We start from the raw sequence: 72,089 nt of genomic DNA, 5'->3' as shown, positions 1-72,089 counted from the left end.
CTTAATTTTATATCAAAATCAGTGATGTCCTTTCTATCACTCTCTTTTTGGTTGTTCAATTGAAATGGAATTAACAAATATACCCTTAACCTTTTGGGATTCAATGCAGGGTTTGTATAATTTGCTGACACATGTGTGCTTTTGTTCTCATTGTAGTGTATTGTCCTCTTATGATGCGGAGGCTACAGCTCAAAGAATGGTTGTTGATAAGAATTATGAAAGGATGTCACGAGCATGTCATCAAGCATCGTGCTTTTATGTGGATGATGAGTGTGAGGAGGGTTAGATAGTGTGCTAACAATCATCCTCTCGAATGATGTGTTTTCTGTCTTTGATGTCATGATATGTACACTTTGAATTCCATTTGGTTTTTATTTGGTTCATGGCTCTCGCATGTTGTAATGAAGTAGATTTGGTTTCACATGCACATGGGGAATGGGGCCTAGGCACTTGGGCTTAGGGACATTTACATGTGTACTTTTGGGGGGGCCTTGGGCTATATGAAGTATAGGGTTCATTGACATTGTACCTTTTTAATCATATTCACTTTATAGACATCTATGTCTTCCTGGTGCTCATGCCCAAGTTTTCATGGCCTTCTTGGCTATCGCCTTATGATGGTGACCCACACCCATATTGTCACTCCATGCTTTGAGTGGCCAACCCTAGTCTCTTGCATTGGGTTTTAGTCCATTGAATCATTTTTGCCACTTCATTAACCCTAAATTTTAGAAATCTGATTTTCTTATTTTCTTGATTTTGGAAAAAAATTAGTGAAATTTTTAATAGTTTAGTAGGAGCCTTTAGATTTTTCCTTAGTTTTGAAACTAGGGAGAGATTTAGGGTTTGCTGCTGTACAGAAAATTCAAGAAGTTGCAGAAAATCCAAGAAAGTGTAGAATATGCAGATTTGCAATCTTTGCAGTCTTTTGGCAAACTGTGTAGAGTGCAATACAGAACTGTTGTACCAATTGCAAATTTAAAAGATTTTCTATGCAGTTTAGTACACTTGGTACAGATTTTCAAGAAAGTATAGAAATTTAAAAGATTTTCTATGCAGTTTAGTATACTTGGTACAGATTTTCAAGAAAGTATAGAAATTTAAATTTTTTCAAATTTAGTGCAAGAAATGGTGCCAGTGAGTTAATCTAAACCTTAATCTTGTCCTAAAGTTAATTTTCTCGAAATTTGTATAAGATCTTTATATTCTATGCAAGAAAATTACAATATCAAGCTTTATTTAGTCACAAACGTACAAGAAATAGAGACAGAAGTGAATCTTGGGGTATTGGAATGCAAGGCAGTGCAAATCTTGCAAGATTCTTGATAGATTAGACTGTTTGATGTAAATCTTGATGTATCCAAGTGAATATGGAGGCAAGTAAGGCATCCATGGTTTAAAGTTGACAAATCTACAGAAAGTTGATGTATGCATGTCAGAGATGTTGTATATAAGGCAAGAAATGATATATGAATGAACTATTGAACGAAAATTTGCTACAACTGTTTGTTGATACTCATAAAGCCCCACTGAGAGTCAAACCTAGTCATGTGACCTTAACCAGTGTGCCCCGTACACCAAAGGACTTGGTGGTTGTGTTGGATGTTGGAAAAGACTACCAACCATTAATTGTTTGGTAGCCATCAAGGATTGCAGCAAGTTAGGCATGTGGTCTACCTATACAAGAGCAACTTGTACACGAAAATGGTTCTGGCCATCATAGAGACTAAGATCTCTAGGCATCATTCATAGAGGGCTAGCTACAACCATGGTGCAAGAGGTATACATGCGGCTAAGTGGAGATGAGAAGGGAGTAAAAACAGCCACAACTGGAAGTAAAAGGGAAAACCCTAACCCTATAGTTCAGAACCAAGCCAAATGCAATTAGCCTACAATACATTAAAATACATGGTCAAATAGCCAATCTTCAACACAGGCCAACAGTTACAATTTGTAGCACTCAAGAAAGCAAAGCAGCAAACATGCAGCCTTCACAGCGCTCCATCAAGAGACTTGTTCTTCAAAGGAGACCACACGGGGCTGAATGTGCATCAAAGAGATCGCAATAGCTACACAAAAGCGCAACATCTGTGAGCATCACCAACTTCACACACAAGGAAGCAACATACAAGAGATGCAAAAAGTTCAGGATGCAACAGTGGAGTGAAGCAAGCTGCAGATGGATTCGTTTGTTTACACAACAATTGCATCTCAGCAAGCCTTAGCTGTAGACGGATTCGTTCATTTACATAGCAGTTGCAGATCTCAGCAGTGCATTAAACAACAACTTAGCAGACCACAAGAGATTTCTCAACCCAGAAACGGCTCAGCAAAAACCACAAGCGTAGGTTCTCTCTCAGCTTGGTCTAATCTGTGTGTGGAAGCTGCCAGTAGGTGCAGCTATTCACAACAAGCGCAACCTTTCGTCCCAGCGTTCACAGGCGGTACTTACTTGTCTTTCTTTTCCTTCATTGGCTTAACATATAGGCGGCAACACTCAAACATTTCAGATGGCAGGAGAAATGACTGAGATTAGCATTTCAAGTGCCTAGGCCAGCTAGTGCACAAGGAGCTTTTGTTCATTCTCTATATAGAAAAAAAAGGCTTCACCAGATAATTCCTTGGATATAAATAAACATATCTAAGAAAAGTGCAAACCAGAGAAAATAAAACACTTTTCTGGATAGGCTAACTAGGAATATAGTACATAGATTTCTCTATATAGGAAAATTTTCCTACATAGAGATATTTTCCTATGTAGGAAAATTTCCCTATACAGAGAAACGAAAATTTGCCTACATAGGAAAAAAATCCTATGTAGGAAAATCTATGCATTATGTTCCCTAGTTAGTCTATCTAGGAAAGTGTTCTATTTTCCCTAGTTTGCACTTTCCCTAGATGTCCTTCTTTGTACCCAAGAAATTATATAGTGAATACATTGTCTCCATATGCTAAGAATAGAGTAGCATATCTCCAACTGTGTAGCTACTCGTTTGGGTATTCTCGTCTATGCAAGATGGTTTTCTCTCAACCTTTGCCTAGCTACACTAATAGTTGGACACACACTAATAGTTGGACACACATCAGCCAAGATGCCATCATTTCCACCCTCTTGATCTTGGCTCTTCACATATTCCATCAGGTAGGCATGGTTTTTTATGTGCTCACATTGATGGCTACCACATGCATGGGTTGTGCTTTTATCAATATTATATTCGTGAGACAAGGTACCCATAGGCTTTTTATCTCAATAGAGGACGATCGAGTGATGGCAGTCTATGTGTGTAACAAAGGGACAGCCATGGTACCCATAAAGAGGAAATAGAGAGGGAGAACTGGGTGGGCCTAGCCAATGCAGCTAAGCCAACCCCAGTCAGTCCTTGTGGCTAGGCCCATAGAGCCACTAAAGCATAGTCAAAGAGCTGCTGCTATTGTGCACACAAGTGCAAGCCCATTATGGGCTTGGAGGCGGCCATAGAAAGAGTAGTTGGGCCTTGTTTTTATAGAATGGCTCCTATCTGCTGCATTGAGGTTTGTGAAGAGGCTGCTCCTACTAAAGCTATTTGACTGCAGCACTCTTTCTTCCTAAGCAAACCCATCTTTTCTTGTTGAGACAACCCCTTTATTATGCCCACAAGCCTTGCTCATGCTGCACTCCAAGGTACCCACCTATGCATGCCGCCCATGAAAAACATGCATATATACACACATAAATATCTACCTGCCACATACGCATGCAGAAATACCCACCCACCCACTCACACATATGCATGCATACTAAGGAAGCAATTAATTCATACATGTGTGCATACTAAGCAAGCAAGCAATTTATAAATACATTCACGATATGTCCAAAACAATGGACTGAATGCTACAGAGATATTGGAAAGAATTGAGTCTTTGTTGAAATATACAAGTGAATAGGGTGTGTGTGGGAACAAGCTCTTGGATAGAGGCTGTAAAAGAGGAGATGTAATTGTGAAAGAACCTGTGAAAAGGTTAGGAGAATCTACTAGGAGAGAATAATGGGTAGCATGAGGGAATTTAGGAGTGTGGAGATATTCTGGGAGATATTCAGGGAAAAGAGAAGAGGTGGAGAGAATCAGGCAAAAGGTGGAGATATTATGGGAGTGAATCATGGAGAAATCAATGGGATTTGATGCTTGATGTAAACTCTATAAATTGAGGCATAGCCCTAATGAGAATTTGCTGGTTTTTGAGTATCCATGCCTACATTAATCTATCTGCTAATTATTTACTAATTACGTCTTAATCATTTCTTAATCACTTTGTTAATCATGTTGATTCTAGTGTATGATCCACCATAGCTCATCATTTTGCTCAAATTTCAACATGGTATCAGAGCCATGCCTAGAATCAACCAGATTTATGAGCCCATTAGTGAATTAATTAGGATTAGTAGAAAATTAGCAAAATAATCAATTTTTAGTGAGTTTTTTCATTTCCCCTTCACCCCCAGTCAGTGGAGGACTCCATTCTCCATGCACAGTCAACATTAGGCTATGCCCTTCTAACACAAGCTAGTCATTAGCCCTAGCTACAAGCTCATCAAGCGGCGCAGCAAAACGCGAAGGCGTTTAGGAGAAATCGCCGTTTTCTGCAGCGCTGTTTTTTCTGAGTAAAATGCAGATCTACACTCCATCAAATCAAATTGAGCTAATTCCTCTTAGCACAAAGGGTAATCAAGCATGCTCTACAAGCTGGTGAAGACAGAAATCAATTTCATCAAGTCTACAGAGAGATCAAAGCTCTTCATCAAATCTGCAGGTGACTTTGGTAAAACAGAGATTAAGCTTTCATTATTTGGTCAAATCTTGTGTTTCTTGGCTTAATCCTCTACTAGACTCATTGCTATTGATGCCTTTCAAAGCATTTGAGCTCATTTGAAGTGGAAGGCACCAGATCTGAGCTCCCCGCATACTCTGTTTTCTGCACACAAACCAGAGCATTAATTTGCTAATCAGTGATTAATCAATGCTAATCTCTGTATTTTGGTGCAATTGAGGGTTCAAATTAACCATTAGGTATCTGATACAGATCCCTATAACTTCAGATTTCAAATCGGAGTTGGTTTGATACTCCAACCATCCCGTACAAATTGGTTACCCTTAATTTAGTGTAATTTCTGGGAAAATTGTGCTGATAAAATTGTGAAAATCATCATTTTGCATTTAACCCTTGGTTAATGCCTGTAAATCTCACTCAAATTCAAGATTATTCACAGTCAGAATTGCATTTGGGAATGTGCATGAGAATGAATGCTATATGCATTATGTATTGGGCACATTTTATCAGTATAAAAATGGGAACAGACACTGCCCTTGTCCAGATTAAGGCAAGAGGTAAGACCTCCCGCATAAATTTGGGTTTGCATTGCATAATGATACAAAATAAACATAAAAAGCCCAAAGGAACTGTCAGCAAAACATTGAAATATGTTTCTCACATGGAGCAAAATGACCTGACGGACGAGCTCATGGCCCCAACCATGAAAGAAGAAGAATATCTCTTCCCAAGAAGAGGATCCACACCGAGAAGAAGATCTGAAGGAAGACATGGACACAAGAAGAGAAGCTGCCACAAGAAGAGAAGCTGCCCCGAGAAGACTGGAAGAAGAGACGGACGCGTGGAGAGATGCTGCCACGAGAAGAAGACTGAAGACAAGAGAAGATGTGAGGCTCCAAAGAGTGAGGAGCCATGTGAAAATCTCTGAGAGAGAGAGAGAGAGAGAGACCCCACAACCCAATGTAACCTGCCCCAATAAAGTAAAACCACCTCTGAGCCACCGATGATGTAGGCCACGTGGTAGATGTATGTGTGAGCACTTTAGTCAAGGTCGCGGGCACTTATAGTAGCCTTGGACACATAGAGAGAGAGAGTGTCAAGTACTATGGAGTTTAGGGACTTGAGGCACTGGTCGCGGACTGTCAAGTAAGAGAGAAACTTGATACAGGGTCCAGGTGTGCTGAGATAACTTGAGGGGAGGAGTAGACACTGGTCGCGGACTTCCAAGTAAGGGGAGGCAAACTTGGTATAGGGTCTAGGTGTACTAGGAGTATTCACTTGAGGGGAGGTGTTGAAATATACAAGTGAATAGGGTGTGTGTGGGAACAAGCTCTTGGATAGAGGCTGTAAAAGAGGAGATGTAATTGTGAAAGAACCTGTGAAAAGGTTAGGAGAATCTACTGGGAGAGAATAATGGGTAGCATGAGGGAATTTAGGAGTGTGGAGATATTCTGGGAGATATTCAGGGAAAAGAGAAGAGGTGGAGAGAATCAGGCAAAAGGTGGAGATATTATGGGAGTGAATCATGGAGAAATCAATGGGATTTGATGCTTGATGTAAACTCTATAAATTGAGGCATAGCCCTAATGAGAATTTGCTGGTTTTTGAGTATCCATGCCTACATTAATCTATCTGCTAATTATTCACTAATTACGTCTTAATCATTTCTTAATCACTTTGTTAATCATGTTGATTCTAGTGTATGATCCACCATAGCTCATCATTTTGCTCAAATTTCAACAGTCTTAAGGTATCAGGATTGAATGCTACAAAGACATCATGTCCTCTTCTTGACCTAGCCTTGATTTACATGTCTACTCCTTTGCCTCAAATCTGAAGTTCTTGCTTCCTTCTCTCTGCAAACAACCCAAAAAGCAAGTTAAGTGTAAATTCAAGCCCGAAATGTAGGCATACAGGATCCCCCATGATGCTACTCTTGCTGCGATGATGACACTAGCCAAAGACTTTCAAGAATGGCCACCCAAGCCAATGGACCTGGATGTTCAAACAGTAGAATAAAAATCATTCTAGCATGAGAGACAGAACCTAGCATATGAAAGAGCAAACTCTAGCATCTGGGAGATGTACAAAATCCACGGAGAACTCAACATATAGACGGTTGTAGAAGACCTAGGAAAGAAAGTAACTTAGGCGCATCCTTGAGACTTCACCACCTTGCACATAATTGCCACACTAATAGTTAGCTTATGAAAAATGATACCATCTTACAGGGTAGCATCTTCCTCTCTTCTCCATCCCCAGGCAGCTTGAGACGACTTTCATTGGCAAGTTACAGCATAGCAGATTGACCTCCTTATCATCGTAATATTTTTCCCACTGGATGTCAGCATCTTTTGCAATTGCATTGAAATGGTAACATTAGTTGTTTAACCTGAAACTATAAACCCCTTTTTTAGTTCTTTTCTGATCTGATAAACTACTCCCATTAATGCCCTTGATAAAGTCATTAAGCTGAACACCTTCCATGTCCACATTAGACATCATTCTAAAACCTCTTCAGCCTGCCCAGGTATGTGGCTTGCATGCTGACTCTGTCTAGAGTCAATTTCTTGATCCGAATGTTTGTTCAATTTAGCCTTAGCCTCCACTTGTTTGCCAACTTAGAGCTATAAACTCTACAAGAAGCCGGACCGCTTACCTACATGTTGAAAACAAATAAGAAAAGCTCTCTCTCTCTCTCTCTCTCTCTCTCTCTCTCTCACACACACACACACACACACACACACACACGCATGCATGCGTGTGTGCACACAAAGAGGTTTAGACTACTGAAGATGCACGTGTGTACAAATTTGTCAAATGGTTCAACCTAAAACATGCCTTAGCACTAGTGCAAACTAAACATATTAAAGTCCTTCACAAGCTTCAACTTCAAGAGAATCTTTCAAGGTTTATAGAAAATTAAAACAAGATAGTCCTTTGATCTACCTCTAAATTGATGGAAAGACATCAAAGTTTGGAGGCCATGAACCTTATTCAAGATAAATGAGCAAGTCGTACCATATTTATGTTCTTTGTTTTGCAACCCATAAGAGCAGACCAAACCATTTCGATAGGACTTATTCATCATCAAAGTAACAAGAGATGACACCTATAAGATATGCTTATAAATAACAAGAATGAAGATACAAACCTACATCCAAGAAATCTTGAAACTGTAAAAGAGTTACCTTAAACAAATGGCATGTCACGACTTGGCAACTTGAGGTGAAAAGGTAACTTTCATCATCTCAATAACAAAAGAGAGGACACCTATAACTAACAAGAGTGAAGATACAAACCTGCATCCAAGAAAGACAAATCTTGAAATTGTAAAAGAGCTATATCAAAGAAATGGCATGTAATGACTTAGAAACTTAGTTGGAAAATGTAAAGTGTTCAAAAAGGAGAAAACCACTAAAAGATAGACATGAGGAAAGGAAACCTACTACCAGCTAATATGGCAGATTTTATGACCAACCATGATCAAACCAACCCTTATTATGTAGAACTTGCCCATTAGAGTAGAAGTGATTATGAAAAAAACCCCTTTGCTACCTAAAATCTTAGCAATTGCTCAACATAAGCCTGCCAGAGCCCATCCTCATCATTAATACCCCCCTTGAGTACCTTATCTAATCTCTATCACTAGCAAAACTCACCATGATTACCCCCCTTCAATTATTCCAATGCCTAGGCTATATATATATATTGCCCAATAAAAAGGACCACAGTTGATTATAGAAGACCAGCACCTCGCAAAGACCGGAATGTTACTCCAGCTACTAGAGCTGGGGCTGAATGCAACAAAACCATGAAAATTGTTATACACTAAGAACCATGAAGATTGAGGAGAGATCCTGGCCCATAGCTCCAAGAAAGTTCTAGAAGACAAGATTTTCTGCCATTTTTTGCAGACACATTAGCTTTGGAAGACCGCAGCGATTGGAAGATATGAGAACACCTTCTCGGCAAGCTCCGGGGGCACCTTCTCCCAAACACTGTAAAAAATTCGATGACTTGCACCTCGCTTTATGTACTCACATAATTCTGATTGTAGTATTTGCCTACAGCTACATGCATCATCATTAGAACCCATTTTGGATAGCATTAGCAGATTAAATTAATGGTCATCAAAGAAACCCTTGGATATGTAATCATCAAGAAAGGAGGTTGTTTATGTAGCAGATTAAATTAATGGTCATCAAAGAAACCCTTGGATATGTAATCATCAAGAAAGGAGGTTGTTTATGTGACCTCCATGTAATCATCAAGAAAGGAGGTTGTTTATGTGACCTCCATGTAACCTACATCAAAAATCCCCTCTCTGTAATCTAGAAAGGGGTGGCAGATATCCCAACATGAGGTGTATGCACATTTCAAACCTATTGGAAAATCCTGGGATGTGGTTGCACAAGTTTACCCTAAAATGGGTTAAGTGTACGGAGAAGGCACAGTGAACTAGTAGAGGAAAGCTTCACAACGTACAGAGAAAAACAACAGGAGGATGTATACCTTCATCAGATCGACCGAGGAGTCCATGAAGCTAGGCAAGGGAAGTAAGCATGATTTCTATAGATGAATATGAATGTAAACGGCGATCTCGCTGCTTCATCCAACAGAGATCAGAAGAAAGGAATCGCCTTACAGAGAGAAAGGGTCACGTCCTCTGCAAAAAGGTGCAAGCCAAATGGGTGTGAAGGGATCTCAATAATACAAGAGATAGGCACTCGTGAAGAGTAAGAACGGGAAAACTGTGGTAGGAAATGAACGGGGAACACGGACCCCAAGCTACAAGGATGAAGAGGAAAGCACCACTTGCTATCTTCTTTCAACGCTCGTCCCCACCACCTTCACACAGGCTGGGATTCGGTTAACTGGTAACATAGAATATGTGCATCCAACTAATCTATGAGAAGAGTACATGCATACGTTCTTACAGACTTGTCTAATGAAAATGTACGTCTATATTGATGATCTAGACAATGCATATGTCATATTGATCTTTCAAACGTACACTACTTCGATGAGAATGTGTACATGTGTTGACAGATTTGTTGATCGGTACATGTGTGAAATGCCTTAGAACCAGGATACAACTATGTGCATCTAGGCGTCATCTAATAGGCACCGTTTCACTATATAGAAAGGGTATGCCCGTTAGGCTTCTAGTTACCATGGACACAAGAGTTAAAGATGTGCAGAAGTCTATAATTGCTGCTTGGGACACTCCCCTCTCTGAAGAACCCTCATTCTCTACAGTCTGTCCAGACTATCTTCTATCCCTCAGAGATCCTTACTATCTTAAAGCCCTTGCAATCATGGTAACCCTTGACATAGAAGACCATGAATTTCACAAAAACTGTGTCTGTGTAGTGGAGAATGTGCAACAGATATGTGAATACTAGAATGCCTCTGCTAAATCATATAGCAGAGAAGGAGAAGAAGAAGATTGAATACTTGAACACCCGTTAAGATGCAAATCAAAGCATGGTAGTGTTTATGAAGCTAGACGAAAGATCTAGCAGTATTATGCCCATGGTCACAAGGTGGTCAGATCTGAAGATTCCAAAGGAATGGACCTTCGACACAGAGAAGCTACCCAAAGAACTCCCTTATCTAGTAAGGTTGCAGATCAGAGAAGTCCCTGGAGCTTCAACCAGTAAGTCTCTTTGTGTATCTACAAATGTCAAATCTAGGTCAAAAGAAGAAAAGCTGAGATAGCTTGAAGATTTGTCCCAAAAACTAGGGACAATAAGTCTTGATCTTTGTGATCACTCTCCCAAACCATCATCAATGGAGATACAGAGCCGCTGCATAGCTTGTGGATGCGTGGTGGTTAGATCAAAAAGCAGAGTATCTATGATGAGTACACCTGCTGGTAGACAACAAGGTGACACTGAAAATCTATTCCCTAGCCAGATGTCACCATAGTCACTGACCAAGAAGGCATAAAGCAAGGATACCTATGAGTATATGCACCATATGGAGACAGACCAACTGATCAAGTAGTAAACACAAGTCTCTCTATCTCAAACTGGCACTCCAAGGATCTTTCTACAATAAATGAAAGGGCAATACAGAATATGCAATCTATCATGCAAGCAAATGAAAGACTTAGCCAAATCGAGTCAAAGATGCTTTTCAACCACATCGAAGTGAAGAATTCGCTTGCAGAAAACTTGGCAAGGTTAAACAGGATACTTAAAGAGAAATATCCTTACATCAATAATGAGATCTTAAGAAATATCATGAGCTCATGTATGGTCTTATGAGATCTTAAGAGCTTCTCCCATACACCATGTGGTCATCAAATCTAATGACATTATAAGATGATCACATTAATCTTTGTATACATGCAAGCAAAATCATGTTTATGAATACCACCTCAATATGGAAAGGAAGAAGCATAGTGGTAAATGTATATTAAGTTTAAAGAACTCTTATAAGTAATAAGAGGGTGCGTCTATTTAGCGAGCCAAGAGCAGTGAGCACAGAGCAGTGAGTAGAAATAAAGTCCTTGTGAAAGTGAGCAAGTAGGGGCATGGTATGATGTTAAGCGAACATGTAATGTTAAAGAGAAGAGTGAAACCATAGTGCAACTCTATAATGAACAGAACAAAGAAGACTAAAAAAGTTTAAAAATGACTATTCCAAATAAAGCATTTTCAAATGAATGGTGCGGATATAAAAAATCACTACAAAACTCATACTACTTGGCTCGCTAAAAAGACGTTGAATTGGTCATTGAGCTACTAATAGAAACAAACTATTGTTTGCAACCACATGGAAACCACAGCGACCAGAGAGCATAGAAATCAAGCCATTAAGATGCACACCAATTTTAATAGCCATACCACTGACACAACAATATAATACTCTTTAGAAACCATAACCATAGGATTTAAAAATTTTATAATCCAAATAAAAATTGTCCAACAATCAGCTACATGCTATTGTAAAAAACATTCAGAAGCATAACATCCATCAAAACATTACTTCCAATAGTCCCAAAAAAATGATTGTCTCAATTAAAAAAAAGACTATCTCTAATGGCAATCTGATGTAGACATGTGATCCTCATAACTGCAAGAGACACAAAGAAAAGAAAATAAGCTTTATCAATACAAAATTATTCTCTACTAACATATTTATCTTTTCAACATGCATACCTTTGCTGAGTATGGTTCTAACAGGTGATCATAGATCCGCTCATCCTTGTCTAACATTATGACATTGCGATCCATAAATGCTGCCACTAGGCCAAGAGTTCCAGTGCCAGCAAACAAATCCAAAATCGTGTCCCCAGGACGACTGAAGACGGAGACGATGTATTTGCTAAGCCGCTGACCTCTCTGACAACCACCCCGCCATGGTCTACCCTTTCTCTTCACCAGATCCTCCGATGGCACTCTTGAAAACGCACACAAACCATTAACCATATGCCATAAAGATCACCGAAAATCATTTTAAATTCTATCTTGATTTGAATGCATACATACATGTCAAAGATAAGATCTTGCCCTACATCAAGATCATCACCTAGTGCCAAATCCCTTAGTTGATCCCCATGCATCACAAAGCTTGTAGCAGGAGATGTTGAGCGAACAAAAACAGCCAATATTAGACAAGTGACCTACAAGCAAAGACACATTGGTTGTTCATGCATTTTCACCTTAAATGGGACAAAGAAGATTTGCACAAATGACAGCCCCAAAGAGAACAACACCAATACCTGGGTAGTAATCATTTGCCCCATTTTCTTCCCAATAAATGGAGTACACCTCACAACCTGTCTATGATAAATGCCAAACCCAACGCTCTGTGCAACCTGCTCAATGGTCACTCCTTCTTCCATAGTGTAAAGGCATGTAAAGAAGCCTCGATCCGAGAGACAAGAATCAACAACTTTAAAAGTAGTCATACATGCCATCCCCAATCTTATTCCAATATGGAACCTTGTTTGCAACACAACCTCCAATGATGATATTTGAGGGGAAGTCTGCAAATATCAACTCCACACAGTAATCGGACCCTCTACTCTTGACATTCCCTACTGTGCAAATAACATTCATGGCATCAAGCACTTGCTTTCCCAATGAGGATGCATCCTCCATGTTCACAAAAGTAGCCGCAAGGTCCTCAATACTGACATTGAAGGCATAAATGGTTCCTATAGACAGGTTTTTGACATTTAACACACATAGTCTCAAGTCAAAACAATCGGATCACGATAGAGATGAGGTAGGAAGCTCACATACCTGGAGCTTGCAATGTCTTGGTTATGATGTCAGTTGGTTGTATCCCGCCTGCACTACTATTGGATGTCTGTTGTTGACTCTGCTCCCTATTTGCTTCCATTGCTCGATTCACCTCCAATGCACGATTCACTATTTCCCTCCCTAAATTCACTGGCAATGACTTACGAAAAGAAGCCGATGCAATCGATGTTGCATGTGATGTGGATTAATGATCAATTTGCTGGCTACGAAGCTCCAATATAGACTTATGTTGGCGATACAGATCAAGCTCCTCCTCAGGCACATGGTTTCTTTCAAGGTCCAACCACCACGGGCAGAAACGAGACTCTATGCTTGACATGGCCTGTTCAATGACAAACATGAATAAACATAACTCACCCTCAATATGAACATGTTTCTCAATCATGGATTCAAAATGACAAATTCAATCACTTACTCTTCCAAGCTTCAAATCGGCATACATATAAGATTGATTGTCAACACAAAGCCACACACTAGCGAGAGGGGGTAAAATATCCAATTGGTGCTCCTCAATTTCAGAAAGCAACCATCTGCAAGCCAAAGCACAAATGATAAAACAACACACAGAAAGAAGCATGCATGTTTTTTAACAAGGAATATCTGGGTTATGTTGGAGGAAAACCTATAAACGACTCGCCGTGTAGCACTTTGTAGGCCTGGTTGATGGTCAATATCATGGCTAAATTTTATGCCTCCTTCGTGCACTTTGAAAGCCCTTTTGAAGTACTTTCTTCTGCATAGAACAACAAAAGAGGTGAATCGGCTCTCACCTGGCAACCTGACTCAATCGGCATTTTTAATATCATTTTGGATTCTCAAACCCAGCTCCGTGATCTGAAGCCAGTAGGAGTACATGTGCAGCCATTCCCTAACCTTTGTCTTATCATTTGGCATACCCTCAAGTGATCGCACTGCAGCCTGAGAGTTGTCCAATAGCTTGACAATGTGAGCCTTATCTGTGTCTCTGATGCAAGCAGAACCTATCATATTGAGCTTTTCCTCTGTGGCCACATGATTGCTTGACGCGTGCCATGGGAGGGAGAGCACTGCACACCAAAAGGCCTCACCGTTGGAGGGATCAGCAATCCTTGCATATTTTGATGTTTTTCCTCTGTAGAGAACTTCTACCTTTCGAGTCACATTCTCCCTAGCAGACTCCGCAAGTGGTCCATTTGATGCCTCATCAATTTTTTGCTCCATCTCATCCTTGAACAAGAGCCAAGTCATAATCTGGATTGGCAAATGAAGCCAACTAGGCCTTCCTCTGGCAGATGCACTTTGCATCTCTCTCTCAACCCATAGCTTGTCCTCATTGTCCAAATGTGCCATGAGAGTTGTTAGGTCGGACTCTCCCAATCTTCTTAGTTGAAATAGACGATCACCAAATGTGGTTGGCACAAATGCATAATCATGCGTCCTACAAAACAAAGAAGAAATATGTTAATATTCTTGAGTACAAACAACTTACTTGACATAGAAGGAGACTCTGATGACAAATTAACTTACTTGTTCAACCTGGACAATGAAAACAAAAGCTCACCCACATCCCTCCGCTCGAACACATAAAATTTACAGAGAACACAACAATGCATGGACAAATCCCCTTGAAACCCTGTAATAAAACACAAAATTAGGAAGGACAAAGAAGCATAAGAAACTATAACATCCCAATGAGAACTCACCTGTAGAAATGCAGTCCATCCAAGCATTGTGTCGATTATTACCATCAAGAATATGCACCATTTTTCGGCTCAAGTACGGACCCCACTCGGGGTCAAGTGCAAGAGTTTCCTCAAATTGTTGATTCACAGTCCTCCAATGCTCATCCCAAGATTCCTCCCTCTCTTGTGTCAATGGTGTCTCCTCCCCTTCCAAGTCCATAATTGATACTGTGAAAGCTCCCATGCTCTCAATGTACCCACCTAGTTTTTTGAAGCTTCGAGTAAGAGATTTATCTATTGAGGGAGAAACCTTTCGGATTGCCTCCGTCTGGATCATCCTACAGAGAGGAACACGTGGAGGTGGAGACCTAAATTTGACTCCTATCCTATCTAAAAAGGCTTGTGGAGTAGATGTCTCTAGAATCTTCCCAAAAATATCAACCTTATTTTTTTTCTGCTTGCTTCCTTCAGTTTGGGTTGTGACAACTGTTTCTTCTTGATCCTCTAGTGGATGTGTGTTCTCTTCCCCCTCTATCTCTCTCCCAGTATCCTCAGTATTCTCACCTTCATCCTCATTATCACCACCTTGAGTATTCTCACCCTCATTTTGATCACCTTTATTTTCCTCAATTGCCCCCACTACATTTTGTCCATCCTCCTCATTTCTTTCATCACTATGTAGATGCTGCCTATCCATATCCACCTCCAGGTTAGTGTCATCTATGATATGTACCGCATGCTCTGTAGTAGTAGGGTTTGAGGAGGCGGCTTGCTCCAAAGTGCTAGAAAAATCAGCTTGCCTCCTTGTGTGTCTCGATGAGCTCTCACCTGGGCCAACCTGCACACTCTTTTTCCGCTTAGCAAGAGGCAACTCATCCATTTTTGCACAACAAGAACCTTTCAAGCAAGATGCTCTAGTGAAATGACTCGAACTCATTTGAAAACCAGATAGCCATGCAAAAATACAAGAACAAATCTTCAAATAGTATTGTACTCGTATTGTATAATTAATTGATTATTTTAACAGCAAATTTAGTAATACGACACAAACTTAAAGAAAAGGTGGCACATTCACTAAAGAGATTAAATTCAGTACTGCAACACAATCATCAAACAAAGGTGGCACATTCACTATCCAACAAAACGGCCAACTCATTATAACGAACAGAATATCTTTGAGATTATCATATGGAGTGCTTTGGCCCAAATTCCAAGGCATTCAAAGCCGTATTGAATATTTTAAAAAAATCTCCATTGGAAAATATTTACGGAGCCCTTTTCAGGTGTTCAATTCAAGGCATTCAAATTTATTGGAAAATATATAAAGATTCGGTAGCCCAAATCTGAAGGCATTCAATATTGAGTACTAATAAACTTTAGAAGTGATATTTCGCAATCCAACACTTTTTTAAGGACAAACTTTTTTCTTTTTGTGCTATTGTTCTTTAGATGCACATGTTTGCTGGTCTCCTCTCTCGACTGTGTGAGCCGTTTCTCAACCAAGAAGACATCAAATGTGAGTTTTTTGAGCTTCTTGTATACACAAAGTCTGCATAATATAGACAGTAGTAAGAGAGACAGTCTATGCAATGTGTTTGAGACAGCACCATATAGATAGCATGTTCTTACACTACTCTCTCCAAATTTCTGCCGCCGGGGGGATCCAAGGGGGGCCAGCGGCAGCCATTTAGGCCGCCCTTGGCGGGGGAGTTCGGGGGCAGCGCCCCCGAAGCTTGAAACGAAATCAAAATCGTGATGATTTTGTCACTGCTCGGCAGCAAAACATCCTATTATTTTGTGCGCTGAGCGCACAAATTAATTCAAGAAAAATAGCAAGAGGTAACGCCGCACATCTCATACTGTGTGTGGAGTGTGGCAGCAGCAAAACATCCTATTATTTTGTGCGCTGAGCGCACAAATTCATTCAAGAAAAATAGCAAGAAGTAATGCCGCACATCTCATACTACTGTGTGTGGAGTGTGGCGGCAGCAAAACATCCTATTATTTTGTGCGCTGAGCGCACAAATTCATTCAGGCAAAATAGCACAAATTCATGGATGATGATACCTTTCTGTGTCTCTTTGTTGGGGAGAAAGATTGGAGTGGGGAGAGGGCCCTGTGCATGAGATCAGCGTTTCTTTGCTGGGGAGACGTATGATGCTTCATGATCGCTTCTCTGCGTGTGTGTTCGAGGGAAGATGCTTCTGTGTGGAGGACGACTAAAAGCGTTAAGTAATTGCTTCATAAGAAGTAGCCGACTACTAAAAACCCTAAGTTAGGCACTGGACAAATTTTTTTATCCTAACACTAATGAATTTCAACACTAAAATTTAAGGGTTTGGTCAATATTTTTCCGATTTATTTAAATCTATAGCACAGTTATGCTATGGCATCCAACTGGTAGAGTTTTTGAAATCTAACAGGAGATTATGAAAAGCGCAAGAACTAACACAAAGCAAATATGTGTGTGTGTGTGTGTGTGTGTATACATACACACACGTGTACACACAAACATATATACATATATACATGTACTCTTTTTGATACCCTTCATTATGACTATTTTTGCAATAAATATTTTTATTTGCTTCTACCCATAGTCTTAAAATGAGCCTGGTAAAATTGTATTATGGCTAGTATATGTTATTGATTAGAGCAAGAACATCTAGTATTAAAATATTTTTGGCTAATATTCAATGTAAATTCCTTAATTGTTGTTGTGATTGCATTATGCAGGGAGGCTCGTGTTTTCCTCCATTCTACAATGGGTGCATGCATCCGAGTCCCCTTCTTGAATGGCAAATGTCTTGTGTCAATCAACATGATCCGGGGGAAGCTTGGAACTATTGGTGGGATAAATGTGGAGGCCTTACTTGAAATTGGAGGAGAGTATGAGCCCATTTGTCCTTTACACTTGTATGCAGGGATTGGAGACGAGGCATATTTTATCTTGGAGCATTCATTGTCCTCTGTATATATTGCCAAATCAGAGAATTATTTTGAGACCCCAGAACAAGGCCCCTCAACTATATTTCCTCCCGGTTCTCGAAAGAGTACTCCAATGTAAGTGGCATTAACTTTGACTTTGACATTTTCTGTTTTGCATTGCGCATTGAATTAGAGAGCATTGTGCTTTACAGTGACTTGGACACTGAAGAGATAGAAGAAATCAATGTCCAAGCACATGGGTCATTGCAAGAGGAGATAGAGGTCTCTCCTGTGGAAAAGTGCTTTCAACATTTGGAAGAGGAAGATGTTCAGTTTGATACTGCGGTCTCTTGCTTTCAAATAATCCGCATGTTACCTCCTACTGATGTCTTGCACACTTTAATCCATGATTGTGATTACAAAGGCAAGGTAAAAGAGCTTCCCAAGGTGTACCCAGAGTTCAGTACATATGAGCTTGAAGGTGGGAAAGGTATGGAAGGGATGGAGCAAAAATACGAGGGCAACATTTGGACAAAGCCACAAACGCAAACTAGGGCCAATAAAACTTTTGTTCTTAGGAAGAGCTTCTGCGGGGGAACCTTCCAGTGCATGAATGAGCACTGCTCCTTTAGGACACGTATGAATCAACCAAACAAACTCCATTGGAATGGGCAGCTGATAAAATCTCCAAAATATGGGAATTTAGCAATTGGGAGTTTCGGGAACCTTGAGTGTTTTTTCTGCAAGCATGTGCCAATGTGTCTTAAAGAATGTCCTGCCTGTGTCTATTATTTTATGCCAAAAGAATCAATGCATAGCAGACTATTTATTCATTATGGCAAACATACACACATGGTTTCCAAGGGAATGTGCAGAGCATTGATACGAAATATCAAGGCCTTTGTAGCACGTGCAGTGGGCATCGACCACAACGCTGGGCCCAGAAAGGTACAAATGATTGTGGCAAGGGAGGTGGTTCTAAGAGCATTCACTGATGATGACAAGGCACAGGGAGAATTCATGACAGAGAGGGAGCTACAGGAGATGTCGCAAGAGTTGCAAAGTTTGATAAATGTCAAAAAGTACCTAGGAAGTGCAATTTAGCAAAGAATAGTATGCAATTATCATCTTTAATACACTAAGTATGCTTTATGAATGCAGGGTGAAGCAGCAGATGGTAATGCAAACACGAAAAACAACACGGCCTCTGGGTGAAGGATATGAAGCCATTCTTAATCTAAAAAGAACATGCCATTTTGAGTTCTTCCATGGTTCTCGATTTCCATTGCAAGCCACCACTACTACTGAGCGTTGCTTTATCTTTAAGATGTCTACTACTGGACCTGGTTCTGGGATTGACATTGTTCGGCGAATGGACAAGGATAGTAATGGGGATCTTAATCAAGCATGGGTCTGCTTTGATCATGTGCATCGAGTGGATACTGGATGGCATACAATGGGAGCACATGTTTATGACCACATGTAAGTTACAAGCGGTAGAGAGCATTGCTTAATTTGTGTCTTTAATATAACTCTGTTTCCATTTGTGGCATGCAGGATTGGTGAGCTATTGACAATAGCAACTTGTGAATTTAGAGAAGAGGATGAGGATGCTCAAGTCATGTTTTGGGAAAATATGAATTTGGTAATGGTGGAGCACACAGGGAAGGTAGCAAATTTTTTTGGGTTTATGGCGGATGAGGCTGGCGCTAACTGGAATGCAGTGAGACGTGTCTTCAACGACGGAAAGGAGATGATTGAAAGGGAAAGGTCATGTTTATGGCATTGGAAAGACAACCTTCGTGTCCACACGCAGAGGTACATCTATAGCCCACATCAAGAAAAGCACAGGGAGATGTGTGAGAAGTGGAGGACTGCCCCAAACAAAGAAAGTGCCCTTCAGCAATTTCGCAGGATACGAGCATGGTGGGCAACTGGCAAGGCAGCTGATAGAAACATCCCTAAGCTTCTTAGCTGGTTGAGTTGGTGGCACTATAGGGTTAGTCGATGGGGTCATTTCATTTTAAAGGTAATGTTTGTAAGAGATTATTCATTGTATTATTGTGTGCCTCCTACTTATGTGCACTGCATTGTTTTTAATCAATTTCTACCACTCTCTTGTAGGATGGAGAGCCTATTGTCAATGCTCTTGTCCCAAGGACAAATATGTCAGAGACCAAGCATGCAAGCTGGTTGGCAGGGGAGGGGTATAGGCAAAAGATTAGTCTTTATGATGCTTGTGTGACAGATCTAATCAATGCTTACTTCCAATGTGCCAGACAACTGGCTTTCTTGGAAGGAAAATACACAGGTTGTGGGCCTACAATGGAGCTTTTGGTTGAGAGAGCTCTTTCTCAACAGAAAGCAAGTCCATCCCCAATAGCTACCTCACGAGCAATGGATGATGCAGTGGCGGGGACCCCTATGTTTTCAAATAGGGTAAAATTCAAGGGTGAGAATAAAACTATTCGAGCCAAAAGGCCACTACATGACTCGACAGAAGAAAACTTTGGCAACTCTAGCCATAGGCCTGAGTTTAACTATGTGACAAGAGAGAGGTTAGAGCCTGCAATAGAGGTCGATGAGCAATGCAAAGTTTTAGAGAGCCTTGAAAGTGATGTGCATGATACAAAGTGGGCCTTGCGGAGGATACCAACAGTGAATCGAGTTGAGTGCAACCACTGGGCATCAGGGAAAAAGTGTAGCTCAAGGTTGCGAGGGGGTGATGTCAGTCCTTGTTTTTGGAGTGATTGTCAACTATCCTCCTAGAAAAAGGAGAAGTATTGCTATTTTTGTAATACAGATGTTAGGCACACTTGGAAAATTACAAAGACAATATTACATCCACCAGAGGATGTCCCTTGTGTTTGGCCCATTGCTAAAGGTACCAAGTTACAAGTGAAAGAAGCCTGCAAGCTTATTAGAGCAGGATATGACATTGGTATTCCTCTTGAGTTTTTTCTAGAAAAGGAGCTTGCAAAAGGCACTAGCGAGACAAACAAGGAGGTGAAACAATTTCCATATCGACGAGGAATTTCAAAGGCTGCATTTGGTCAAATCACTGCAGCCTTAGATATGCATGCAGAAGTTGTAGGCAGCCATATACATATAGAAGGGGTAAAGGAAACATTTAGTATTAATCCATTGACCAATGGGAGCCAAGACACATCTCTGATAGAGGTCACTATTCAGAAGAATCCAATGTGTTCATGTGTGGAGTTCAGAGATAGAGTGGCCAAGAAAAGACCATATCTTGCATGCAAGCACATATACTTTGTGTTCTTAATGATTCTTGGACAGGATGTGAACAACAATATTCATATTCATCAAGTTTGTATTTCTGAGAGAATTGTAAAAGACATGCTAACTAAGTCTATTAGAAGTCATCCTCAACAGCTTTAGGAACCTGCAACCCACTTTAGTTGAAATATGTATGGGGGTCATGTCATACCAGCTGAACCGTAGTACTTGTTTTGGAAATGTTTTGGTTATTTTATAAATTTTCCTGTCTATTGTCTTTTGTTTGCTAATGGCTCTCCAACATTGTGAATACTATAGATTCAATATCTTTTTAGCGAGCCAAGCAATATGGGTTTAATAGTGATTTTTTGTATCTGCACCATTGGTTCAAAAAAAAATTATTACAATGGTCATTTTAGAAAAAAATTATTACGATTGGTTACCCTTAATTTAGTGTAATTTTTGGGAAAATTGTGCTGATAAAATTGTGAAAATCATCATTTTGCATTTAACCCTTGGTTAATGCCTATAAATCTCACTCAAATTCAAGATTATTCACAGTCAGAATTGCATTTGGGAATGTGCATGAGAATGAATGCTATACGCATTATGTATTGGGCACATTTTATCAGTATAAAAATGGGAACAGACACTGCCCTTGTCCAGATTAAGGCAAGAGGTAAGACCTCCCGCATAAATTTGGGTTTGCATTGCATAATGATACAAAATAAACATAAAAAGCCCAAAGGAACTGTCAGCAAAACATTGAAATATGTTTCTCACATGGAGCAAAATGACCTGACGGACGAGCTCATGGCCCCAACCATGAAAGAAGAAGAATATCTCTTCCCAAGAAGAGGATCCACACCGAGAAGAAGATCTGAAGGAAGACATGGACACAAGAAGAGAAGCTGCCACAAGAAGAGAAGCTGCCCCGAGAAGACTGGAAGAAGAGACGGACGCGTGGAGAGATGCTGCCACGAGAAGAAGACTGAAGACAAGAGAAGATGTGAGGCTCCAAAGAGTGAGGAGCCATGTGAAAATCTCTGAGAGAGAGAGAGAGAGAGAGACCCCACAACCCAATGTAACCTGCCCCAATAAAGTAAAACCACCTCTGAGCCACCGATGATGTAGGCCACGTGGTAGATGTATGTGTGAGCACTTTAGTCAAGGTCGCGGGCACTTATAGTAGCCTTGGACACATAGAGAGAGAGAGTGTCAAGTACTATGGAGTTTAGGGACTTGAGGCACTGGTCGCGGACTGTCAAGTAAGAGAGAAACTTGATACAGGGTCCAGGTGTGCTGAGATAACTTGAGGGGAGGAGTAGACACTGGTCGCGGACTTCCAAGTAAGGGGAGGCAAACTTGGTATAGGGTCTAGGTGTACTAGGAGTATTCACTTGAGGGGAGGTGTTGAAATATACAAGTGAATAGGGTGTGTGTGGGAACAAGCTCTTGGATAGAGGCTGTAAAAGAGGAGATGCAATTGTGAAAGAACCTGTGAAAAGGTTAGGAGAATCTACTGGGAGAGAATAATGGGTAGCATGAGGGAATTTAGGAGTGTGGAGATATTCTGGGAGATATTCAGGGAAAAGAGAAGAGGTGGAGAGAATCAGGCAAAAGGTGGAGATATTATGGGAGTGAATCATGGAGAAATCAATGGGATTTGATGCTTGATGTAAACTCTATAAATTGAGGCATAGCCCTAATGAGAATTTGCTGGTTTTTGAGTATCCATGCCTACATTAATCTATCTGCTAATTATTCACTAATTACGTCTTAATCATTTCTTAATCACTTTGTTAATCATGTTGATTCTAGTGTATGATCCACCATAGCTCATCATTTTGCTCAAATTTCAACAGTCTTAAGGTATCAGGATTGAATGCTACAAAGACATCATGTCCTCTTCTTGACCTAGCCTTGATTTACATGTCTACTCCTTTGCCTCAAATCTGAAGTTCTTGCTTCCTTCTCTCTGCAAACAACCCAAAAAGCAAGTTAAGTGTAAATTCAAGCCCGAAATGTAGGCATACAGGATCCCCCATGATGCTACTCTTGCTGCGATGATGACACTAGCCAAAGACTTTCAAGAACGGCCACCCAAGCCAATGGACCTGGATGTTCAAACAGTAGAATAAAAATCATTCTAGCATGAGAGACAGAACCTAGCATATGAAAGAGCAAACTCTAGCATCTGGGAGATGTACAAAATCCACGGAGAACTCAACATATAGACGGTTGTAGAAGACCTAGGAAAGAAAGTAACTTAGGCGCATCCTTGAGACTTCACCACCTTGCACATAATTGCCACACTAATAGTTAGCTTATGAAAAATGATACCATCTTACAGGGTAGCATCTTCCTCTCTTCTCCATCCCCAGGCAGCTTGAGACGACTTTCATTGGCAAGTTACAGCATAGCAGATTGACCTCCTTATCATCGTAATATTTTTCCCACTGGATGTCAGCATCTTTTGCAATTGCATTGAAATGGTAACATTAGTTGTTTAACCTGAAACTATAAACCCCTTTTTTAGTTCTTTTCTGATCTGATAAACTACTCCCATTAATGCCCTTGATAAAGTCATTAAGCTGAACACCTTCCATGTCCACATTAGACATCATTCTAAAACCTCTTCAGCCTGCCCAGGTATGTGGCTTGCATGCTGACTCTGTCTAGAGTCAATTTCTTGATCCGAATGTTTGTTCAATTTAGCCTTAGCCTCCACTTGTTTGCCAACTTAGAGCTATAAACTCTACAAGAAGCCGGACCGCTTACCTACATGTTGAAAACAAATAAGAAAAGCTCTCTCTCTCTCTCTCTCTCTCTCTCTCTCTCTCTCTCTCTCTCACACACACACACACACACACACACACACACACACACACGCATGCATGCGTGTGTGCACACAAAGAGGTTTAGACTACTGAAGATGCACGTGTGTACAAATTTGTCAAATGGTTCAACCTAAAACATGCCTTAGCACTAGTGCAAACTAAACATATTAAAGTCCTTCACAAGCTTCAACTTCAAGAGAATCTTTCAAGGTTTATAGAAAATTAAAACAAGATAGTCCTTTGATCTACCTCTAAATTGATGGAAAGACATCAAAGTTTGGAGGCCATGAACCTTATTCAAGATAAATGAGCAAGTCGTACCATATTTATGTTCTTTGTTTTGCAACCCATAAGAGCAGACCAAACCATTTCGATAGGACTTATTCATCATCAAAGTAACAAGAGATGACACCTATAAGATATGCTTATAAATAACAAGAATAAAGATACAAACCTACATCCAAGAAATCTTGAAACTGTAAAAGAGTTACCTTAAACAAATGGCATGTCACGACTTGGCAACTTGAGATGAAAAGGTAACTTTCATCATCTCAATAACAAAAGAGAGGACACCTATAACTAACAAGAGTGAAGATACAAACCTGCATCCAAGAAAGACAAATCTTGAAATTGTAAAAGAGCTATATCAAAGAAATGGCATGTAATGACTTAGAAACTTAGTTGGAAAATGTAAAGTGTTCAAAAAGGAGAAAACCACTAAAAGATAGACATGAGGAAAGGAAACCTACTACCAGCTAATATGGCAGATTTTATGACCAACCATGATCAAACCAACCCTTATTATGTAGAACTTGCCCATTAGAGTAGAAGTGATTATGAAAAAAACCCCTTTGCTACCTAAAATCTTAGCAATTGCTCAACATAAGCCTGCCAGAGCCCATCCTCATCATTAATACCCCCCTTGAGTACCTTATCTAATCTCTATCACTAGCAAAACTCACCATGATTACCCCCCTTCAATTATTCCAATGCCTAGGCTATATATATATATTGCCCAATAAAAAGGACCACAGTTGATTATAGAAGACCAGCACCTCGCAAAGACCGGAATGTTACTCCAGCTACTAGAGCTGGGGCTGAATGCAACAAAACCATGAAAATTGTTATACACTAAGAACCATGAAGATTGAGGAGAGATCCTGGCCCATAGCTCCAAGAAAGTTCTAGAAGACAAGATTTGCTGCCATTTTTTGCAGACACATTAGCTTTGGAAGACCGCAGCGATTGGAAGATATGAGAACACCTTCTCGGCAAGCTCCGGGGGCACCTTCTCCCAAACACTGTAAAAAATTCGATGACTTGCACCTCGCTTTATGTACTCACATAATTCTGATTGTAGTATTTGCCTACAGCTACATGCATCATCATTAGAACCCATTTTGGATAGCATTAGCAGATTAAATTAATGGTCATCAAAGAAACCCTTGGATATGTAATCATCAAGAAAGGAGGTTGTTTATGTAGTAGATTAAATTAATGGTCATCAAAGAAACCCTTGGATATGTAATCATCAAGAAAGGAGGTTGTTTATGTGACCTCCATGTAATCATCAAGAAAGGAGGTTGTTTATGTGACCTCCATGTAACCTACATCAAAAATCCCCTCTCTGTAATCTAGAAAGGGGTGGCAGATATCCCAACATGAGGTGTATGCACATTTCAAACCTATTGGAAAATCCTGGGATGTGGTTGCACAAGTTTACCCTAAAATGGGTTAAGTGTACGGAGAAGGCACAGTGAACTAGTAGAGGAAAGCTTCACAACGTACAGAGAAAAACAACAGGAGGATGTATACCTTCATCAGATCGACCGAGGAGTCCATGAAGCTAGGCAAGGGAAGTAAGCATGATTTCTATAGATGAATATGAATGTAAACGGCGATCTCGCTGCTTCATCCAACAGAGATCAGAAGAAAGGAATCGCCTTACAGAGAGAAAGGGTCACGTCCTCTGCAAAAAGGTGCAAGCCAAATGGGTGTGAAGGGATCTCAATAATACAAGAGATAGGCACTCGTGAAGAGTAAGAACGGGAAAACTGTGGTAGGAAATGAACGGGGAACACGGACCCCAAGCTACAAGGATGAAGAGGAAAGCACCACTTGCTATCTTCTTTCAACGCTCGTCCCCACCACCTTCACACAGGCTGGGATTCGGTTAACTGGTAACATAGAATATGTGCATCCAACTAATCTATGAGAAGAGTACATGCATACGTTCTTACAGACTCGTCTAATGAAAATGTACGTCTATATTGATGATCTAGACAATGCATATGTCATATTGATCTTTCAAACGTACACTACTTCGATGAGAATGTGTACATGTGTTGACAGATTTGTTGATCGGTACATGTGTGAAATGCCTTAGAACCAGGATACAACTATGTGCATCTAGGCGTCATCTAATAGGCACCGTTTCACTATATAGAAAGGGTATGCCCGTTAGGCTTCTAGTTACCATGGACACAAGAGTTAAAGATGTGCAGAAGTCTATAATTGCTGCTTGGGACACTCCCCTCTCTGAAGAACCCTCATTCTCTACAGTCTGTCCAGACTATCTTCTATCCCTCAGAGATCCTTACTATCTTAAAGCCCTTGCAATCATGGTAACCCTTGACATAGAAGACCATGAATTTCACAAAAACTGTGTCTGTGTAGTGGAGAATGTGCAACAGATATGTGAATACTAGAATGCCTCTGCTAAATCATATAGCAGAGAAGGAGAAGAAGAAGATTGAATACTTGAACACCCGTTAAGATGCAAATCAAAGCATGGTAGTGTTTATGAAGCTAGACGAAAGATCTAGCAGTATTATGCCCATGGTCACAAGGTGGTCAGATCTGAAGATTCCAAAGGAATGAACCTTCGACACAGAGAAGCTACCCAAAGAACTCCCTTATCTAGTAAGGTTGCAGATCAGAGAAGTCCCTGGAGCTTCAACCAGTAAGTCTCTTTGTGTATCTACAAATGTCAAATCTAGGTCAAAAGAAGAAAAGCTGAGATAGCTTGAAGATTTGTCCCAAAAACTAGGGACAATAAGTCTTGATCTTTGTGATCACTCTCCCAAACCATCATCAATGGAGATACAGAGCCGCTGCATAGCTTGTGGATGCGTGGTGGTTAGATCAAAAAGCAGAGTATCTATGATGAGTACACCTGCTGGTAGACAACAAGGTGACACTGAAAATCTATTCCCTAGCCAGATGTCACCATAGTCACTGACCAAGAAGGCATAAAGCAAGGATACCTATGAGTATATGCACCATATGGAGACAGACCAACTGATCAAGTAGTAAACACAAGTCTCTCTATCTCAAACTGGCACTCCAAGGATCTTTCTACAATAAATGAAAGGGCAATACAGAATATGCAATCTATCATGCAAGCAAATGAAAGACTTAGCCAAATCGAGTCAAAGATGCTTTTCAACCACATCGAAGTGAAGAATTCGCTTGCAGAAAACTTGGCAAGGTTAAACAGGATACTTAAAGAGAAATATCCTTACATCAATAATGAGATCTTAAGAAATATCATGAGCTCATGTATGGTCTTATGAGATCTTAAGAGCTTCTCCCATACACCATGTGGTCATCAAATCTAATGACATTATAAGATGATCACATTAATCTTTGTATACATGCAAGCAAAATCATGTTTATGAATACCACCTCAATATGGAAAGGAAGAAGCATAGTGGTAAATGTATATTAAGTTTAAAGAACTCTTATAAGTAATAAGAGGGTGCGTCTATTTAGCGAGCCAAGAGCAGTGAGCACAGAGCAGTGAGTAGAAATAAAGTCCTTGTGAAAGTGAGCAAGTAGGGGCATGGTATGATGTTAAGCGAACATGTAATGTTAAAGAGAAGAGTGAAACCATAGTGCAACTCTATAATGAACAGAACAAAGAAGACTAAAAAAGTTTAAAAATGACTATTCCAAATAAAGCATTTTCAAATGAATGGTGCGGATATAAAAAATCACTACAAAACTCATACTACTTGGCTCGCTAAAAAGACGTTGAATTGGTCATTGAGCTACTAATAGAAACAAACTATTGTTTGCAACCACATGGAAACCACAGCGACCAGAGAGCATAGAAATCAAGCCATTAAGATGCACACCAATTTTAATAGCCATACCACTGACACAACAATATAATACTCTTTAGAAACCATAACCATAGGATTTAAAAATTTTATAATCCAAATAAAAATTGTCCAACAATCAGCTACATGCTATTGTAAAAAACATTCAGAAGCATAACATCCATCAAAACATTACTTCCAATAGTCCCAAAAAAATGATTGTCTCAATTAAAAAAAAGACTATCTCTAATGGCATTCTGATGTAGACATGTGATCCTCATAACTGCAAGAGACACAAAGAAAAGAAAATAAGCTTTATCAATACAAAATTATTCTCTACTAACATATTTATCTTTTCAACATGCATACCTTTGCTGAGTATGGTTCTAACAGGTGATCATAGATCCGCTCATCCTTGTCTAACATTATGACATTGCGATCCATAAATGCTGCCACTAGCCCAAGAGTTCCAGTGCCAGCAAACAAATCCAAAATCGTGTCCCCAGGACGACTGAAGACGGAGACGATGTATTTGCTAAGCCGTTGACCTCTCTGACAACCACCCCGCCATGGTCTACCCTTTCTCTTCACCAGATCCTCCGATGGCACTCTTGAAAACGCACACAAACCATTAACCATATGCCATAAAGATCACCGAAAATCATTTTAAATTCTATCTTGATTTGAATGCATACATACATGTCAAAGATAAGATCTTGCCCTACATCAAGATCATCACCTAGTGCCAAATCCCTTAGTTGATCCCCATGCATCACAAAGCTTGTAGCAGGAGATGTTGAGCGAACAAAAATAGCCAATATTAGACAAGTGACCTACAAGCAAAGACACATTGGTTGTTCATGCATTTTCACCTTAAATGGGACAAAGAAGATTTGCACAAATGACAGCCCCAAAGAGAACAACACCAATACCTGGGTAGTAATCATTTGCCCCATTTTCTTCCCAATAAATGGAGTACACCTCACAACCTGTCTATGATAAATGCCAAACCCAACGCTCTGTGCAACCTGCTCAATGGTCACTCCTTCTTCCATAGTGTAAAGGCATGTAAAGAAGCCTCGATCCGAGAGACAAGAATCAACAACTTTAAAAGTAGAGTCATACATGCCATCCCCAATCTTATTCCAATATGGAACCTTGTTTGCAACACAACCTCCAATGATGATATTTGAGGGGAAGTCTGCAAATATCAACTCCACACAGTAATCGGACCCTCTACTCTTGACATTCCCTACTGTGCAAATAACATTCATGGCATCAAGCACTTGCTTTCCCAATGAGGATGCATCCTCCATGTTCACAAAAGTAGCCGCAAGGTCCTCAATACTGACATTGAAGGCATAAATGGTTCCTATAGACAGGTTTTTGACATTTAACACACATAGTCTCAAGTCAAAACAATCGGATCACGATAGAGATGAGGTAGGAAGCTCACATACCTGGAGCTTGCAATGTCTTGGTTATGATGTCAGTTGGTTGTATCCCGCCTGCACTACTATTGGATGTCTGTTGTTGACTCTGCTCCCTATTTGCTTCCATTGCTCGACTCACCTCCAATGCACGATTCACTATTTCCCTCCCTAAATTCACTGGCAATGACTTACGAAAAGAAGCCGATGCAATCGATGTTGCATGTGATGTGGATTAATGATCAATTTGCTGGCTACGAAGCTCCAATATAGACTTATGTTGGCGATACAGATCAAGCTCCTCCTCAGGCACATGGTTTCTTTCAAGGTCCAACCACCACGGGCAGAAACGAGACTCTATGCTTGACATGGCCTGTTCAATGACAAACATGAATAAACATAACTCACCCTCAATATGAACATGTTTCTCAATCATGGATTCAAAATGACAAATTCAATCACTTACTCTTCCAAGCTTCAAATCGGCATACATATAAGATTGATTGTCAACACAAAGCCACACACTAGCGAGAGGGGGTAAAATATCCAATTGGTGCTCCTCAATTTCAGAAAGCAACCATCTGCAAGCCAAAGCACAAATGATAAAACAACACACAGAAAGAAGCATGCATGTTTTTTAACAAGGAATATCTGGGTTATGTTGGAGGAAAACCTATAAACGACTCGCCGTGTAGCACTTTGTAGGCCTGGTTGATGGTCAATATCATGGCTAAATTTTATGCCTCCTTCGTGCACTTTGAAAGCCCTTTTGAAGTACTTTCTTCTGCATAGAACAACAAAAGAGGTGAATCGGCTCTCACCTGGCAACCTGACTCAATCGGCATTTTTAATATCATTTTGGATTCTCAAACCCAGCTCCGTGATCTGAAGCCAGTAGGAGTACATGTGCAGCCATTCCCTAACCTTTGTCTTATCATTTGGCATACCCTCAAGTGATCGCACTGCAGCCTGAGAGTTGTCCAATAGCTTGACAATGTGAGCCTTATCTGTGTCTCTGATGCAAGCAGAACCTATCATATTGAGCTTTTCCTCTGTGGCCACATGATTGCTTGACGCGTGCCATGGGAGGGAGAGCACTGCACACCAAAAGGCCTCACCGTTGGAGGGATCAGCAATCCTTGCATATTTTGATGTTTTTCCTCTGTAGAGAACTTCTACCTTTCGAGTCACATTCTCCCTAGCAGACTCGGCAAGTGGTCCATTTGATGCCTCATCAATTTTTTGCTCCATCTCATCCTTGAACAAGAGCCAAGTCATAATCTGGATTGGCAAATGAAGCCAACTAGGCCTTCCTCTGGCAGATGCACTTTGCATCTCTCTCTCAACCCATAGCTTGTCCTCATTGTCCAAATGTGCCATGAGAGTTGTTAGGTCGGACTCTCCCAATCTTCTTAGTTGAAATAGACGATCACCAAATGTGGTTGGCACAAATGCATAATCATGCGTCCTACAAAACAAAGAAGAAATATGTTAATATTCTTGAGTACAAACAACTTACTTGACATAGAAGGAGACTCTGATGACAAATTAACTTACTTGTTCAACCTGGACAATGAAAACAAAAGCTCACCCACATCCCTCCGCTCGAACACATAAAATTTACAGAGAACACAACAATGCATGGACAAATCCCCTTGAAACCCTGTAATAAAACACAAAATTAGGAAGGACAAAGAAGCATAAGAAACTATAACATCCCAATGAGAACTCACCTGTAGAAATGCAGTCCATCCAAGCATTGTGTCGATTATTACCATCAAGAATATGCACCATTTTTCGGCTCAAGTACGGACCCCACTCGGGGTCAAGTGCAAGAGTTTCCTCAAATTGTTGATTCACAGTCCTCCAATGCTCATCCCAAGATTCCTCCCTCTCTTGTGTCAATGGTGTCTCCTCCCCTTCCAAGTCCATAATTGATACTGTGAAAGCTCCCATGCTCTCAATGTACCCACCTAGTTTTTTGAAGCTTCGAGTAAGAGATTTATCTGTTGAGGGAGAAACCTTTCGGATTGCCTCCGTCTGGATCATCCTACAGAGAGGAACACGTGGAGGTGGAGACCTAAATTTGACTCCTATCCTATCTAAAAAGGCTTGTGGAGTAGATGTCTCTAGAATCTTCCCAAAAATATCAACCTTATTTTTTTTCTGCTTGCTTCCTTCAGTTTGGGTTGTGACAACTGTTTCTTCTTGATCCTCTAGTGGATGTGTGTTCTCTTCCCCCTCTATCTCTCTCCCAGTATCCTCAGTATTCTCACCTTCATCCTCATTATCACCACCTTGAGTATTCTCACCCTCATTTTGATCACCTTTATTTTCCTCAATTGCCCCCACTACATTTTGTCCATCCTCCTCATTTCTTTCATCACTATGTAGATGCTGCCTATCCATATCCACCTCCAGGTTAGTGTCATCTATGATATGTACCGCATGCTCTGTAGTAGTAGGGTTTGAGGAGGCGGCTTGCTCCAAAGTGCTAGAAAAATCAGCTTGCCTCCTTGTGTGTCTCGATGAGCTCTCACCTGGGCCAACCTGCACACTCTTTTTCCGCTTAGCAAGAGGCAACTCATCCATTTTTGCACAACAAGAACCTTTCAAGCAAGATGCTCTAGTGAAATGACTCGAACTCATTTGAAAACCAGATAGCCATGCAAAAATACAAGAACAAATCTTCAAATAGTATTGTACTCGTATTGTATAATTAATTGATTATTTTAACAGCAAATTTAGTAATACGACACAAACTTAAAGAAAAGGTGGCACATTCACTAAAGAGATTAAATTCAGTACTGCAACACAATCATCAAACAAAGGTGGCACATTCACTATCCAACAAAACAGCCAACTCATTATAACGAACAGAATATCTTTGAGATTATCATATGGAGTGCTTTGGCCCAAATTCCAAGGCATTCAAAGCCGTATTGAATATTTTAAAAAAATCTCCATTGGAAAATATTTACGGAGCCCTTTTCAGGTGTTCAATTCAAGGCATTCAAATTTATTGGAAAATATATAAAGATTCGGTAGCCCAAATTTGAAGGCATTCAATATTGAGTACTAATAAACTTTAGAAGTGATATTTCGCAATCCAACACTTTTTTAAGGACAAACTTTTTTCTTTTTGTGCTATTGTTCTTTAGATGCACATGTTTGCTGGTCTCCTCTCTCGACTGTGTGAGCCGTTTCTCAACCAAGAAGACATCAAATGTGAGTTTTTTGAGCTTCTTGTATACACAAAGTCTGCATAATATAGACAGTAGTAAGAGAGACAGTCTATGCAATGTGTTTGAGACAGCACCATATAGATAGCATGTTCTTACACTACTCTCTCCAAATTTCTGCCGCCGGGGGGATCCAAGGGGGGCCAGCGGCAGCCATTTAGGCCGCCCTTGGCGGGGGAGTTCGGGGGCAGCGCCCCCGAAGCTTGAAACGAAATCAAAATCGTGATGATTTTGTCACTGCTCGGCAGCAAAACATCCTATTATTTTGTGCGCTGAGCGCACAAATTAATTCAAGAAAAATAGCAAGAGGTAACGCCGCACATCTCATACTGTGTGTGGAGTGTGGCAGCAGCAAAACATCCTATTATTTTGTGCGCTGAGCGCACAAATTCATTCAAGAAAAATAGCAAGAAGTAATGCCGCACATCTCATACTACTGTGTGTGGAGTGTGGCGACAGCAAAACATCCTATTATTTTGTGCGCTGAGCGCACAAATTCATTCAGGCAAAATAGCACAAATTCATGGATGATGATACCTTTCTGTGTCTCTTTGTTGGGGAGAAAGATTGGAGTGGGGAGAGGGCCCTGTGCATGAGATCAGCGTTTCTTTGCTGGGGAGACGTATGATGCTTCATGATCGCTTCTCTGCGTGTGTGTTCGAGGGAAGATGCTTCTGTGTGGAGGACGACTAAAAGCGTTAAGTAATTGCTTCATAAGAAGTAGCCGACTACTAAAAACCCTAAGTTAGGCACTGGACAAATTTTTTTATCCTAACACTAATGAATTTCAACACTAAAATTTAAGGGTTTGGTCAATATTTTTCCGATTTATTTAAATCTATAGCACAGTTATGCTATGGCATCCAACTGGTAGAGTTTTTGAAATCTAACAGGAGATTATGAAAAGCGCAAGAACTAACACAAAGCAAATATGTGTGTGTGTGTGTGTGTGTGTATACATACACACACGTGTACACACAAACATATATACATATATACATGTACTCTTTTTGATACCCTTCATTATGACTATTTTTGCAATAAATATTTTTATTTGCTTCTACCCATAGTCTTAAAATGAGCCTGGTAAAATTGTATTATGGCTAGTATATGTTATTGATTAGAGCAAGAACATCTAGTATTAAAATATTTTTGGCTAATATTCAATGTAAATTCCTTAATTGTTGTTGTGATTGCATTATGCAGGGAGGCTCGTGTTTTCCTCCATTCTACAATGGGTGCATGCATCCGAGTCCCCTTCTTGAATGGCAAATGTCTTGTGTCAATCAACATGATCCGGGGGAAGCTTGGAACTATTGGTGGGATAAATGTGGAGGCCTTACTTGAAATTGGAGGAGAGTATGAGCCCATTTGTCCTTTACACTTGTATGCAGGGATTGGAGACGAGGCATATTTTATCTTGGAGCATTCATTGTCCTCTGTATATATTGCCAAATCAGAGAATTATTTTGAGACCCCAGAACAAGGCCCCTCAACTATATTTCCTCCCGGTTCTCGAAAGAGTACTCCAATGTAAGTGGCATTAACTTTGACTTTGACATTTTCTGTTTTGCATTGCGCATTGAATTAGAGAGCATTGTGCTTTACAGTGACTTGGACACTGAAGAGATAGAAGAAATCAATGTCCAAGCACATGGGTCATTGCAAGAGGAGATAGAGGTCTCTCCTGTGGAAAAGTGCTTTCAACATTTGGAAGAGGAAGATGTTCAGTTTGATACTGCGGTCTCTTGCTTTCAAATAATCCGCATGTTACCTCCTACTGATGTCTTGCACACTTTAATCCATGATTGTGATTACAAAGGCAAGGTAAAAGAGCTTCCCAAGGTGTACCCAGAGTTCAGTACATATGAGCTTGAAGGTGGGAAAGGTATGGAAGGGATGGAGCAAAAATACGAGGGCAACATTTGGACAAAGCCACAAACGCAAACTAGGGCCAATAAAACTTTTGTTCTTAGGAAGAGCTTCTGCGGGGGAACCTTCCAGTGCATGAATGAGCACTGCTCCTTTAGGACACGTATGAATCAACCAAACAAACTCCATTGGAATGGGCAGCTGATAAAATCTCCAAAATATGGGAATTTAGCAATTGGGAGTTTCGGGAACCTTGAGTGTTTTTTCTGCAAGCATGTGCCAATGTGTCTTAAAGAATGTCCTGCCTGTGTCTATTATTTTATGCCAAAAGAATCAATGCATAGCAGACTATTTATTCATTATGGCAAACATACACACATGGTTTCCAAGGGAATGTGCAGAGCATTGATACGAAATATCAAGGCCTTTGTAGCACGTGCAGTGGGCATCGACCACAACGCTGGGCCCAGAAAGGTACAAATGATTGTGGCAAGGGAGGTGGTTCTAAGAGCATTCACTGATGATGACAAGGCACAGGGAGAATTCATGACAGAGAGGGAGCTACAGGAGATGTCGCAAGAGTTGCAAAGTTTGATAAATGTCAAAAAGTACCTAGGAAGTGCAATTTAGCAAAGAATAGTATGCAATTATCATCTTTAATACACTAAGTATGCTTTATGAATGCAGGGTGAAGCAGCAGATGGTAATGCAAACACGAAAAACAACACGGCCTCTGGGTGAAGGATATGAAGCCATTCTTAATCTAAAAAGAACATGCCATTTTGAGTTCTTCCATGGTTCTCGATTTCCATTGCAAGCCACCACTACTACTGAGCGTTGCTTTATCTTTAAGATGTCTACTACTGGACCTGGTTCTGGGATTGACATTGTTCGGCGAATGGACAAGGATAGTAATGGGGATCTTAATCAAGCATGGGTCTGCTTTGATCATGTGCATCGAGTGGATACTGGATGGCATACAATGGGAGCACATGTTTATGACCACATGTAAGTTACAAGCGGTAGAGAGCATTGCTTAATTTGTGTCTTTAATATAACTCTGTTTCCATTTGTGGCATGCAGGATTGGTGAGCTATTGACAATAGCAACTTGTGAATTTAGAGAAGAGGATGAGGATGCTCAAGTCATGTTTTGGGAAAATATGAATTTGGTAATGGTGGAGCACACAGGGAAGGTAGCAAATTTTTTTGGGTTTATGGCGGATGAGGCTGGCGCTAACTGGAATGCAGTGAGACGTGTCTTCAACGACGGAAAGGAGATGATTGAAAGGGAAAGGTCATGTTTATGGCATTGGGAAGACAACCTTCGTGTCCACACGCAGAGGTACATCTATAGCCCACATCAAGAAAAGCACAGGGAGATGTGTGAGAAGTGGAGGACTGCCCCAAACAAAGAAAGTGCCCTTCAGCAATTTCGCAGGATACGAGCATGGTGGGCAACTGGCAAGGCAGCTGATAGAAACATCCCTAAGCTTCTTAGCTGGTTGAGTTGGTGGCACTATAGGGTTAGTCGATGGGGTCATTTCATTTTAAAGGTAATGTTTGTAAGAGATTATTCATTGTATTATTGTGTGCCTCCTACTTATGTGCACTGCATTGTTTTTAATCAATTTCTACCACTCTCTTGTAGGATGGAGAGCCTATTGTCAATGCTCTTGTCCCAAGGACAAATATGTCAGAGACCAAGCATGCAAGCTGGTTGGCAGGGGAGGGGTATAGGCAAAAGATTAGTCTTTATGATGCTTGTGTGACAGATCTAATCAATGCTTACTTCCAATGTGCCAGACAACTGGCTTTCTTGGAAGGAAAATACACAGGTTGTGGGCCTACAATGGAGCTTTTGGTTGAGAGAGCTCTTTCTCAACAGAAAGCAAGTCCATCCCCAATAGCTACCTCACGAGCAATGGATGATGCAGTGGCGGGGACCCCTATGTTTTCAAATAGGGTAAAATTCAAGGGTGAGAATAAAACTATTCGAGCCAAAAGGCCACTACATGACTCGACAGAAGAAAACTTTGGCAACTCTAGCCATAGGCCTGAGTTTAACTATGTGACAAGAGAGAGGTTAGAGCCTGCAATAGAGGTCGATGAGCAATGCAAAGTTTTAGAGAGCCTTGAAAGTGATGTGCATGATACAAAGTGGGCCTTGCGGAGGATACCAACAGTGAATCGAGTTGAGTGCAACCACTGGGCATCAGGGAAAAAGTGTAGCTCAAGGTTGCGAGGGGGTGATGTCAGTCCTTGTTTTTGGAGTGATTGTCAACTATCCTCCTAGAAAAAGGAGAAGTATTGCTATTTTTGTAATACAGATGTTAGGCACACTTGGAAAATTACAAAGACAATATTACATCCACCAGAGGATGTCCCTTGTGTTTGGCCCATTGCTAAAGGTACCAAGTTACAAGTGAAAGAAGCCTGCAAGCTTATTAGAGCAGGATATGACATTGGTATTCCTCTTGAGTTTTTTCTAGAAAAGGAGCTTGCAAAAGGCACTAGCGAGACAAACAAGGAGGTGAAACAATTTCCATATCGACGAGGAATTTCAAAGGCTGCATTTGGTCAAATCACTGCAGCCTTAGATATGCATGCAGAAGTTGTAGGCAGCCATATACATATAGAAGGGGTAAAGGAAACATTTAGTATTAATCCATTGACCAATGGGAGCCAAGACACATCTCTGATAGAGGTCACTATTCAGAAGAATCCAATGTGTTCATGTGTGGAGTTCAGAGATAGAGTGGCCAAGAAAAGACCATATCTTGCATGCAAGCACATATACTTTGTGTTCTTAATGATTCTTGGACAGGATGTGAACAACAATATGCATATTCATCAAGTTTGTATTTCTGAGAGAATTGTAAAAGACATGCTAACTAAGTCTATTAGAAGTCATCCTCAACAGCTTTAGGAACCTGCAACCCACTTTAGTTGAAATATGTATGGGGGTCATGTCATACCAGCTGAACCGTAGTACTTGTTTTGGAAATGTTTTGGTTATTTTATAAATTTTCCTGTCTATTGTCTTTTGTTTGCTAATGGCTCTCCAACATTGTGAATACTATAGATTCAATATCTTTTTAGCGAGCCAAGCAATATGGGTTTAATAGTGATTTTTTGTATCTGCACCATTGGTTCAAAAAAAAATTATTACAATGGTCATTTTAGAACATTTCATGTCTTCTTTGTTTGATTGCTACAGAATTGCACTGTGGTTCCACTCTTCTCTTTAACATTTCATGCTCGCTTAACATCATACCATGCCCCTACTTGCTCACTTTCACAAGAACATGAGCTCTACTCATTGCTTTGTGCTCGCTGCTCTTGGCTCGCTTTTTGACCACCCCCGTAATAAGAAACTCTTGTGTCCACTTTTACTTCTCTAAACAATTCCTAGGCATGTAAGCAAAATCATCTTTATGACTACCACCTCAATATGGAAAGGAAGAAGCACAGTAACAATGGCTTGTCTCACTAGAAATAATGGCTTTTGAAAAAAAATAGTTTTTTGTTATTACCTCTTTTAGCATATTGACTTTTAGTTGTAGGTTGCACGAGCTTCTAACTATTACAACTTGGGAGATGAAAGAGGAGGAAAATACTTCCCAAGTATTGTTTTGGGAGTGCATAAATAATGTCATGGTGGCACACGAATTTGAAAAGGCAGACTTCTTTGGTTTCATGTCAGCTCCAGTTAGTGCTACAGCATCTCCTACACCTGCACCTTCAGGAGATGTGACACCTCACAGTCATCATGGCTCTCATGAGACTGGTAGTCATCATTGTAGGGAGGGTAGTCATGGGTAGTGGCAGTCGTACCTCACACCTGCACCTTCAGGAGATGTGACACCTCACACTCGTCATGGCTCTCATGAGAGTGGCAGTCGTCATTGTAGGGAGGGTAGTCATGGAGATAGTGGCAGTCATACCTCACGTCGCACTAGCATAGAGTGGAGGTAGAGGAGATAGAGGAGATAAAGGGAAGTGCTTTGGGGGTGGGGATAGTTCTTCAGAGTCACCACCACATCATGGTGATATATCATATTATGATATCACAGATGTGGGTGGCATAGTTGATGACTCTCGCGGGAAGAAGGTGGTAAACTACTTGCGCCAAGTAGTTTTTGCACACTATAAAGACTGCTTTATACATTTTAAGCAGCAAAGGAAGAGCCTAGTGGATGATTGCATTAAAGCTGTCCATAAGAAGTATCCTAATCCTCACAACCAAAGGTTTAACAATAGATGGGCGCGCAACACAAAATCAAAGACATACTTAAGAATATGAGGTCTCTAGTAAGGAGACATGCAAAGGAGAAGAAAGCCCGAATAGATGCCGGTCAAAATGAACATGGCAAGCCATCTACTGCTCATAGGGGCGACTGGAAGAAAGCCAAGAAGGAGTAGTGAACCAGCAACAAAGAGAAGCACGGGGCGAATACAAATGGAGCGATATGGATCGTCACACTTTAGATCTGGAGGTCGTGCATCATGGGAGGCCGAGTTTGTATGTATAGTGTAGCTTCATGTCTTTTCTTTGTATTATCTCTATTTGAGTTGTGTTATAATGTTTGTCTTGTGATGTAACGTGACATTGTGGGTAGAGATCCTACCCCAACAGAGACTGGCTAGTAGCTACCATCGTCCTCACCACAGGAGATATATGGGATTATCTTCACGATGAAGGGATCATCTCCGACGAACAATACAATCGAGCAAGGAGAACACCAATGCAGGTAATACTTTTGATTTTTATTTACAAAACATGTTTCGACCTTTATAATACTTTCTATTTTTATTTATATATATCTTCACTTTGTGTAGGCATAAGGTAGACAAGAAGGAGGACAAGATGACTCAGAGAGTGATGACTCCTCCGAGTAGTTTTCCTTGTAGTTTTTCTTCATGTATAGTTTTGGTTTATACAACTATGTTTCGTTTTCAAGCCTCATGTAGCTACCATTATGTATGGACAATTTCTTGGATATAAGATGATATTTTTTATCTTCTCTATGTAACTATGTTTTTATTCAAGCCTTATGTGGCTACGATCATTTATGGAGAAATTTTTGGGTATAAAATGTAATTTCTAATCTTCTTTAATCAATATTCGAAGTGTGTTCACAAATCTTTTTGTGCATATTTAAGTTTTTATGTTGATATCTTTACTGATCTTGATTCATCTATGTACAAGTAAGCAAAACCTTAAACCAAAGAGCTGCCTGTGTAGAAAATATAGCTGCATGTGTAGAAAATGCAGCCTATACATCTGTACAGGCAGCTCTCTAGATTTTTTTAAATTTCAGAGCGCGTCTATAACAAAGGCTATAAAGGCATCTATTTACGCATCTATATGCACGTCTATATGCATGTCTGTAAGCGCGTTTATATCAATATAGATGTGTATATAGACGCGCATATAGACGCATATCTATAGATGCAATTTTAGACGTGCTCGTAACATTTTAAAGCATGTTGTCAAAATGCGTCTATAAACGCGCCTATGGTCACTTTTCCTTGTAGTGTAAATGCCCCTTCTTAATCATGCACATATCTTGGAGACTTTGATTGAGCTCGTTCAAAAAAAAATTACGACTAAGTGGCTTATGTGTGCACATGAAATAGCCATAATCATGACCTTACATACTGGGATCCTCCATTTATGCTTTCTTCTGTTTAAGAACAACCATCCATAGTGGGAATCTTCTATCTTTCTTTTATTCTCTTTAAGCACCATTTATAGGTTGCTTTGTAGTCTACCATGCATTATTAGAAAAAGACATGTGATCAAGAGGAAATAATTTATCATCAACTTCTACTTTTGTAATCACAAAGTAAAGATAGTGTTCGACACACCTTCTTTCCTCACTTGACATGTCTCTACATGTTTACTCCTTTCTTGATACTATAATACCTATTGTAATGAATTACTCCTTGAAAATATAGTTGAAAGTTATGGTCTTTTGTGTGAATGACTCTTCAAAAATATAGTTGAAACTTCCCTTACACAATGTTAAAATAAGCACTATTAGGATCCTATTACTAATCTTTAGAGGCTATGTAGGTAGCTTCTACATATAACATAAACCATTTAAAACAATCTACATACATCTTCAAACTAACCCTTGAAAACTATGTAGGTAGCTTCTATCAAAACATTCACTCTTTCTTCCCATGCTTGTAGGTTCATTTGATTATCGTTTTGAACTCAAAACTTGCTCTCCTTTTGACACTAGGCCACATTTAGCATTCATAATGATCAAGTGCGACTAACAAAATTTTATTTCCCATCATTTGGCAATATCAACACAGATCTTTTGTCCTCTGTACATATATCTTTACATATATATTAACTTAGTGCAAGCCTAATATAAGTCACACGAGGATTGGTAAAACCATTCTCTTACTTTTTCATATAAGATGAGAGCATATTTAATGTATATTGTATTGAGTTTGTGTGTGTGTGTGTGTGTGTGTGTGTGTGTGAGAGAGAGAGAGAGAGAGAGAGAGAGAGAGAGGGAGAGAGAGGGAGGGAGGAGAATTTAAGTATTTCAATTTGTAGTAATATTGATGCATAAATATTAAGTATAAAAGTTTTAAAGTAAAATTTTTAATAACCAATTAATCATTTGTGGTTCAATTCTCCACATAGGCAATCCATTCTCTATATAGGAAATTGAAATACCTAAATAATAGACCATATTTCTTATTCATTCTCTATATAGAAAATTTAATTATATAGATACTGGCTCATATTTCTTATATAAGAAATTGAATTACCTAGATATTGACCCATATTCTCTATATAAGAAATTGAATTTCCTAAATATTGTCCCATATTGCCTATATAGGAAAATGAATTACCTAGATATTAGCCCATATTTCCTAGATATGAAGATAGGGAATAAGATTATCTAGTTATATATAAGAAATTTCCATCTACATAACACAAAACCAGGAAATCTTTCAAAATTTCTTATATATCGTGAAGTTCACTATATAGGGAGCCACCAAAAGCTCCTTGTGACGTGTAGGGGGAGGCTCTCTTTTCTCTCTTAGTTGTTTCAGTGACTATCCTCTCTCTCAAGCGTTCACAGCACTCATAGCAGTAGTGTTGGTTTGCATCACAAGCACCTTAATAGAAGTGCTTCAGCAATTGCTGGGTGCACAAGCTAGCCAAGGCACTCATAGCAGTTGTCTGCCACAGCGAGTAAACAAGGGGGCGGGGGTGGCCAGCAGCAGCGAAAGCAACCGTCTACAGCACCTACAACTCAGCGTCGTTCAACTTCATCGCTCAAGTGCGTAATCGACTACCATCTACAGTGCCTACAGTCATCGCTCAGCGTCGTTCAACTATATATGATTGCCTACATTACGCATCAAAAAGAAAGCGTTAGGCAACAGACTCCTTGAAGTCGTCCAGTTTGAGGCCTTTGTCTTTATGAATCTTCTCCAAGCGTCCTTAACAATCAAAATCCTCTCTTCAAACAGCCAGCTCAAGTGTATTATGCTGAGTGTTTAGCTCCAGCACACACAGCAACACTTAGTGGTATTCGCAGCAAGGCATTACGGAGGGGTGTGCCATCACGCAGCGGATGATAACCGCATGTCTGCATGAGGACAGTTTTGGTCTTGGCAGTACATACACAAAGCAAACGTTTAAGCAAGGCAAAGCAAACGTCAGTGGTGCAGCTAGAAAGGAGAGAGACTCCATCATTGAGCTCTCTAAGCTCTCAGGTCTTGGCTGCCTGCATGTGAAGGAAGAAGAAGGAGAGAAAAAAAAACAAATAAGGAAGTGGCCGCCAGCGTGAGGTGAAAGAGGGTGTTCTTTTGGATTTTTTAAAGGGTTGGCCTTCTATACTTACCTACCCCTTTCCACTTTTTGTCCACCCATTTGTCCATTGCTTGTGGACATTTACTATCCACCTTCATTTCACACATAATCTTACAGGTTTTCGGCACGTTGATGTACACGTGTATCACATTTGGGTAGTTGGTGTTTGATTTTATCATCTTGGAGGTATTCAAACGTCGCTTACATTGTATTCTTATTTTGGCCATTGGGGTGGATTTGTGCTTGGATACTGAGTGCTCATGCGTCTTGGTGCATTTGGGTCATTGTTTTAGCCTTTGTTCACACGCACACTTTTGGCCATTTGGTTTATTTTTGGGCGTTTACACACATTTTTTGGCCATTTGAGCATGGCATTGCTTGCATGGGATGATGTATATGGGGACTTAATTGAGTGCCCTACATTTGTGAGTAGAGATGACTGTATACCTGAGGGGATGGGTATCATTATGACATGCATTCAATGTGTGGTGATGTGGGTAGTGATGATGATGTTCATACTATGACTAGAGATGATTATATGGGCGATGATGATCGTAGTGATCATAGTGATGGGATACATTTTTTGACTTATGGCATGTGACAGGTTTGGATCCTTCAAGGACATGGGCGATGATGATCGTAGTGATCATAGTGATGGGATACATTTTTTGACTTATGGCATGTGACTAGAGATGATTATATGGGCGATGATGATCGTAGTGATCATAATGATTATATGGGCGATGATGATCGTAGTGATCATTGATGGGATACATTTTTTGACTTATGGCATGTGACAGGTTTGGATCCTTCAAGGACATGGATCGAGCATGCTGTCACTTTCGTCGCTATCACAGTGGGGTTCTCATAGGCCTTGAGCTCTACAACTTACCCACAACATCGACTAGCCATCATCTCATTGATTCTCATTTACTTAGACCAACTCATTCATTGTATTATGATGGGGATGATGCTCTATTATACACACACACACACACACACATGATGATATTGATGTATCGCACACACAAACACATGATGATAGTGATACACGTGCACATGATGCCATTGACACATATGCACATGATGTATCGTACACACATACACATGATGATAGTGATACACGTGCACATGATGCCATTGACATATATGCACATGATGATGTACGTAATAGTGATAGTGAGGGTGATTTGTGTGAGTTAGATCATGTGGACATGATCTCTAGGGAAGATATGGTAGCGAGCACATCGAGCATTGCGAGCATCATAGAGCTACCTATCTCTATTCCTAGTGATGACCATAGTGATGCACCCCATGATCTTGATGGGCTTTTAACTAGTCGTGCGGATACCTTTCATGCCAAATTCACACTATGGTTATGAGGATGAGTTTACGAGTTTTTGTTTTGACCCTAGAGCTACTATCTCTTTGGAGTTGAGCTTTCCTTTTGACCTAGAAGCTATTACCATTTCAACTTCAACGGTTTGGGATGTATACCATACATATCCCTTTGATCCTAGAGGATACTTGACTAGCTTTGTCATCGAGAGTGGTTTCTCCACTTACACCAGATTATCAAGGGACCATTGCCTTGGACTTTGCATGCCTCGAATTTCCTTTCGACCTAGGTGGTTTCATGGATAGCGTCATCATTGACGGGAGCCCTTCATCCTTTCCATTTGACCCTCGGGGTTATATGATTCATGTATGGATCTTCTGATACATTAACATTAAGTCATTAGTGTGATTTTTGGCTCTTGTACATAGCCACTTGTATATGTCTTTTCTTTGGGCACAACCACCCTTCAATTTTGAGGACGAAATCATTGTAGGAGGGCATGGTTTGTAATGAAGTAGATTTGGTTTCACATGCACATGGGGAATGGGGCCTAGGAACTTGGGCTTAGGGACATTTACATGTGTACTTTTGGGGAGGCCTTGGGCTATATTAGGCATAGGGCTCATTGACATTGTACCTTTTTGATCATATTCACTTTATAGACATCTATGTCTTCTTGGTGCTCATGCCCAAGCTTTCATGGCCTTCTTGGCTATTGCCCTAGGATGGTGACCCACACCCATGTTGTCACTCCATGTTTTGAGTGGCCAACCCTAGTCTCTTCCACATGTCACTACAAGACACTGCTGCCATACACGCGTTCCATACACGTGATAAGTTACGGACGCGTGTATGGTCGCGCATGTATTTGAATAGTATCGGGCACGTGTATATTGGCATCTAAATTCGCGTGTATTTAACTTTAAGTAATGCGTCTAGCAGCGCGTGTATAAGCGCGTGTATATACACGCAATTATACACGCATCAATACACGCATGAATACACGCTTTATTTAGAAAAACTAAATTCCTTTACAAAATTAAAAACTATTTTCTTTAAACCATCTCATAGTATATTACAGTATATATCATTACACAATCCCACTACATGCATTTACAATAATGAAATATATTCAAAAATAAATCATGAGATAATTAAAAGACAACATATACAATAGAAATGTCATCAATTTAGAACGATACAGTGATGGATTGGTTAGGTTTCGATCTCATCTTCAATAAGATCCATCCTTGCCAAACGATCAACATCAATATCCATTTGATCAATTTGTAAGGCTACGATTAAATTTATTCCACTACTATCGATATTCTATCCATTGATAATGGTATCGATGTCCTGATCATCCTCATCAACAGCACCATCATCCTCAATGGTAGGGTCATTCTCATGATCATGAGAAATGGCATGCTCATCCTCATTATCATGATCATCTCTTATTTCTTGATCATCGATCACAACATCTTCATTGGCATGTTCGACACACATCATCTCATTGCGGCTTGTTACATCCTCCATATGCTCCATATCAGTGAGTGTATTATACATCACTTTGGAACGTGGTGCAATAGGGATGACGTACCACCATTTAATGTCATGCACCATTGGCAGATAGATAACCTACTTAAATACACATACTGCAGTAATTAATTAGCATATCAAAAGTCAAGGGGTACGCGAGCTTAGATATATATGTACATGAAACACATTAGTAAAAAAATGCATACCTGCTCACATTGTTGTGGCAATACAAGCCTATCTTTCTTTGTTTGCCAAAACTTTGTAGAGTCAATAGTTACATAGCCACTTGCATGGCGTTTTATCGTTGCATTAGGCCCTTTTTCCACCATGTTCATTTGCCATTTGACATCCAAAACATACACAAAGAAGCGACGAAAGTCAAGCCTAAATATGTCTTGAATTGTGCCACAATAATCATTCATTTTTCCATTAGCTCCCTCAAAGCTAGTAATGACACCGCAATCTTATGTATTCCTCTTTTCATCAATTCTTTGTGTTCGAAAATGCTTGCCTTCACACCATATAGCATTGAACATAGTGCACTGGACCAAAATAAAAGCAATATTTGTGTAAGCAATGTGAATAAATATTAAAAGCAAATCACTTACAACTAATGCAAAACATTAGTTCTATGTACCTTTAACATGCATCCTCGTGCATACTCCCATTCTTCCGCCATGATATGCAGCCCCTCGTCGCTCTCTGCTCTCTCCATTTCCTCATGCAAAACATTAGTTCTATGTACCTTTAACATGCAATGTGAATAAATATTAAAAGCAAATCACTTACAACTAATGCAAAACATTAGTTCTATGTACCTTTAACATGCATCCTCGTGCATACTCCCATTCTTCCGCCGTGATATGCAGCCCCTCGTCGCTCTCTGCTCTCTCCATTTTCTCATGCAACCAATCAACATGGATATCATTCGGAAGTGTTGCTAGATGCTTAGGATACGCCTTACGAGAGCCATGTTGCCTCCGAAAGAGAGCTCTTTCTGCTTGCCTTTTTGTCTTTGTATCCTCATATCTTGTAACCCATCTGCTCATCACATCACTATTAAGGATGCAAGTGAAATTGAGATCATCAATCAATGTTCTGTCAATTACTTTACTCTGTCCTTTTCCTTGAGGCATAATAGAGGTCATCCTCGAGTCCTCTTCTTTGTTCCATAGTCGTGTGGCAAAGAGCTATCCATCTGACCAAGAAATTCTAAAATATATACAAGAGACTCTTGTATCAACCAACCCTCGGCCATGCTTCCTTCGGGACTTGCACTTTGCCTCACAAAGTCTTTTAAGGTCTTCATGAAGCGCTCTAGGAGGAACATCCAACGTGCATGCACAGTGCCACATAAAGCAATTTCATCCACTAAATGCACAATGAGATGTAGTTGACTTGTGAGAATGGTTCGGGGAAAAGTCTCCTCTACCAAACAAACCACCTCCACTGCCATAACAAGCGCATCATCCAACGTGGCTGGATCAATTGCTTTGGAACTAACATATCTGAAAAATAAATGAATAGTACGTTATACCTCATGCACGTTCATTTTGCAAGGTATAATGAAGGGTGATCTGACATGGATTTTACATACCTCACAAGCTCGCCCATCTTATAAATACATTTTTTCAAACGCTTATTTGCACAATGGTCGATGCTAGTAGGTAGTATGAACTGCGCACATAAGAGCACATGTATATATGGTTCATGGCATTACAAAATTTAATTTCGACGTACAAGACTTGGAAAACACTTACTTGGAGCATCTTGTGCCAATCGTGGGACTTCAACCAACGCCTCTTTTCTTAGTGGTTGTAAAGACTCCCTTCAATGATCTCATGCATCTAGTGGGAGTATGCAAAGTGGTGATGGCCTGCTTTACCTGCTTCTCCTCTTTCTATGATATAATCCATGGTGCAGGCGGAAGACGAACGTGCCCACCCTCCTCTCGTGGCCAAGCTTGACGCATACGTCCTGCGACCCACAAGTCCTCCCGTACGCTAACATTGTCTCTGACAATAGATCCCGAAGCTCCAGCATCATCTCGTCGACGCTTTGCGTGCTCTCGCCGCGCGTAGGGCACCATGTTAGGGTGTGGTACTGTATCCTGCTTCAATTAGAGTATATATATTACAACTCCATTAATTTAATTTGGATACCATGAGTCATTTAAATACTATCAATTTACATCTACTCACCTCTAAACCTGTTTGATTCCATTCTCCATACATGGAGATGTGATTCAAGGTAATTCGACGCGCTCGTACAATGAATCCTTGACATCGATTACACATACACTTGATCCTTTGTCCCAACCACACATCGCAATTACGATGACTCATTGTCTCATCCTCACCAGAACTGCTTAAGGAGGTTGATGACATCCTATGTACAAAAGAGTAAACACAAAATTATAATCAATTTTCCGCTAAACTATAAAAAACGTGTGTAATAATGCGGCTATATCCTCAACATCGCGTGACGGGGCTACATCCTAAAAATCGCGTGTATCAACGCGGCTACATCCTAAAAATTGTGTGTATCAACGCGGCTATATCCTCTTCTTCGCGTGTATAAACGCAGCTACATCTTGAAAATCACGTGTATAAACGCGGCTACATCCTAAAAGTCACGTGTATAAATGCGGCTGATTGATTCTACACGCGCTTTTACATGGGGCGACCTGTCCATATCTAAAAATAACCCGCCTTCTCCAAATAAACATTTTCAAACTCAAGATTTGCTCTCCTTCGTCGTCGCCTCTTCAAACAGAGCACTAAACCTAAGTGCAAGGAGCAGCAAGGAACACACACGGGTGAAGGAAACCAGCCAAAAAGAAGACTCACTTTTTCAGAGGTGAGTCAGTTTGTCCTTTGTCATGTCTCTTTCCTTCCATTTGTTTATGCTATTGTCTCTTTCCTTTATGCGTTGGTTTCCTTCTGGTTGCCATTTGGTGAACGATTGTGACAGTGGGCGACAGTCACCTTTTTATAAGTACGATTTGTCGGAGGTCGGTCGCTTCCAAAAAAAAAATTTCACAGGCCGCGTGTAGAAACGCGTGTATGTCTGCGTGTATGCTGTTTGCACAGACTTTCATGGGCATATACACGCGTTTTTTGACAGGTGCACGCATTTTTTGACTAGTTTATACATGCGTTTTTTGACGGGTTTACACGCGACTGTGTATCACCCATGCTTGCTATCCAGGTTCTTAACGCGACTGTGTTTCACCCATGCTTGCTATCCAGGTTCTTCAGAGAGATGATCCCATCTGCATATGGCTTGCCTTCACAAAATCATATGTGCTAGCTTGCATTTGTGCTTTGATGCAATCATGTATATACTTTTATTTTTGCAGATTCTTTATGGATCTAGGTTCTTCATCCGATCCATTTACGTACAGCAATTGGCTGATGGAGATGCTAAATCATTTTGGGTGCCATCCTGGTCCAGTTGAGCTTACAGAGTACATGTATGCCCATCCCCCTCCTTCCATGCCTGGTATCTATACCCCGCCCGCGAGTATCCAGGTCACTCCACTCCCGTCTATGCCTACGAGTCCGAGGAGATGGCATGCAGCTTCTCCTCTTCCACGCCCACCGAGGAGACATACCCTGTCCCAGACACAGTCATGCACACCCTCCCAGGCACCGTCACGTCAGGGCTCAACCACCATCACGTACTCCCTCAGAGCCACCGTCTCACGCCAGGGCTCACAGCCACCGTCACGCCAGGGCTCACAGCCACCGTCACGTAGACAATCCCCAAGTCGTGACTCCACCCGTCGGCAGAGCAGTAGGAAGAGTGGGAGTGGAGAATGCGACGGGTGCTTTGGTGGGGGAGGTAGTAGGGCACGCGGTGAGAGAGGAGATAGAGGGAGAAGAGTTAGAGGAGACAGTGAGGATGAGGAGGAGGTGAGAGAGGTGGAGGGAGTGATCTGCTATGATGTGACGGATAGGGGCGGGGTAGTGATGGATGCGAGGGGGAAAGAGGTAATGGAGTACATGCGTGGGGTAGTTTCAAACTTGTATAGAAATTGTTTTATTAGATTTAATGTATATGCATCTCTATATTATTTTGTCTTCGCATGTATGTATACACAGAATTTCATGTATATATATTTATATATGTGTGTGCATATTTTGGCCAGTCAATAGCTTTTGCATAATTAGAAAAGAGATTTTGTGTGCATGTATAAACATGAGAGAGAGACAGAGAGATACGTGTGTCAAAGAGAGATGCGTCTGTCAAAGAGAGAGAGAGAGAGAGAGAGAGAGACTCGCCCATATATATAGACATAGCTTCTGTCTCTCTCTCTCTCTTCCCCTTGCGGTTTATCTATCTCACTCTTACACTCTCTCTCTCTCTCTCTCTCTCTCTCTCTCTCTACATAGAAAATCCAAGAGAGAGAGAGGGAGAGAGGGAGAGAGGGAGTGTGTTGTTTTGTTTTTGAAAGAGCTTCTCTCTCTCTTCCCCTGCAGTTTATCTCTCTCACTCTTACTCTCTCTTTACATAGAAAATGCAAAGAGAGACTTTGTTGGTTTGTTTTTGAAAGAGATTATTTTTTTTATGTCTTTGTTGATGTATGTGGAGAAGAGACGAGAGAGAGAGAGAGAGAGAGAGAGAGAGAGAGAAGAAGAAGAAGAAGAAGAAGAAGAAGCTCTTTTAACGTAGTAGGAACAATCCCAAGATACCAAATATGATCTATCCGACACAGGAGTGAGATTCGAACACACGTGTTGAGAGAGAGAGAGAGAGAAAAGAGAGAAAGAGAGAGGGAGAGATATGTATTTTTGCTACTATGTAAAGCATGGTGCCTTGATATACAAATATGCCAATTTTAATGCTTTCTTCAAAATCGTCCATGATTGCCAAAATGGTCTTCAAATTTAAGGCCTACTCTATGGTATCCAAACCTCTCTCGTCTCGCAGAAGGACCGGTTGGGGGCAAGGATTTAATATTCATGTGATCACAAGATTTTTTGTGATAATAACACATGTGAACAAGTTATTCACATGTTCTCATGTTACCGTTCATAAAATAACAGGTCACTTGCCATTTGGGAACCCCTTAAAAGCTTGGCTACACATGGGAATAAGCTATTCACATGTTCTCATGTTACCATCTTCACATAATAGCAGGTCAGTGGCCACCTAAGAAGATTTTTTTTACCCGACAAAGATAATTTTTTTAGGCCCTTGTGAAAGCTTTGTGAATATAACATGTGATCACAAGATTTTTTGTGTTATTAACATATGTTATTAACATGTTCACATGTTCTCGTTTACGTCAATGAAATCCCTGGTTGGGGGACTAGTAGTATTAAAAGAATAGTAGTATAGTGTATAAGAAGAGAAGAAAAGAGTTGGTTAAGAATTCAATACTGCAGGAGGTGCTTAAGTGCGATCGGATTTTATTTATGTCATTACTAGGAACTCAATGGAGTCTTTTTGGGCCCTTTAATTTGCCATTGCCTAATGGAGGTGATTAAGAAATAGACAAATAGGGAGATTACATGTGGACTGAAACCAATGGTTTGTAAGAGCCTAGAAGGTAGTGGTCAAACTTAGAATAATAGGCTAAATGGGTTGTTGCAAGATCAGGGTGTCCAGTTTTATCCAGTTTATGCTGGACTGGGACAATGTTTGGAGAGTAAATTTTGGGGGGCAAGGTACTTAAAATGAGATCAAGCAAATAATAGAAAATAGGCTTGCCCTTAAATTAACCCAATATAACTTAAAATAATATAAATTAGTCTAATTAATCAAAATTAATTAAAAGTATGATGAAATGATAAACAAATGATCTTTCCATACTTAGAGTGATCCAAGTTATTTTTTCATAGATGCACCATTACAAGTACACTAGTCCCTATAGGTTTTAGATGATTCACATCAAAAATGTAATTTTACTAATTAGATTATTAATATTTGCAGGTCTTCTGATAGTTTGGAAGAATTTTGAAAAAGAGATCATTAAAAACCCAACCATTGGATTTGTAATTTTTATTAACCACCACATTCTACTAATGTCTCAGTATCTAACCACTCTTTTGATCTACAAGATTGAGGATTTTAAGTGGTAGCTATTGTGGGTACAAAAAGTGACATATATTATAATACTTTAAAGACCTTGAAATATTTAAAAAAAATAGACAAATATCCTAAAATTTTCTCAAAAAATCAAGTTAAGCTCCATATTATGTGAAGATCTAAGGTACAAAGTGGGAATCTCATATGAGTTTATCTGTAAAAGATATTAGCATTTTATGGAATCAGTTCGAATTTGGGACAAGGTGTATACATTGACTTTGTACCTAAGAAAATGAGGACTTTTGACTATCTAATGCTTAATCAAATTATGCAACTATATTTCCAACTTTGAATATGATGTTGCAACAAAAGAACTTGAAATGAAATTCCTTCATTTACTAAGAGAGATTAGCCACTAAAGGTAAACAAATGCCTGTTTTTTTACTATTTACAGGGTGCCTGAGTGGACAAAACTGGGCACCCTGATGCTCTTTTTTAATTTTTAAAATCAACTAAAACTCAAAAATTTTATACGTATATGAATTTTTCCCCTAATTTTTATAGAAAAGGATAGCTGCAGCCTGCAGCCATCATTAAGTAAGGTCTCTAAAGTGATAGAGGTCCAAAAACGAGTTCCCATGCATTCAATGCACATTCCCCTTCACTTTCCACTATCCCTCTCTCCCACGTTTCCTCCAAAATGCTCTCTCTTCCCCCTTTCTCATAGCAGGGTGTTTTTCACTCTCTAGACTACTTCTTTTAGCTATCTACCTCTTAATCTACCTCTCTCTTCACTCAGAAACCTAGATCTATAGCTATGGAAGCTTGATCTGCAACCTCCTCTCAGAAGCTATGGAAGTTTGATCCTCACTTACATTTCCTTCCTTCATCCTTCTTCCTTGTCCAACCTCCTTTTACAGAGTGTAACAGCAGAGCTTAGCTATGGAAGCTTGATCTGCAACCTCCTCTCAGAAGCTATGGAAGTTTGATCCTCACTTACATTTCCTTACTTCATCCTTCTTCCTTGTCCAACCTCCTTTTACAGAGTGTAACAGTAGAGCTTAGCTATGGAAGCTTGATCTGCAACCTCCTCTCAGAAGCTGTGGAAGTTTGATCCTCACTTACATTTCCTTACTTCATCCTTCTACCTTGTCCAACCTCCTTTTACAGAGTGTAACAGTGGAGCCAAGCTATGGAAGCTTGAGTTGCAAATGCTTTGGCTCTCATAATCTTACTCATTGTCTCCTCTCACCCCCTCTAATATCCTCTTTCAAAGTGCAGTAATAGCATAGCCAAGCCCTTGGAACTTGCTCTACAACTCCTTCTCTTTTGTACATCTCCCTAGTCTAAGTTTTTTTCTCACCATTCTATTTTCCTTTGCCATCAAGGTTTATAATCTCCCTAATATATACATCTGATGTCTTCTTCTAGAGCTCGAAGGTCTCCGATCAGTATTCAATCTCTCTCTTGTAGCAGTGGTCAAGATGAGGATGGGACTGGAACATCAAACAGTACGAGAAGTGGAATTGGATTACGATGCAGCCTAGTACAAGAGGAACCCACAAGGTGTCAAAGCGATACGTTGATATACAAAGTCACCATTGGAAAGGGCGGATATTGGAGCTCAAACAAGATCGTGGTGATGGAAAAACGCTAGCCAAGGTCCAACATGTTTACAAGGCAACAGAGCTGAAACTAGCAGACCATGACCAACGTCAACGATTTCCTGCAAATTGTAAGTTATTTCACCACTTTATATTCTTGTTTTTAAATCAATTGTGTGCTAATAATGGTATACTGAGCACTGCTTTCATTGTTCTTGGGTTCCTCTGCGTAGATATTTTTTCCTCAAACTATAGTGAGTGGGAGCCTATGGAGGCAATTTCAAGAACCTTTGAAGCATACCATGTGGAGCTTGGTAGTTTAATCTCTTTGGAGGGTGTCCAGCTGCACAACTTCTTGCACGAAACATCTTCTTCTATGAGGATACATATGTGGTTCCCACGACAGCAAATGGTACTGGAAAATTAGTTCCAAAACCTACGCCAACTCTCACATCTATTGAATGGCCAATTCCATACAATGCTTCAGTGGCCATGGCTTGTTTGCAAATCGAAAGCAAGGTGCAAAATGCTATGAAGTGCACATATGGATCTCACAAAGCAACCATAACCTGCTTCATACCTCTACACCTCTTTGTGTACCTGTTCCGTACAAGTGACACACATCGTACCCCAACTTTATGGATTGCAAAGGGGGAGAGAGCTCTGACTTGTTTCTTATCACCTGCATGGGATAAAAAAGTTGTTCAACACAATGGAGACACCATCAGATGTGGAGTAATAGTTGAGAAGGTTGTGATGCGCTACCATATTGCCAAGCAACAGTTGTCCATTGCGTTTCCTTACAGCAGGCGATGGAAGCTTACAAATGGAGAATGGGAGGCGTTAGACTCCGACACAACCTCTACAGAACAGGGTGTGCTACATATATCCATGCAAGGTGGGGATGTAGAAGATGTTGCTGTGAATGATGACTGGTCCCTTGCCAACTTACGTGACTACTTAGTTCTTCGATTCTCACTGAGTGGTGATTTTGCTTTGATAATCAATGGTAGAGTAGTGCGCAAAAGGCAGGAACGATCTTTTCTTTGTAGAGAAATTACTTTCCTTGGCTGTGTAGCTATCAAATAACCACTGGATATGTAATCTTGAATTGAAGTAAATACAATTTCAATTTTTTTGCCTCACTGTCTTATTAAGGTTTTTCAATTGTCTTGTGCAAGTTTTATTTTTTTGTGATAGTGTAAGGTTGGTCACACAAGCACCTGTGGCTTGAGCCACTTGTAAATTAGAAATGACCTTGCGATGGAAGGATACGTTCTTGCTTTCACATACCATTTTTTAAAAAAAAATTGGTACTTAAAAATTTTAAAAGTTTTTAAAAATTTTATAACAAGGTCGCCCATTTATAAATGATACTTTACTCATTTTCATCAATTGACAATTATCGTTCTCTCCTATTACTTGCTCTCAATTTCGCACACCTTTCTGTATCACGCACTCTCTATTGCTTGCAATCACTCATAGTCATGGCACCTCTACTTGACGCACTTATTGCACAGCTAGGAAAGCTTGAGTTACTTCATAGGGTTGATGAGATCGTCCCTATGTTTGAGGGAGCAATTGATGTGCGTGCAACAATGCATCTACACGCGGATGCTTTTATAGATGTCATTCAGTATATGGATGAACACATCAGCACGTACTCCATCATGTTTGAGGGTGATGAGGGCCTATGGGTTCCAGTTGACCTCATCAAGTACATATTCAGGGAGGATAAGAATTTTAGATTTCGCCTATCAAGGTTTTTAAAATCCCTCACAGAAAAGGACTACAGGAATGAGGAGGAAGACTTACTCTTGGATCTACAAATGGGCAACATCGGCACTTCTTTCCTGAGCTGGGACATGGTTTTGGTCCTTCTGTTACAAGAGGGTGTGGCGAAAGAAAGTGGCAAGGAAAAGGAAAAGGGCAAAGTAAAGCTAATGGAGCAGGTCCAAGAGGCCCATGCTGAGGAAGAGAATGTTACAGAACAATGGGAGGCCTCAATGGCATTGGTGGCTCTACAAGAGAATGTCCCTGCGGACCTAGTTCTAGAGGGCGATGAAGTACTTGAGGAGGTCCCAGACCTTGTTATCATGTCTTTGCATCCAATCATTATTGATGGGAAAGAATTTTTGTTTTTGGATGACATTGCCAAGACACTCGAGTTTCGCGAGGATGAGGAACTGTCTATTATTGCCGTGAATGCTAGGGGTCAAGACAAAGGAAAAGTGAAAATCTCTTTTGAAGATGACAACCTCACAAAAGCGCTTGCATATGATATTGGTAGCAGTTCCTTGGAAGATGTAGTGGCCAAAGCGCTCGTTGAAATAAAGCAAGATGTGCAATTCTATGAGAGCATAGCTGCCTTTGAACCACACACGCCGTTGGTTGCTGGCGATGCTCAAGACCAAGGAAGCATAAACTTGACAAATGAGCAACTAGTTGCAAGTGACGATGCAACTGAGGTATGTCCTAACTTCTTAGTTGTAAAGCAAATTATTTTTAGTTGTATCATTTCACGTTTCCTAACTTCTATATTGACATGTTGACAGACTGCTTTTGAAGTGGACAAGTTTGCTATGCGCGTAGGAGGAACGCGGCCAAAGTCAGAGGGTTGAGATGCATCTCTTTGGCAGTACATACCTGCCCTCAGAGCCGACATAGTGCAGGTTTTTCATTTAGACTATTCAGAGATCGCCTATGCCGAGCTCCTAAAATGTACAGCACTTAGTGCAGTCTTGTCGGAGAACCCGTTAGCCTCGAACATAAATAAATGTATTTTGGTAGCTAGGGAAGCTGCCTTGTATTGCTTTACGGGCAAGCATCACGGCTCAGTTTTAGGCCATTGTGCCCTTTCTCAGGCTCAAGGAATCAATGAGCCGAGTGTTATATTCCAAAGCTTAGGCCAGAAACTAGCCTCTAGAACACTCTCTCCTGAGCTCTTCCAAGAGCTTATTAAAAAGATGTAATGCAAACTTCTCTTCCAAGTTTAATAAAAAAAATTTGTTGTGCATTGTAAGTTGTGATTTTTCCTGGCGTACTTGTGATATACCATTTCAAGCCTCACAATTTTAAGATTTTGTTTATGTGTTCATAGAAAATATTGTTTAGGATTCATTTTAAATGAGATCGTGATTAAAAAAAGTAATCGAGATTGGGTTAGAGCGGTACGAAAAAATGTTGTATTTATAGATGTATACACACTCACATATATGTATATATATACATATATATATGTGTGTGTGTGTGTGTGTACCTATATATATATATAAGATTCTGGGGCTATTGAAAGATATATATATATATATATATATATAAAAGATATATAGGATATATATATATATGACATAAGATATTATAAGATTTTGGGGCTATTATAAGATATATATAAATATATATAATATCTTATATAAATATATAAGATTTTGGGACTGTTAGGGCACCTAAGGGGCCTTATGAGCCTCACTAGACCAAAAATATAAAAAAATAAATAAAAAAATGCCATGTGCGCTACGGCGCGGAAATCGACATTTTGACCTGGTCAAACTAGCGATTAAAGCGCCGTAGCGCACATGGCATTTTTTTGATTTTTTTTTTGATTTTTTTGGTCTTGAGGCTCATAAGGCCCTCTATAAGGGTCTCTAGGTGACTTTATAGGCTCTACCTTTTTTGTATAATATATAAATATATATATATATGTGTGTGTGTGTGTGTACATATATATATATATGTGTGTGTGTGTGTGTGTGTACATATATATATATATGTGTATATGTATATATATTTGTATATGTATATATATATGTGTGTATATATGTATGTGTGTGTATATATATGTGTGTGTGTGTGTGTGTGTTTTTTCCTGTGTGTATAGTGCTTTTATATTTTTTTAATGAAATGTTCATTGAAACTGAGCATACAAAAAAAATTGGACTCAACAAAGAATGTAACACAACTCAAAAAGCTTTCATTAATGTGTGAAAATGCTACAAAGGAATTTGGGAACATTACAAAATTTTGTAGGGAGAATTACAAAGTGGGTTAGCCTATTGAGGTAGAAGGCTACGCTCTAAACGTAGACGTAGGGCTAGGGACATATCTACAGGCTTCAAAGTAACTCTCTTGGCATGTACCATAGCCAGAACTGAGTCTTCAAAAACAGAAACTACAATATCTTCAGTAGCTTCTTGAAGAGCTTCAAGAGCTGTGCTCTGTATGCGATCAACCCTGTCAGTATATTTTTCCATTGTTTCTCTCACCAGTCGAGAGAATGGTGCCTTGGGGATGAGAAGATCTGTGCTTTTCTGATATTTCCTAATCTCTCGTAGCGCGACTGTCCCTGGCCTCCATTTTCTCTTCTTCTCTGTAACTGGTGGAGGCGGTGGTGGTCTTTGATTCTCCCACGGTGGTCGTTCAGACCTGAACTTCTTTTTCTTTTGTGCACGCTCTTCCTCTTCTTGTTGGTCCGGAAAATTGCCCTCCATTCTTTTGCCACACTTCTTGACTGGACGTCTGGATGTTGTGGCTGCTTGTGGCTGTGCTTGGCTTGCCCTCCTTGTGTCCTCTTTGGGCTGCTGTCTCTTTTGCATTTCTGTCTCCCAAGCTGCCCTCACAAGAGCAAACTCTTTGTCAATGGTATCTTTCGTGATACCATAGGACAAGAGCTCGATCTCCCTGTTCTGTAAGATAGCCTCTAGCTGTTCTAGGGTGTCGGCCTCAATAACAATCTCCGGTGGTTGCCCTTGACCTTCCTCGGCTTCTTTTCGACGCCGCTCTTCTTCTGCTTCTCTACTAGGCTCTGCTTCTTCAGCTTCCTTCCTGCGTTGCGCTTCTTCGGCCTCCTTCCTGCGCTCTTCTTCTCTCATCTCCTTTGCCTCTTACTCTGTTACTATAGGTAGATTTGTCCTTTTTGCTGTAGTAACAGGTAGTGGGCCGAGTTGATCGAAAAACCGCAAGTCTTGCTCCTATTCTTCTGGCATGGCCTAGGTATGTACGAGTGCAAGAGATAGTGGGAGGGCAAGAGAGAGTAGAGCACAAAGAAGAAATTGAAATGTGGTGGCTATAAATGAAAAATGACTTAAATATGTCTATAAATATAATTTTTTAAAACTTTTAGAAAATTTAAAAACACAAAAAGATTATAATCAGAGAGTTTAAGCCCATGAGGAACCACACCGACGCTTGCTTGCTACCCACTGCCGTAGTCTCTCCCTAGCATTTGATCTGTTGTATCCTTCAGTTCTTCTTGCATTAACAGTTTTCATTATTTGACGCCTAAGAGACAAATTACCGCGAGTTTTCTGCCTTTTTTTGCCAACCAAAACGCGATAGAACTAGTTGAACATTTCATGGAGTGCATTACTCTTGACTTTGCCACCACCATGGTGAGTGCCCTTAAAATACATGGCCTTTGCTTGGTAATGTGATTTCTCCATGCCTTGATTGCTCCAAAGTGCTAAAGAGCCATATCTATCGAGAAAGTATGGCCCATGTGCATACAATATATGCTGCATAGAAAATTACAAAAAGTCAACAAATAGTATGAAGAACATACTACAAGGACACAAGAAATACAACATTACCATGTAGTGAGTAATGTGTGTTTCTCCCCATGCCTCGACCATTTCCTCTGTAAATCTACAAGTGGCTTGTTTAAGTGCCTCAATACCATGGTCATCCAGGTGAGGTCGCTCTAGAAGATCGACCATTTTATTACACACCTCCCATACATGTGCACGTTTTAGGCCAAGCCTGGCATCATTTCCTCGATATGTTGTAACATCACATATCTTCTTCCAAATTTCAAAGTCAGTGTGGCTATGAGAACCCAAGTGGTTTGATAGCAAGTGTCTTGCCTTTGATCCACCCATGCAAATTTTATTAGGGTTGTCTTGTGTAAGGTTTGATTTTCTGTCCTTTGCAAGACCACTGCTCCAGCATGTAATCCCATAGAGGAAAGTACACCCTCTAGTGCACGTATTGACTCTTCTTGTCGATCTTCGGGCTCCATGTTCCAGACATAGTTTATGTGGAGCATCAATAGCTTATCCAAAATCCTGAGTCTTGCATGTAATGTGCACACATGCACTTGACATAGTGGAATGTCCAAGATTGGGTTCCAAGCATTGTCCTCCTGGTCACAACTAGGTGGCTTGCTCTGGTCACAACTTAATATGCCATTATGCCATACCTTTGATCCTTTCCTCTGTTCAGCATCAAAAACAATTGCTTTTTTTGCACCCACCTGTTTTTGACTTTTGCCTTCGCTAGGTTATTTCCCTTTTACTCTTGAGTCTACTGCTGTCTTGGAATAACAACAGTAAACACATGAGAATATAGTATTCGCACCTATTTTACAACCCAACATACACTTTAAGGTTTTTAGATCGCCACCCAAGTGCCATTCAACGTTAAAGCAGCCTATTCCGGGAACATCAAGCTTTTGACCATTGACCTGACAAGAGACAACATGTTGAATGCCAGACCATTCAAAATACCACCTCAAGGTATCATGGTTCTCTTTTGGGAGGACCCATGCTGCTTGCCACCAGATGTTCTTCTCTGATTGAATGCCGTAGTAGTCTTGCTTATGCCCTTGACCCCTATTGTTGTTGTCTTCAGTTGCATCCAACTCTTGGGTCTCTAAAGGCTTTCCTCTAAGTGCTCGGCTCATCAAGGTTAAACTAACACGCTTCAGTCTTTGACCTTTAACCACTTGACATTCATCCAGCTTCAAGACAAACACGGCATTTCCACCTGTCTCTTCAAGTGTGAGGCCATAGTACTGAATCATTGCTTTTTGTAGCACTTCCATGTCAATGTAGACATTGTTATATGCATTGTATTCAAAGGGTTTGATTGTTGGCATTGGCATAATATCCTCCACCCACTTGTACCCACCCTCGAACATGGATGCAATATCACCATTAGCACACTTCTTTGCCATCTGTAAGCTATAAAGTGTTGGAAGCAAGGATTGCATAACTCCCTTTGCTCGCAACCCTAAAGTGATTGACCTGTACATTCCTCTGTAACCTTTCTGGCTAATACCTGCTGAGTCACATATATCAAGCATCTCTTTGGGTGTGACAATTTCTTTGATTTCCTTCAAGAAATGTTGACGAAGGGTCTCCCGCAGCTTATCATTACGAGAACCTATTATCATTTCCATGATATCCTTCTCCTGAAGGACATGCTAAAGAAGGGAGACATTAACATTGTCCTCAGCGTTGTTACATCCTAGTATAGCTGTTGCACATGCCCTACAATCGCAAGAGTCACCCATGAGAGATGCTTTATTCATTAATTGCTTCTCAAAGTTGCTATAATTCCTACAAAAATGTTTACCTGGTTGTTTGTTTACGCCTCTTGCATGCGCCTGCTGTCTTAGAAAGTAACCCAACAGCTTTACGTTTTCTTTGCCTTGCGTGATATCCAATGGGAAGGTGAGTGAAATGGTGAACACGACGCCGAAGATTACGAGTGGAGTGTTGAAGACGAACATAATTATCGGTAAATTGATTTATTGTGCGCACACGATCCGCTAGATTATTCTTCTGCACCTTAAGCTCCTCTGAGAGCTCTTTAATCCTCTGCATCAAACTATTGATCTGCTTAGTTGATGCCGCTTGAAGCTGGTCGAAGGCAAATTGTGTTTGCCTCTTTTCACTTGCCTCATCTAGCCACAACATGTGTAATCTCCTACAATAGCCAAGAAGCCCATTGAAACCATCACCAACAAACTTAAAAAAACTTGTAGTGCTTTTGAATGGTGGAGGGGCACCAGCAGATATTGGATCTGGTGGATAAAGATTTCCATCAATCCAAAGATCAATGGCCTTTGCTCCTTGCATTCGAAGCTGATCGTATGAAATATGGGGTGCAACATGCCTACTGCGTAGGGTTGCGTATTCTGTCTCCAAATCAACCCGAAGGTGGATCTTAGAAGGCTTATTGGTGATGTCTTGTAGTGCCATCTACAAGAAAGTAGGCTTGTAAGCTTGGGTTGAATAGGAGTGGAAGGAGCAGGATATGGTATCAAAAAATAATGGGAAGAATGGAGATGAGGGTTGCTTCTCTAGAGCTGCATTGTGGATAGAGAAAGAAGCCAGAAAGGGAGCCAAAGAAACATAGAGAGGGTTGGCAATGGTGAGACGAAAATGCAAAGGAGACAATGAATCATGGGAAGCTTCTTTAGTGCAAGCTATGGCTGCTAAGCAATATAGAGAGAGAATACATCATGAAAAGATTCTTCTGTGCAAGTCATGGCTACTACTGTGGGTTTGGAGAGAGAACCAAGTATTGTAGAGAGAATGCTCCTGGTAAGCTTCTTCCTTGCAAGCCATGGCTACTACTGTGGGTTTGGAGAGAGAAGGCTCATTTAGGAGTACAGACCTGCTAGCTATGGAGAGAGGACCAAGTATTGTAGAGAGAATGCTCATGGTAAGCTTCTTCTATGCAAGCCATGGCTACTACTGTGGGTTTGGAGAGAGAAGGCTCATTTAGGAGTACAGATCTGCTAGCTATGGCTTTTGGAGTAGAGAAAGACGCTTTTTTCCATGGAGAAGGAGTGCAGGGCATTTTAGAGAGAGGATTTAGAGAGAGAAAGAGATCTGGTGTACACACAAAAAAGGGGGGAAGAAAGTGACAAATTTTTGGAATGTTTGGAGTTCGAAAAGGTAGAGAAGGCTATGATAACTGACTGACAGCCCATTACAAAGCTTTAAAGTCACCTAGGTGGCCAGATCTAAGAATATCTCCTTTTTTTCATTTTTTTTTGTTTTTGTGAAAAATCAAATATATGCTTTTAGGACTAGGCCTCTAGGCTTGGTCAAAGATGGATTAGCATTTTAAGCATTTCACTAAATGTCCAAATTAAAGGGCCCAAGAAGACTCCATTGAGTTCCTAGTGGCATGCACTCTACGAGTGGGCAAGTGGAGATTTTACTCTAATCTGCGAGTGCATGACCAAGGTACGTTGACGTATCAGGTCGTGCATGGCGGTCGCTTCCAGTGGGGGTGTCTCCTTCATGAGGATGAAGGGGCGACTGGATGGGGAGATTGGGATCCAGAGAGGCAGAGGAGGAGATGAAGCGAAGAGGTGAGGAGGCTGAGGTGATCTGTGTCAAAAGAAAATGTGTCCCTGATTGGCTTAATGAACGTTTTTGTGACCATGTTAAAGACAAGGTATGCTTGATGCTAAGCCATGAATTCATCAGAAGTCAGGTAGGATTATTCTCTATGTGTAGTGTGTTCTTGTTATGTCCAAGTAAACCTTCGTCGAAGGGGGAACTATGTAGATGGTTGCAGGAAACTATCTTGCACGATTGTGTTGTGTCTAAGATCTTCTACCTTGGTAAGGGGTTTTTCAATGTTCTATTTATCAAAGGGCAATCTGTGAACTGAATTATTTTTGAAGGGCCCTTTGTTCTTTGGTCAAAGGCTAATTCATGTCTTTCCCTTCAACCCTCTGTTTGATGTCAATAAAAGTCTTCAAAATGCGTGTCTTGTTTGGGTCGAGATGATAGGATTGCCTCCTTGGCTTAGACCAGCTTTGCGCGACATTGCTCGATCTCTTGGCTTGGTGTTCCTTAGTGATGAGGTAGGAGGAAAACAAGGGAACAGTGTATGTATTACATGGAATCCATCTATTGAGATTCCCAAATTTGTTGAAGTTAACTTAGGTCAATTAGGGAAATTGGAACTGGGCCTTAAGTTTGGTGCATTTCCTGGAGCTTGCTTCAGGGGTGGGGCTTTTGGGCATATTGCCAAGACTGTCCAGCCGTGGAGACCTCAAGAGAGGACATTAAAGAGGAGTTTAGGGGAGGAAATGATAAGGAGAAGGGTCTGTTGGAGTTTCAGAAAGTTGATTCCAAGGGAAAGGATGTGATGCTAGATACGGGGGAGAATGAGAAGGAAAGAGGATGGGATAAAGTCAAGACTAGAGATAATATTAAGCAGAGTAAAGCTGAAGCTAAGAAAGCTCAGAGCAGTAGAAATAATGAGATTGGGAGGAATGGGAGGGGGGAGAACTAGAACTCTTTTTTTTTTCTAACCCTTATAGTCCAATGCTTGAGGGAGATAACTCCTAGTAGAATACTGTTCTGATAAAGTTCTCTGTGAAGCTAGAAAGGAGGTTAATCTGGCTCAGAGTAGTCAGAAGGATTGTGAGGAAGTGGAAATGGTTCTAGGGAAACTCCATTATCATGATGAATTACAAAGAGTTTAAAGGATGTATATGGAATGTGGAAGGGATCAAAGATAAAAAGAAATGTAACATTTTTTTGGGATCTAGTGAAGTCTTAGAACTTATTTGTTTTAGCTGTATAGGAACATAACCTTTTTGGTAGTATTATGAGGTTTAATTGCTTTAGGGAATGGGATATATTTTACAATGGCACTAAGTCAGGTTTTAGTGGGGTTATGACTATAGTTAAGAGGGATCTCAGCCCTAGCATTATAGCTAATCATCTAGAGGGAAGGATTCTGATAGTAGAGATTATTGTTAATGGTGAGAGAATATGGATCATTAATGTCTATGGGGCTCACAAATCACAAGGTTAGGAGTTGCAAGTGGGACTAGATTGCTGGGGTAAATGTTCAAGTGCCTTGTGTTCTCTTAGGAGACTTTAATATGGTAGATAGAGTGGTGGACATATGCGGTGGTAGCACTGTCTTACTAGGGAAAGACAAAGGGAAGTGGGAAGAACTTAAAAGGGGTTTGGGACTTAAGGACAGCTAGTACCTTCGGGACTAGACAGATAAACCAGGGCATACATATTTAAGTCTTCAATATCTTTCCTCTCCTCATCAAGAATTAATAGAATTTTTTTTAGTCAACAGGCTTCTCGGGTGCCTCACACTTTGAGGGTGACTGTGGACTGTAGCTCTACTTTATCTAACCATCTACCTTTGAAGTGGGGTTGGTCTCATTTTGATGGGTCTGATACGGACCTATCTCATTTTCCCACTAGGAAATTGAGAGTTAATACCTTACTTTTGAAAGATCCTCTTTTTGTGGAATATACTAAAGCAAGCCATCAATAACTTAAAAAGGAGATAGGGAGCTGAGGGTTCTTGGAAACAGTTTGCCAATGAGATGCAAGGTGTCATTAGGGCTGTGGGTAAACAGAGAGCTAAGGAAAGGAGAGGTGAGAAAAAAAAATGGTCTGCTCTGCTAGAGGAGATGTTGAAAAGACAGACTGTTAGGCTGGATGGTGACACTGAGCTATATCTTAAGTGTCATTCTAATATAAAAATGGAGCAAGATAAATGCTTTAGAGAACATGACTATTGGACTAGAAAGAGTCTTTTCAGCAATAAAAAGAAACCTAACACAATAAGTTTTTTAAACTATCCAAGAATAAAGGTGACATAGTGATGGGGGGGTGCATTCTAGACAAGGATGGCACTCTTATACATGACTCCAAATCGCTTGCTCTAAAATGGGTCAAGTTTTTGGGATCTACATTGAGTTTGAAAGAAGATTCTTCATTTTGAGGAGGTTCCAAGTTGAAAACGGGCTACTTGGTCTACTTAATCAGAAAATGGATTTTGATAAAGCTAAATGGTTAGAAAGAGATATTGAGAAGGGTGAGTGTTGGTGTGCTTTACTAAAGTTGGGTAGCGAGAAGGCTCCTAGGTGGGATGGTCTCTCAACTGATTTTTTTATTACTTTTTGGCCCTCATTAAAAGAAGTGGTCTGATATTTGTAAGAAAGCTTTTGAATCGGGTCACTGAGACAAGGCCTTTAAGGAAGTACTTGTGAAACTCATTCCTAAACAGACTGCTTGCAACAACAAGTTTGGGCATTGAAGGCCTATCACCTTACTAACTATAATGTATAAAATTTTAGCTAAGGTGCTTGCTCTCAGAATTACTCCCGTGTTGCAAGAGATCATCTCCAAAAAAAAACATGGTTTTATTAAAGGTAGGTCCATCTGTGACAACATCTTTGTGCTGCTTTACATACTCGGTAGACATGTGGCCATTAAAACTTATCAGAAATGCATCATGATGCAATTAGATCTTGAGTGAGAAAGCATATGATAGGATGCAGTGGTCATTTCCTGCAAGAATGGGGTTTGGTACCAGAATGGCCATTTGTATCTATACTCTTTCCTTGGGGGTGGTTACTCTAAAGCACTTCTTAAAGGAAGAATAGTAGGGGGCTTTGAAATCAACAGGTCAGTCAAACAAGGGTGTCCTTTAGCCCCCTTACTGTTTTCTATTACTTCTCATCTTCTAATCATCTCACTAGAGCTGGCTTGCAGCAGGGAAGGGAAGATTACTGGCTTAAAACTCAAACACAGTGAGCAACTGGTCATTTAGTGCTTTGTTGATGATTCTCTACTATTCTTAAAACCTGAGAATAGAAATGTGAGAATGGCCTTGAAAAATTTTCAAGATTTTGCTGATGCCTCATGTTCTAAATGTAATATTCTAAAATCTAGGATCATAAGCTTGACAAAGGATAATGATTTTGATCTTCAGAGATGGGGATGTGAGGTAGTACAAAAGGGTCACATTGTTAGACTTCTTGGAGTTCCCTTTGGGGTGGGACTTACTAATAAACAGTTGGTCATGTGGGCCATAAATAGGTTTGTGGAGTGGTCAAAACACGGTGGGCTACTGGAAAAACAATCTCTCCCCGGAGGCTGTAGTACTATTGAGGCTATGATGGAGGCTTGTTTACTGATGGGATATCAGATCTCATGGGATCAGTCCAGTTTTTTATGTGAAGATTAAAGATGAGATTTCCTTTGTAAAATTCTAAATGAGGTCAAAAAGGAATAGAGTAGTGTGGATGTGGGGGTAATAGAGGATGTTAGAAAATAGGGTGTGGGTGTGATATATGATGGTTTGACTTTGAATAGTTAATATAAATATTTTCTTGTTCAAAAAAGAAGAAGAAAGAAGAAAAGAGGAGGGTACTTAAAAGTCTCCATGTGGCATCTCTCAAATAAGAATCAATTATAAGATATAGAAAAAGAAGAAGAATAATAATAGTTATTATTATTATTACATGCTATGGGTGGGTACATCATACATGGATGGCGACATGTTAACGGTCCGAACGGAGACATGACGTCGTGACTCGTTGCGCACGGCAAATTTGAGCTCCAAAATTTATTTTTAAAAAAAAGCTTTAGCTCCAAAATCTGCGAAATTTCAAACCAAGTATCGAATTGTAGACCCAGACGCTAACGGTCTGGTCCGTCTCGCAAGACATCGTTGTAACGTGTTTGCGTAAACGAGTTGATAATTGCAGAGCTGTCACGCAGAATGCTCGCCAAACTTATGATTAGATTTTGACTGGATATATTATTAACTCAACAGAGGGGGAAACACAAAAGCAAACAATTAATTTGAGCGGGTCTCATGTTTGGGAAACTGACCTTACATGAATCCTTTTCAATATATATTCATCATTGGTTGGTTGAAGAGGAAATGATAATTTTGAACAAGCATCTTCACATCTTTTCATTGGAATTGGAATTCTCGAGAAGTTTCATGACTCTTCCTTGTCCCACCATTGACTTGCCAAAATGTGAAGTGGCACACCGAGCTTTTCCCAACTATGATCATTGATAGTAAACACCGTTGTGCCTATATGTGTGGGCGGGGAGACATTAGTGATAGTAGAACTCGTGTAACTACAAGACAAGGACGCGCATCTTCCACTCCTCAATTCTCTCCACTGTTTTCCTACAATCAAGGAGAAGAAAATGGAGTTTACAGATCTCATTGGTGATGTAAGATAATCTAGTTCTTTTGCCTATAAAATGGCTCTTCTAATACAATGTTCTGTGCGCTTATGTTTATCTAAGAATTCTTACTCTTTTTTATTTACTTATTTCATGTTTTATCACATCTTTAATCATGCTTAATCCTTCATTATTTGAAACACCTAGCTTTCTATCCCCCATATCTTTTCACTATGGTAGTAGAGCGTGAGAAGTGCTACCGCTCTGCGTGATGCTCTTGTGCCCTTTCATTGTTTCTACTACGAGATGCCATTCAAGATGCTACTGGATGAGCTGTTGCTAGCAATGAAAATTGCCAACGCTTCTGCCTCCACTGTTATTGTTGACGACTGAATCATCTACTATATAATTGAATTATCTACTAAATAATTTGCTGAGCAGATCCAACCATTGCTGCTTGCAGTTGTTGCAGTCGTGGGGACAAGAGCTTGCATCAATGGAGACTACACACACACACACTACAAGCATGCATACACAAGAGAAAGAAAGAAGCATTCAACTAATCATAGATTAATCTACTTCAATGATGCTAAAAAAGATTAAGAGAAAGAAGTGGAGCTATACTCATTGGAGCTTGATGCTCATTAGAGTACAATAGAGAGAGAGTTAGAGAGTTGCCATAGCTTGAGAGCTCAAGAGCTTCACTCAATAGCTTATGAGAATGGCCAAAAACGTGCTCTTTCTTTAGCTAACATCTCTTTTATAGAGATGTCACTAACCCTAACCCTAGGCCTCTTTCACACATGGGCGGATAACCCCATAAGTGAGCCTTGCTTAATACACTTAGAACTCTCATTTAGAACCCACATTGGCCTAAAATGATTTACATTGCACTTCGGCTACAATCCCGCTCTCTCGCATTAATTGCTTCCGACCTCCTTCCATAATCCGTGTTCCCGTGAGTGTTCCCGTGGAACATTCACCCCTTCCTAAATCACACACGTCCTCGGGCGCGGTAGAAACAAAAGCTGCAAAAAACAATGGAAGACAAGTAAAGCCTTTTATTGAAAAAAAACCAGAAATGACAATCTCACACGTGAGCATGCAAGTGAAAGACCGATTAGAGTTTTAAAGAGTGCTAAAAGAAGCGAGTAAAGACTAGTCAAAGTGAGACTAAGTGGTAGATAGTGCTATGCAAAGGCAAGTGTGTTTGTACACCGCAGGTTATGACCACAGTCTCAATGTCCTACAAGTGTTTAAGTTATTCCTAATAAGTGGCAACCCTACTCCTAAATATAAGCCATGGGTGATTGGACCTTTCTTTCTTCTTTTTTTCTTTCTCTTTTTTTTTTTTGTGTGTAAAGAGCAGAAGATTAAAGAGAATTATTATTTTTAGCTTGATAAAGAGGAAGGTTCCATCCCAACAATGAGACCCAAGCAACAATGACCAAGAGACCTCCGCCAAGAGAATCTAAAGGCCGCTAAGTATCTCAAGGGTGACAGATCCTTTTCTTTCTTTTTTACATAAGGAGTACCCCATGAAGATGAGGGCATCGGTCTCGAGGGCCCATAATGTATCCAAGAGTCCTACCAGCATCTATCAAGGCGATAGAGTCCTTGTAGGTCTTCTTCTTAATCTTTTAGACGTCAGTGTATACTCCATGGAAACCAAGGTATCGGTCCCAAGGTGCTAAAACAACCCAAGGTCCTACCAAGCATTCCACATGGTCGTAGACACATCATGTCTCAAGTCACTTCTATATATTTTTTAGGCATGTGTTTCGTAAATTTTTGTTTATCGTAGCTCCTAGCCCATACCTAAGAGGTAGCTACCACTAGGGATAACTAATATACTTCTAGAGCTTAAGAACTTGGCATACTCCGTTGGTATATGTCTTACACTGTCTTCAAATAGAAATACCTTCTACTAAGTCCTCTAAGAATCTAGAAATCACTTGCCAATAGTAACAACTAATTTAAAACTTAAACCAGCCAACTGTGTGTGAACATGCAAACAATATATGCAAAAGTGAAAAGCACATATAAAGACCAAAAGATTATGATTTGAATACACCTATTGTAGTGCTCGTTGATGTAGCACGTATGTCTTGATGCATTGCTGATGTGCAGATTGCTTCTCTTTGCTCTTTGTAGGCATTGCATGTCTCCCCCCTTCCTAATTTGTGTGCACAGTAGGTGGACTGTTGGAGCGTGTTTGTATACTCTTGTTTTGCTGAGATCTCTGTAAAATGTCTTATTAACAAACAAGAAAAGAAAAGAATAAAATTTTTTATTGGTACCAATCACCGAATATAGCCGAGGGGAAAAACCCAGTGGGAGAAAAGTGCCCTGGCTTGTTGATCTTATTGTGAGTTGATGTGCTTATCCTTGCACTGGCGGTAGATCCATGTCCACTTCTGCTGGAAAGATTGTATCAATCACTTCAGGATGCAAGGACAACCCTGTACAAAATCCGGCCTCTGAAGAAGGTGGTAGAGGAAGGAGTGCTTCCTCACTAAAATATGGCATTAGTTCTATGGGAAGGTTAAGCAAACAATGCCGATTTTGGAATTGCTCAATATAGGTGCTCATAGTGATCCAAAATTGACATGTTGAGGCTGGGGGAAGAAGGGCTTGCAAGATAGGTAGTTGCAAGTCATTTATGCATGTATCCCTCCATTGTTGTGCTTGAACCTCCTTAGGTAATCTACGTTGATTTGGTCCTCGGTCTGGTACTCTCATATCAAGAAGATTATGGCGTTGGGGTGTAATTCCCACAATTTGTTTCATTAAGCCCGTGCCATATCGTCGAAAGTAAGAGCAGCACAGCCAACAAATGTGTGAAGCTTCCCCTAATACGAGTCGTGCACACTCTTGACAATGTGGAAACGGATGATGCTGTTGATAGAATAAAGTGACAAAGTGATGCCCACAGCAAATTTCACCTAAGGGAGCATAAAAGTACCTAGAATGAGTTTGAAAAGAAGGAACACTATAACCCCCACGATGTTCAGGTTGAGTACTATTAGGGTCATGTATCTCGCCAAGTATCCATCAGGAGGTATCTGGGTGTAGAACAATGAAATTTAGAAACTTCAAACTTTATACACTCATATCCAGCATTACAATCCCTATAAAAAACAAGTAGATAAGATCATCTCAAAAAGAACACAATCCTGTAATGGTAGAAGGAACCACATTAGTAAAAGTGAGACTATTCAAACACTGATCTACCAAAGAGCTTCAATTGTAGTGTTAATGCCTTACCTTTGGTTTTGGGTATGTCCTTCTTAAGAGGTGGGAAGGATAGCAATTGTCAAGGAATTTGAGCAAGATAAGAGGATTTAGGCAGTGAAGTGCTAGAATCTATGCTCAAAAGAGACTCATGAAAAGTTGGATTTGTCTTAGGTATACAAGTTGATGGTGGAAGTGTGTAACAAGGAGAAGTTGAGACAACTGGTGATTCAATACATGTTTTGGGAAGGTCAACACAAGGAGATTTGTAGGTGCTATCACAACCACCTATCCTATCTTGAAGAGGTTGTGTTGATTTCCTTGGCACCCACTGATATGAAAAACCAAGAGTGGCTTTTGGAATCTTATTGATACACTCTTCTGGCTCTAGCAACCCATGGCATTTGGGAAGCCAAAGTGCTGTTGTACCCTCATAATAGCCTTGTGCTTTAAGAACATGCTTTGGGACCCAATGAGTAACAATCTGAGGCTTAGGCTTGGAAAAGATATTCTTTTTAGGAGGTTTAGCAACTAGGCTAGATGGTACAAGTTTGTACGCATCTTTGGGTAGCCAAATTGACGATTCCTTCTTGCCTGGCCTTCTTTGAGCAGTGACTAGAGTAGTTGGAACATGCCAGCCATGGCCCTCACTTGAGGACTCATTCGATTATCCACATCATTTGTCTTGGATCTTGAAGAGCAGATGTTGAAAGTGGGTTGTGTAAGGTAGAACTACCACCCTTTTGACATGATAAAACTCGTGGAGCAGCTGATCCCAAGATGCAATCAGAATCAATTTGCAATTTGTATTGTCTATTCTTCCAATCTAATGAACAATTGGTAGCACTTAACCATGATTGACCAAGAACAACCTCTACCACTGCCTTGGACTTACTAGCCACATAAAAGGGAAACATCTGGTGATCCTGAATGGATATCATAATGACACATTTTCCCTCTATAGGGCTATCTTCACCTGAGAAGCTTCGTAAGTCTAAGAATGTGCACAAGTGTTGGTTGTCCCAAGGCTACCCATGTGTTGGTTGTCCCACCAAGGCTACCCATGTGTCAAATGAGAGAACATTATAATCTGCACCAGAGTCAATTAAGGCAGAGACAAAGTAGGTAGTCTCATGAAGATGAAGACACACATGAATATTGAAAGGATCGATATATTGTTCATCAGTAGCCAACTGTAAGGTCAACACAGAAGCCTTGCGATGCTCCTTAGCTTTTGCAACTCTAGCTTTAGCTTCTTCTTGAGCCTGACGTTTAAGTAGGTCATGTGCTTCTTTCCGTGTGTGGGCAGCATGCATTTATTGAAGCATGGCTTCAGTTAATGGTTCATTGTATTTCTTGAGATGACTTCCATTAATGAAGTTAGTAGGCATTTGCTCACCTTCTAGTGTCTCTAAACGCACTGCACCACTTGGAGTAAGCTCATTAATCACAAATGGTCCTAGGCCATGTTTCTTGAGCTTTCTCTTATGCTTCTTAAGTGTGTACAAGAGCACAAGGTCCCCTTTCTTGAATCGGCCAGTTATTACATTTCGATCATACCATTGCTTTTGTCTCCTCTTCTCGGCATACATCCCCATTACCACCAATAAGCGGGTCTCATCAAGCTTTTCCAATTCATCAATGCATTGAGAAAGCTCATGACCAATCCAGTCCAATTGTTTAGCAACTCGTAGAGAGTAGGTACAAGAAATTCAATGGGAAGAATTGCATCTAGCCCAAAAGCAAGCTCAAATGGGGTTGTGCCCACAGATGTTTTATAGGCTGTTCTATATGCCCAAAGAACTAAGTGCAACTTTTGCTCCCAATCGGTCCTATGTCCCTCAACAATCTTTGTGAGTGCTGTGCATAGAATCTTGTTAGTACTCTCAGCTTGACCATTGGTCTGGGGATGATAGGGTGCAGAACGCTTGTGAATTACCATAAATTCTTGAAGTAAAAACTCTATGACCTCATTCACAAAGTGCACACCTTGATCACTAACGATTTCAATAGGTAAGCCATAGCGTGTAAACACGTACTCATACAAGAACTTGGCTGTGGTTCTGGCATCATTTTTGATTGTAGCCTTTGCTTCTATCCATTTGGTCAAATAGTCAGTTGCGACTATAATATATTCGGCATGTGTGTGACGAGCTGGAGGTTTAATGGGACACCGACAAAATCAATACCCCATTTGGCAAACGCATGTGTGCTTAACATAGGCTGCAATGGCATATTGTCCTTTGTGATGGGAGGTCTGGTCCTTTGACAATCGTCACAACGTTTCACATATTCTTCGGCATCCATTTGTAAGGTTGGCCACCAAAGCCTAGACCACCTAATCAACTTAGCTGTGGTATTACCGGAAAAGTA

At 40.3% G+C, this 72,089-nt stretch overlaps 4 protein-coding genes across 4 annotated transcripts; 1 reads left to right on the top strand and 3 right to left on the bottom strand.

Moving 5' to 3' along the window:
* Window positions 1-12,716: 12,716 nt before the first annotated feature.
* On the bottom strand, window positions 12,717-13,189 carry LOC147638725 (uncharacterized). Its single transcript, XM_086798808.1, has 2 exons — window positions 13,068-13,189; window positions 12,717-12,979 (listed from the first exon to the last, which is right to left on the bottom strand). Exons 1-2 carry the CDS (start codon window positions 13,165-13,167, stop codon window positions 12,717-12,719), a joined length of 363 nt encoding a protein of 120 aa, XP_086654934.1. The 5' UTR covers window positions 13,168-13,189.
* A 1,401-nt stretch (window positions 13,190-14,590) lies between these two features.
* LOC147638724 (uncharacterized) lies at window positions 14,591-15,629 on the bottom strand. Its single transcript, XM_086798807.1, has 2 exons — window positions 14,771-15,629; window positions 14,591-14,700 (listed from the first exon to the last, which is right to left on the bottom strand). Exons 1-2 carry the CDS (start codon window positions 15,627-15,629, stop codon window positions 14,591-14,593), a joined length of 969 nt encoding a protein of 322 aa, XP_086654933.1.
* Window positions 15,630-30,843: 15,214 nt separating this feature from the next.
* On the bottom strand, window positions 30,844-31,882 carry LOC147638723 (uncharacterized). The gene is made up of 2 exons (XM_086798806.1): window positions 31,024-31,882; window positions 30,844-30,953 (listed from the first exon to the last, which is right to left on the bottom strand). Exons 1-2 carry the CDS (start codon window positions 31,880-31,882, stop codon window positions 30,844-30,846), a joined length of 969 nt encoding a protein of 322 aa, XP_086654932.1.
* Window positions 31,883-35,257: 3,375 nt separating this feature from the next.
* On the top strand, window positions 35,258-38,228 carry LOC147638722 (uncharacterized). The gene is made up of 3 exons (XM_086798805.1): window positions 35,258-35,412; window positions 35,488-35,856; window positions 37,970-38,228. The coding sequence occupies exons 1-3, from the start codon at window positions 35,258-35,260 to the stop codon at window positions 38,226-38,228; spliced, it is 783 nt and encodes a 260-aa protein (XP_086654931.1).
* Window positions 38,229-72,089: the final 33,861 nt, after the last annotated feature.

Source organism: Cibotium barometz, chromosome 5, assembly GCF_041138505.1.
Source record: "Cibotium barometz isolate CiBa-2024 chromosome 5, ASM4113850v1, whole genome shotgun sequence".
NCBI classification, from domain to species: domain Eukaryota; kingdom Viridiplantae; phylum Streptophyta; class Polypodiopsida; order Cyatheales; family Cibotiaceae; genus Cibotium; species Cibotium barometz.
The sequence above is the reverse complement of the archived record's forward strand: the minus strand, read 5'-3'. Positions and strand labels throughout refer to the sequence as shown.

What these genes read in the sequence shown, in the direction of transcription:
- LOC147638725 (XM_086798808.1), bottom strand. Translation starts at nt 13,167, where the DNA reads ATGGAAGCAAATAGGGAGCAGAGTCAACAACAGACATCCAATAGTAGT. An exon ending in CAAGACATTGCAAGCTCCAG is followed by an intron (nt 12,980 to 13,067) that starts GTATGTGAGCTT and finishes ACCTGTCTATAG; the next exon opens with GAACCATTTATGCCTTCAAT.
- LOC147638724 (XM_086798807.1), bottom strand. Translation starts at nt 15,629, where the DNA reads ATGGATGAGTTGCCTCTTGCTAAGCGGAAAAAGAGTGTGCAGGTTGGC. An exon ending in GATGGACTGCATTTCTACAG is followed by an intron (nt 14,701 to 14,770) that starts GTGAGTTCTCAT and finishes GTTTTATTACAG; the next exon opens with GGTTTCAAGGGGATTTGTCC.
- LOC147638723 (XM_086798806.1), bottom strand. Translation starts at nt 31,882, where the DNA reads ATGGATGAGTTGCCTCTTGCTAAGCGGAAAAAGAGTGTGCAGGTTGGC. An exon ending in GATGGACTGCATTTCTACAG is followed by an intron (nt 30,954 to 31,023) that starts GTGAGTTCTCAT and finishes GTTTTATTACAG; the next exon opens with GGTTTCAAGGGGATTTGTCC.
- LOC147638722 (XM_086798805.1), top strand. Translation starts at nt 35,258, where the DNA reads ATGTCTACTACTGGACCTGGTTCTGGGATTGACATTGTTCGGCGAATG. An exon ending in GCACATGTTTATGACCACAT is followed by an intron (nt 35,413 to 35,487) that starts GTAAGTTACAAG and finishes TGTGGCATGCAG; the next exon opens with GATTGGTGAGCTATTGACAA. An exon ending in TTTCGCAGGATACGAGCATG is followed by an intron (nt 35,857 to 37,969) that starts GTGGGCAACTGG and finishes TTTTAGTTGTAG; the next exon opens with GTTGCACGAGCTTCTAACTA.